This window comes from Arachis ipaensis, chromosome B6 (genome assembly GCF_059453495.1).
Source record: "Arachis ipaensis isolate K30076 ecotype BB chromosome B6, ASM5945349v1, whole genome shotgun sequence".
NCBI lineage: Eukaryota > Viridiplantae > Streptophyta > Magnoliopsida > Fabales > Fabaceae > Arachis > Arachis ipaensis.
In genome coordinates this window covers 114,299,967-114,372,055 of record NC_142441.1, presented here as the reverse complement: position 1 = coordinate 114,372,055, position 72,089 = coordinate 114,299,967, and the positions used below count along the sequence as shown (strand labels likewise).

Sequence of the window (72,089 nt, the reverse complement as noted above, 5' to 3'; positions counted from 1 at the left end):
TAAATGTCGAGACTGATCGTACCTCCCTGTTTGATCGCAATAAGATTGCACTTCGGTTGGAGGTGTTATGTGACACAACAGGTGACAATATCTGCCCAACTGGCGGAGTTGGTGTCTATAACCCTGGTTTCTGGGGCATGGTGAGACTAGTTGATATTTCCTTGCGTCTTTCAATTGTTTACAAAATGTTTTTAAGATTAAACACAGTCTATAGCTGTCATTTAGTTTCCATTATTTAGGTACAAATTTTAAATCAGAAACTCATTATGTTCAATCTATGATTGGAACTGAGAATACCTTTATTAACTTTATCTTCTTTCAGAATATCGAGCAAGGGAAGAAATACAAAGTGGTCTTCTATGTTCGTTCAACAGGATCAATCAACTTAGTAGTGTCATTCACCGGATCAAATGGTCTGGGAAACCTGGCTTCAGCTGAGATAACGTAAGTTCCATTCTGATTTTCTATAAGGACTCTTAACTGCTAAGCACAACAGTGTTAATTCCCGATTTCTTTTGCATCTGTACGTGATTCTAATAATGGTTCCTGCAGAGGTTCTGCTTCTGATGTTTCAAACTGGACAAAGGTAGAGACCATATTGGAGGCCAAGGCAACAGATCACAATGCAAGACTTCAATTAACAACAACCACAAAAGGTGTGATATGGTTCGACCAAGTGTCGGCTATGCCCCAGGACACATATAAGGTTGGTTTTATCCTGAATTTATTTCCTTATCTCAGATGATATATTTCCAACCCTAAATTTTCACAAGTACTTGTGTTGCGAAATGAGAGGAGGGATATTGATTGTTCACCAAACAATTGCTTGTTAAGGGACTTAGTTATTCTGTGAATCTCTTTCTTGTCATATCATTGTTAAATATACCATATATTTTAATCTTGATACATATCTGCTATTTTATACCATTTGACAATAAAAGGAAAATGAACATTATCAAAATAAAACTGGCTTAAAATGCCGTGTTTTATCACTTTTTAAGTGACTTATTCTTTAAGATAGCCCTTGTTTAGAGATAAAATTTGTACTAATGAAAAACTTTATATTCTCTGATGGAACTACAATATGCGTGAAATGTTATTCGTAATTGAACTCATTGTCGGCAATATTGCGTTCTCCTTTCCTTGCTCACTCTGTTAACATCTTCAACCTTGACTGCCGTAGGGACATGGTTTCCGGAGTGACCTTTTCGGAATGCTAGCAAATATGAAACCAAGATTTATCAGATTTCCAGGTATATACATAATTCAGGGAATGGAAAGGCTTGTTTTATTATTGGAACTCAGTGACTTGGTGCTGATCAAAACTCCTAGAGATAGTTAATCCATTTTAAGATTTTCTTGTTCTTTCCCTATGTCAAAGTGTAACATAATAAAGTTATCAATGTCAACAGGTCCCCTTTGTTTCACTTTCAATTATGCTGATAAAATTTTTAATGCGTGAAGAAACTATAGGTTCTTTCTATGAGTAACCTAATAATAGATTCAACTAACTTTGAGGGAATGCTAAATTTCATTATATTGTATTAGGTGGTTGTTTTGTTGAAGGAGAATGGTTAAGAAATGCGTTTCGATGGAAAGAAAGTGTTGGGCCATGGGAGGAGAGACCTGGCCACTTTGGTGATGTTTGGATGTATTGGACTGATGATGGACTCGGCTATTTTGAGTTTCTTCAAGTAAATTCCTATTTGCAATTATTATTCTGTGTATTAGGAATGTATGACTTTAATATTTTGTTGAAATCTTCCACCTTCTGGTATGCAAGTAAAATGACATGTATTTGCATTATTATTAATTTTCTTGATCAGCTAGCAGAGGATTTGGGTGCAGCACCAATTTGGGTGTTTAATAATGGTATTTATTTATTTATTTTGGTGTTTATTTTTCAATTAAGTTTTCTTTAATGTTTGATTACCTTGTCTCTGCCTTCTAATTGAATCTTTCATTTTTAGGTATCAGCCATCAAGATCAAGTTGATACAACTGCCGTTTTACCTTTCGTCCAAGTATATTATTTCACTGTTCTCTTCTCTTTCCCTCTTATTTTTTCCTCCCCCCCCCCTCCCCCGCCCGGCCGCCCCTCTTCTCTCCTTTTATTTTCAAGAAACTAGGCTTCAGAATTGATCGAAAGATCACGAACTCCTGAATGCAGGAAGCCCTTGATGGAATTGAGTTTGCAAGAGGTGATGCCAGTTCAAAATGGGGTTCCCTTAGAGCTTCTATGGGACACCCAGAGCCATTTGATCTAAAATATGTCGCTGTTGGAAACGAGGATTGTAACAAAAAGAACTATAGAGGTATGTGTCTCCTTTTTTTTTTTCAATGTAAGAACATCATGTCTGGTATGTTCTTTATTAACATACCCTAAGACTTTGGGTTGTATATGCAAATATGAGAACCAACAATTACTGTTTGATTTCTATATTAGTTTGTGATATATTAAATTCTAATAAACAGTAATGGATTTCTTCTTAAGTCCCCTTAATAGAGTTACAGTAATTTGATGCGTTTTCCTTTCTGTTAAATTTTGATTGACCAGGAAACTACCTGAAATTCTATAGTGCCATAAGAAGTGCTTATCCAGATATCCAAATCATTTCTAATTGTGATGCTTCTTCTCAACCATTGAATCATCCAGCTGATTTATATGATTATCATGTAATATGTCTGCACAATTTTTTTATTGCAAACCTCAATAGAGTTTTGTTTCAGTTATGAGAATTAATATTCTTATATATTAATTATTGATCTACTTGAATAATCAATTTTCATACTCTTCTCATAATTAGCTTTATACAAATGCCAAGGACATGTTTTCCAGAGCAACTGCATTTGACCGTACATCTCGTACTGGACCAAAGGTTGGATGATCCCCTATTAAATACACCCTTGTATGCTTTGGTTATTGAGAAATGAAGTTCATGAACAAAATCATGAATGCTCAATCTGTTCAAATATGTACAGGCTTTTGTAAGTGAGTATGCTGTGACTGGATCCGATGCCGGGACAGGAAGCCTTAAGGCGGCTCTAGCTGAAGCTGGTTTCCTTATTGGACTAGAAAGGAACAGGTTGATTGTTTCTCCTCATGACATTTTAATTATGTTTCTTTATCTAGTTCGCTAACGACAAATATTTACCATTTTCCATTTCCACCTAATCTTCTGGCGTAGTGATGTTGTCCACATGATTAGCTATGCTCCACTTTTTGTGAATACAAACGATAGGAGGTAATTTCATATGATTTTACTTTGAATTTTGTTATCTATTCTCTTCTTTTCTTTTTGGTCTTGTCTGTGTATTAATTCCTTTATTTATATTTTAAAACAAAGGTTTGGGCTTTAATTGCTAAGATGGTGAATAAATTAACTACAGACTATAGTTGTTCATTGAATTACAACCAAACTTAGTTTGTATGTGTTTTTGTCTTAAGGTGGAACCCGGATGCAATTGTATTCAACTCCTATCAGTTCTATGGAACTCCTAGCTACTGGGTGCAACTATTCTTCTCGGAGTCAAGTGGAGCAACACTTCTTAAGGCATCGCTTCAGTCGACGCTATCTAATTCACTTGTTGCTTCAGCAATTACTTGGAAAAATCCTGTAGATGGGAACAATTATATACGGATAAAGGTAACAAACAAGTTTTGTATTTGTTATACATGTCTTTGACCCATTTTAATACCTTTCTAAATTGATATTCTATTTGCTTTTTTTCCTTAGTTATAGTTAACTGCGTAAAGTTGGACTCATTGGACTTGCATAAAAAATTCTCTTATAATTTTTTTAATATACTGGTCTCGCCCCTTATTTTGCACATTTTTTGGATGTTGATAGCGGTATCAAATGTCTTAGGTTGTTAGAAAATCACAAGGATCAAGACTAAATACAATTATGCTTTTTGCTTTGGTGTGTGAAATAAAATTGTAATTAAACTGGATATTAAATATACATTGATCTCCCGAGATATTTTGATAATTATACACTTGGTACTTTCATATTGCATAAAATATAGCAGTAAACTCCCTGAGAAGATAAGAGAGGTCAATGTCATGCGCGAGAGAGTGTTTTGCTATAAATCTTTTCTCACTGGCACTGTGCTCACTCTGGAGCAATGGCTTCTGCAGGTTGTGAACTTCAACCTCAACGCAGTAAACCTTCACATCTCTTTTAATGGATTGGACCCAAACACAGTGCAGTTGTCCGGTTCAACCAAGACTGTGCTTACATCTTCAAGTTTAACCGATGAGAATTCCTTCTCACAACCAAAGAAGGTACCTAAAGCTTCTCTTTCAAGTTTAGCTTATTACTTCCTTTTCCCCATGCATGTTTATTTTAGCATATATAGTTCTGAATAACCATTCCATGATTTATGCTAATGTTCTAACTCTTTTAGATGTCATCAGTAGTTAAAAGTTTAATCATCTTAAAGTTACATCACATGGTTTCAACTACTAAAAGCTTTTAGTGCATGAGCATGATTAAGAGTAACTTTTGAAAGATTATATCGCTGGCAAAATTACCTATAGAAGAACGAAAATTCGTCTGAATGTCCAAAAAACTTGATTCGTTTGACAAATCTACTCAAAATTTTCCTTTGATGTTTGAATTTTTGTTCCTCCATGTGTAATTTTGTTGCAACATTATATTTAACAGACAATTTTGGTACTTCGATTTTACAATTAAAGATTTAAAAGAGAAAGTATACTTTTAGTTATTCAACCTTTTTTTTTAATTGTAAAAATTCTCAATTTTTTTAGAATTTAAGATTTAGGATTAAGAGTTTATGACTTATGATGTAGAATTGAAGATAAACAAATTAATTTTAAAAAATTGGCTGACGTTGACTGAAAAATGTTAGCTCCCTAGATTTAAAAAGATGTTGAAAATGTTAAAATAGCTTATATGATGCTTTTTAATACGTGGATGCAGGTGGTGCCAATCCAGAGTCTACTTCAAAGTGTTGGAAGGGAAGTGAATGTTGTAGTGCCCCCATATTCCTTCACATCATTTGATTTTCTGAAGCAGTCCACTAATCTTGAGATTATAAGGAGTGATTCCTCTTCAAGGGCTTCTATTTAATAAAGTCACACACGAAAGAATTAAAATAAATAAATTAATTAAAGAAAGGAAGAAAGAGAAGAGGATGAGAGCGGGGTTGGTATATGCTATAGTTACCAAGTGCTGCAAGGTTGGAATCACTTGCTACTCTAATCTGTAATGTAACTAAATAATTTATGGTGTAAATAATATTCATCTGGTTTCAAGTTTCATATGATTTCAGAACTGTACATTTTTTTCTGTCCTTCCAATTTAAGATTTGAGAATAACAAAGGATATGCATAAACATGATAAACAATAAGTACACGGGTTAAATTATCCTTTGTAGAGGGATTTACAATTAGGGTTTGCTAAAAGTATACGAGGTTAAGAATACAAAAGTGAAAAAAAAAATTAATGAGAAAATGATTTTTATAGCTTTCATATCATTGAAATTTTGAAATCTTATAAAAAAAAATTAATTCTGTATTCTTAATGAATGCTGCAAAGATATGAAACATATGGTAGCTAAACCCCCAATTTCAGATAAATATGTCTGCGTACATAGATACTCACGGAGGCAGACTTTTTTCCTTCAAATGTCACATGTATCCCAACTAAAAAGTAGAAATGGGGGAAGGTACCATTCATGCAATTAATTAAATGAAAAATATTTATGTAATTTAAATTGAAGCTTGAAAAAAATGGTTATGTAGATGAAACCTACATGAATTAATTATATTAATAGAAAATTTAAAAAGTAAAACCTAAATTAAAGGAAAAGAAATCTTATTATGATGAAAATTAATTAATTATATTAGCTAACTACAAAATAACTATTATTTTTCAACCAAAAAAATTATGATTCGAGTCATATATTGCATTTGCCTTCTTGTTAATAAGCCAAATATCTAAACTACAATATTATTACGGAATAGGAATGCTAGATGACCATTAAATCACTTAGTCATCAATATTTAAAAGTACGAGATAAAGTATGATGTTAGATTACTAGACTAAAAAAACTATACTAAAAGAATTGAGTTAATAGCTAAATGATGACAAAAAATAATAAATTCTGATGACTCTCTGTATTTCTCTTACGGAATAAATAATAGTTAAAACTAATCTCAGTTATGTTGAACACCTCTTCAGAATTTCTTTCTTCTAAAATAGTTTTTTTTTTTCGTTTGAAAAAAATGTTTTAGATATTTTTTAAACCTAAAGAAATCAACACCTGATAGTCAATTAGGCAATCCTAAACTCTAACATTCAAGTCTAGGATTCTATATAAATCCCAACAGGATAACATACTAAATCTCAGCTACAATGATACACTTCTAATCTCAGTCCTTTTTACTACATTCTCGACATCCTTATTCCGAACATCACAGTTGATCATTGTTCAGTACTTAATTCAGTAAAAACAAGTACAAGTAAAGCAACACAAGTCAAGCACAATTAGGCAAATAATACAGATAACAACTAGTCACAATAAGCAATTAGGTAAATTAAAGACAATTAAGCAGTACCAAACAACGGCAATCAAATGCAGTATGATGCATGCCTGTCCTATTAGTCATAAGCTCACGTGTCAGTTAAATTGCCAGAACCCGATACATCCGGTAGTTAACCCGATATTGTCTCTCTGTTTCATTTCCACACTCTTAGGATATAGTGCCCACCACACTCTATACAAACAGAGAGAGATCCACGAACAAGCAGGATTTTACCACCATCCTTGCTCGGGCTACAACCACAAGTGAACCTACAAGTAGGATAACACCACTGTCCTTGCTAAACACAATCCAATATGCAAGCGGGATAACATCACCATCCTTGCCATTCCAGCCATTCAGGTCAAAACCATTCGTTGTTAATATCTTTTATCAATTTCATAAGTCATTTAACTCATTAATCCCAGTCTTTCATCAATTTGTCAATTTCTTTAATACGTGAGTGGGATAAAAGCTCTGTCCTCACTGCGGACTTGATAAAACCACCATCATTGCTAGGCAAGAAACCAAGCATAGTGATTTATGCACTGCACAAGCGGGATTACACCACCGTCCTTGCAGGCAAAATACCAAGCATAGTGGTTTACGCACTACACAAGCGAGATTATACTACCGTCCTTGCCAGGCAAGAAACCATCATCATATCCTAAACCAGTTTATAATTCCATCCAGTTTGGGAAGATTAAACCAAATTAACATAACCCCATTCATTTATTAGCTACTCCAATCTCATTATTCTGTGAGCGGGAGAACACCACCGTCCTCACTGCAGATGGGACAAAGCCGCCATCCCCGCAACAATGTCATCCGATCAAACCAAACGTTTATCCGGAAATATTTCAATTCAATCCGTTTAGCATACTCACACTCATCCAGGTCTTAAAACTGGTCATCATACCTTAAATAGGGGTTATAGAGGTAAAAAAAGTAGAGTGGATAGACAAAAATAGTTAAAATAAATATTTTCAGCAAAACAACACATTCGTGCGTACGCATATCTCATGCGTACGCATGACGGCGTGAGTCTCCTTTGGTGTGTGCGCATGGTACGCGCATGAAAAGCATTTGATTCTGGAAATGCAAGTCGTGCGTACGCATGGGTCATGCATGCACATGACTTTGCTTAGTGTATGTGCATGGTACGCGCATGAAGCTCTTTTAATTCTGTAACTCCTCTCATGTGTACGCATCGGTCGTGTGTACGCGTGATCCCTGTTTTCTGCTGAATTCTGTTTTTAATCCCAAACTTTAAACGCGCATCACGTTTTTGTTAAAAATTATTTTTCGTCTGTTCTTCGAACGTCGTGAACTACTTAGACCCAATTTTCATTTAAGATAAGTTTCACAAGATTTGAGGGTCCGAGAATCAAGTTATGGCCTATCGAAGTTGGTTAAAAATAAAGTTTTTTACCTAATTGCACAATTGCTCAACTCCAACAATTCTCAATCCAATCCAACTTAAAAAAATGCCAAAACCTCACCTAAGCATAGTCAACATGTATACATCAATTCTTTACCTTTTTTAGCCACTTCATACAAATAAAAAAAAATTCCAAGTCCAATCTTTAACACTCATACTCATGCATCAGTATATCACGACCAACTTAATCAATCATTATTACTACATTAATTGCAACATAATCACTCCACCACTTACTTTCACTTACCATATGGGGGATTTCTCACCCCAATCACGGCCTCGAGCCCAATATTTATACACATTGCCATAATAAGCAACACAATCAACCATCTCACTCAAATTAACCTATATCACACATCAATCATTTAATTCACAACTCACATTAACACATAATCTATCATCAGCATACAACATTTTATTCAATCCTATCCTAGGGAAATTAACTAGGCATTCATATAACTTTACATAATTGATGAGCAGATATTTTATACGCTTTTTGGGGTTAATTTCATATAGTTTTTAGTGTGTTTTAGTTAGTTTTTAGTTTATTTTCAGTAGTTTCTAGGAAAAATTCATATTTCTGGACTTTACTATGAGTTTGTGTATTTTTCTGTGATTTCAGGTATTTTCTGGCTGAAATTGAGGGAACTGAGTAAAAATCTGATTCAGGCTGAAAAAGGACTGCTGATGCTGTTAGATTCTGACCTCCCTGCACTCAAAGTGGATTTTCTGGAGCTACAGAACTCCAAATGGCGCGCTCTCAATTGCGTTGGAAAGTAGACATCCAGGGCTTTCCAACAATATATAATAGTTTATACTTTGCTCAAGGATAGACGATGTAAACTGGCGTTCAACGCCAGTTTCATGTTGCAGTCTGGCGTCCAGCGCTAGAAATAAGTTACAAGTTGGAGTTCAACGCCAGAAACAGGTTACAACCTGGCGTTGAACGCCCAAAACAGCCCAGGCACGTGAGAAGCTTAAGTCTCAGCCCCAGCACACACCAAGTGGGCCCCAGAAGTGGATTTCTGCACTATCTATCATAGTTTACTCATTTTCTATAAACCCAGGTTACTAGTTTAGTATTTAAACAACTTTTAGAGACTTGTCTTGGATCTCATGACATTTTTAGATCTGAACTTTGTACCTTTTGACGGCATGAGTCTCTAAACTCCATTGTTGGGAGTGAGGAGCTCTGCTGTGTCTCGATGAATTAATGCAAGTATTTATATTTTCCATTCAAACATGCGTGTTCCTATCTAAGATATCCATTCGCACTTCAATATGAATGTGATGAACGTGACAATCATCATCATTTCTCCACGAACGCGTGCCTGACAACCACTTACATTCCACCGTAGAATGAATGAATATCTCTTAGATCTCTTAATCAGAATCTTCGTGGTATAAGCTAGATTGATGGCAGCATTCAAGAGAATCCGGAAAGTCTAAACCTTGTCTGTGGTATTCCGAGTAGGATTCAGGGATTGAATGACTATGACGAGCTTCAAACTCGCGAGTGCTGGGCGTAGTGACAGACGCAAAAGGATAGTAAATCCTATTCCGGTACGATTGAGAACCTGCAGATGATTAGCCGTGCGGTGACAGCACATCTGGACCCTTTTCACTGGAAGGATGGATGGTAGCCATTGACAACGGTGATCCACCAACACACAGCTTGCCATAGGAGGACATGCGTGCGTGAATCAGAAAACAGAGGAAAGCAGAATTTCAGAAGACAAAGCATCTCCAAAACTCCAACATATTCTCCATAATTGCATACAAGTATAATTTGTGTTCTGCCCTTTTATTCCTTGCAATCAAATTTGATAAGTGAATTATTTTATTGTTTTCCTGACTAAGAGTTACAAGATAACCATAGATTTCTTCAAGCCAACAATCTCCGTGGGATCGACCCTTACTCACGTAAGGTATTACTTGGACGACCCAGTGCACTTGCTGGTTAGTGGTACGAGTTGTAAAAAGTGTGATTTACAATTTCGTGCACCAAGTTTTTGGCGCCGTTTCCGGGGATTGTTTGAGTTTGGACAACTGACAGTTTATTTTGTTGCTTAGATTAGGAAAAATTTTTCTTTTTGGTTTAGAGTCTTTTATTATTTATAGCTCAATTAGCTAGAGCGTGGTGCTTATGTTCTTAGTAATTGGCTAGCGTTTTTTTTAAAATCTTTTTCAATAATAATTTTTCTTTGAATAAATCTTGCGCCAAACTTTAAGTTTGGTGTTTTCTTGTTGATTTTTCTTTGTTTTTCAAAAATTTTAGTTTGGTTTTCTAAAAATTTTAAGTATGGTGTTCTTTCTTCATGTTCTTGTGTTCTTGTGAGTCTTCAAAGTGTTCTTGAGTTTCCTTGTATCTTGATCTTAAAATTTTTAAGTTTGGTGTTCTTTGGTGTTTTCCCTCCAAAATTTTCGAAAACAAGGAGTGTTAGATCTAAAAATTTTAAATATTGTACTATCTTATTGTTTTTCTCTCTCCTCTTTAAATCCAAAAATATCTTTTCTCTCTATTTTAAAGCAAATTTTCGAAATTTACCTTTAAAATTCAGATTTTTATTTCAAAATTTAAAACCTTTTTCAAAAATCATTATATCCTTTTCAAAACTTCCTAACCACTTTCTCTCTCCTCATTTTTTCGAAAATCTTCACCTATTTTTATTTATTTTATTTTTGAAATAAATAAATAATTAAATAAACAAAAATATTTTCTTCTATTTTACATCATCTCCCTTTCTCCATCATGGACCTAAGCAGAAATGAACAGTCCAGGAGGACTCTGGGGTCATATGCTAACCCCTCTACTGCTTCATATGGGAGTAGTATCTGCATACCCTCCATTGGAGTCAGTAGCTTTGAGTTGAATCCTCAGCTCATTATCATGGTGCAGTAAAGTTGCCAGTATTCCGGTCTTCCACAGGAAGAACCTACAGAGTTTCTGGCACAGTTTTTACAGATTGCTGACACAGTACATGATAAGGAAGTAGATCAGGATGTCTACAGATTATTACTGTTTCCATTTGCTGTAAAAGACCAAGCTAAAAGGTGGTTAAATAACCAACCTAAGGCTAGCATAAGGACATGGAAACAGCTGACAGAAAAATTCCTAAACCAATTCTTTCCTCCAAAACGGATGACACAGCTAAGGCTGGACATCCAAGGCTTTAAACAAGGGGATAATGAATCTCTTTATGATGCCTGGGAGAGATATAGAGAGATGCTACGAAAATGCCCCTCTGAAATATTTTCAGAGTGGGTTCAGTTAGACATCTTCTATTATGGACTTACAGAAAGAGCTCAAATCTCTCTAGACTACTCAGCTGGTGGATCTATCCACATGAGAAAGACAATTGAAGAAGCTCAAGAGCTCATTGATACAGTTGCCAGAAATCAGCATCTGTACCTAAGCAGTGACCCTTCCATGAAAGAAGAGGTTAAAACAGTAACTGCTGAACTCAGTCCTGTAAAACAAGCTGCTGAATTCAATCAGCAACTGGACTTTCTAACAAAGCAGTTAGCCAAATTCAAGGATAGACTACAAGAGACAAGGATGGCTAATATAAATATGGAAGAACAATTGAAGCAAACAAAGCAGCAGCTGTCAAAACAAATAACAGAAGAATGCCAAGCAGTTAAATTAAGAAGTGGGAAGACATTAAATACCCCACCTCAAGGCAGCAAGAAGCCAAGAAATGAGCAAACCACCCAAAATCCACCTGAGGACAGTAAGAGCCCAGGGAAAAATAACTCTGGCGCTAAAACACCAGAAATTGGGTGGAAGGCTGGCGCTGAACGCCCAGACCATGCTCAGGACTGGCGTTCAACGCCAGAAACAAGCAAGGATCTGGCGTTGAACGCCCAAAAGAAGCACAGTTCTGGCGTTCAGACGCCAGGAACAGATGAGGAGCTGGCGTCTAACGTCACTCCAGCTTCTAACTCTGGTACTCAATTGCTAGTGAGGGATTAGACACACACAAGTGCTGATGACAACCCATCTACAAAGGCTTCTTCAACCACTTTTGTAGGAAATAAATCTACAGTAACTAAGGTTGAGGAATATAAAGCCAAGATACCTTATCCTCAAAAACTCCGCCAAGAGGAGCAGGATAAGCAATTTTCTCGCTTTGCAGATTATCTCAGGACTCTTGAAATAAAGATTCCATTTGCAGAGGCACTTGAGCAAATACCTTCTTATGCCAAGTTCATGAAAGAGATCTTGAGTCATAAGAAGGATTGGAGAGAAACTGAAAGAGTTCTCCTCACTGAAGAATGCAGTGCAGTCATTCTGAAAAGCTTTCCTGAAAAGCTTAAAGACCCTGGGAGTTTTCTGATACCATGCACATTAGAAGGTAATTGCACCAAGACAGCTTTATGTGATCTTGGGGCAAGCATCAACCTAATACCTGCATCCACTATCAGAAATCTTGGTTTAACTGAAGAAGTTAAACCAACCCGGATATGTCTCCAACTTGCTGATGGCTCCATTAAATACCCATCCGGCGTGATTGAAGACATGATTGTCAGAGTTGGGTCATTCGCCTTTCCCACTGACTTTGTAGTGCTGGAAATGGAGGAGCACAAGAGTGCTACTCTCATTCTAGGAAGACCCTTCCTAGCAACTGGACGAACTCTCATTGATGTCCAACAGGGGGAAATAACCCTGAGAGTCAATGATGATGAGTTTAAGATAAATGCTGTCAAAGCCATGCAGCATCCAGACACATCAAAAGACTACATGAAAGTTGATCTTATTGACTCTTTGGTAGAAGAGATCAACATGGCTGTGAGTCTCGAATCAGAGTTGGAAGACATATTTAAAGATGTTCAGCCTGATTTGGAGGATTCAGAGGAAATAAAAAAGCCTCTGAAATTTCCTCTGGAAGAGGAAAAACCTCCTAAACCCGAGCTCAAACCATTACCACCATCCCTGAAATATGCATTTCTGGGAGAAGGTGACACTTTTCCAGTGATCATAAGCTCTGCTTTAAATCCACAGGAAGAGGAAGCACTTATTCAAGTGCTAAGGACACACAAGACAGCTCTTGGGTGGTCCATAGGTGACCTTAAGGGCATAAGCCCAGCTAGATGCATGCACAAAATCTTATTGGAGGATAATGCTAAACCAGTGGTTCAACCACAGAGGCGGCTAAATCCAGCCATGAAGGAAGTGGTGTAGAAAGAGGTCACCAAATTACTGGAGGCTGGGATTATTTATCCTATTTCTGACAGCCCCTGGGTGAGCCCTGTCCAAGTTGTCCCCAAAAAGGGAGGCATGACAGTGGTTCATAATGAAAAGAATGAACTGGTTCCTACAAGAACAGTTACAGGGTGGCGCATGTGTATTGACTATAGAAGGCTCAATACAGCCACCAGAAAGGATCATTTTCCTTTACCATTCATAGACCAGATGCTAGAAAGACTGGCAGGTCATGATTATTACTGCTTTTTGGATGGCTACTCAGGCTATAACCAGATTGTAGTAGATCCCCAGGATCAAGAGAAAACAGCATTCACATGTCCATCTGGAGTGTTTGCTTATAGAAGGATGCCATTTGGGCTGTGTAATGCGCCTGCAACCTTCCAGAGATGCATGCTCTCTATTTTCTCTGATATGGTGGAAAAATTTCTGGAAGTCTTCATGGATGACTTCTCAGTATATGGAGACTCATTCAGCTCCTATCTTGATCACCTGAAACTAGTTCTGAAAAGATGCCAAGAGACCAACCTGGTTTTAAACTGGGAAAAATGTCACTTTATGGTGACTGAAGGGATTGTCCTTGGGCAAAAAATTTCAAACAAGGGAATAGAGGTAGATCAAGCAAAAATAGAGGTAATTGAAAAATTACCACCACCTGCCAATGTTAAGGCAATTAGAAGCTTTCTGGGGCATGCAGGATTCTATAGGAGGTTTATAAAGGATTTTTTAAAAATTGCAAAACCTCTGAGTAATTTGCTAGCTGCTGACATGCCATTTGTGTTTGACACAGAGTGTCTGCAGGCGTTTGAAACGCTGAAAGCCAAGCTGGTCACAGCACCAGTTATTTCTGCACCAGACTGGACATTACCATTTGAGCTAATGTGTGATGCCAGTGATCACGCCATTAGTGCAGTACTGAGGCAGAGGCATGACAAGCTTCTGCATGTCATTTATTATGCTAGCCGTGTTTTGAATGATGCCCAGAAAAATTACACAACCATAGAAAAAGAATTGCTTGCAGTGGTTTATGCCATTGACAAGTTTAGATCATACTTAGTAGGATCAAAAGTGATTGTGTACACAGATCATGCTGCTCTTAAATATCTACTCACAAAGCAGGATTCAAAACCCAGACTCATAAGATGGTTGTTGCTTCTGCAAGAGTTTGATATAGAAATAAGAGACAGAAAAGGGACAGAGAACCAAGTGGCTGACCATCTGTCCCGGATAGAGCCAATAGAAGGGATGTCATTCCCCTCTCTTGAAATATCTGAGACCTTTCCTGATGAGCATTTGTTTTTAATTCAGGAAACACCATGGTTTGCAGACATTGCAAACTACAAAGCTGCAAGGTTCATTCCCAAGGAGTACAACAGGCAACAAAAGAAAAAATTAAATACTGATGCAAAGTACTACTTATGGGATGAACCCTATCTCTTTAAGAGATGTGCAGATGGCATAATCCGTAGGTGTGTGCCTAAAGAAGAAGCACAAAGGATCTTATGGCATTGCCATGGGTCACAATATGGAGGTCATTTCGGAGGTGAGCGAACAGCCACCAAGGTCCTCCAATGTGGCTTCTACTGGCCTACACTCTACAGAGATTCCCGAGAGTTTGTACGTAACTGTGATAGTTGCCAGAGAGCTGGTAATTTGCTTCACAGTTACGCCATGCCTCAACAAGGAATCTTGGAGATTGAGTTGTTTGATGTATGGGGTATTGATTTCATGGGGCCTTTCCCACCATCATACTCAAACACTTATATTCTGGTGGCAGTTGACTATGTATCAAAATGGGTTGAGGCCATTGCCACACCCACCAATGATACTAAAACAGTGCTGAAGTTCCTCCAGAAACATATATTTAGCAGTTTTGGTGTTCCCAGGGTACTAATCAGTGATGGGAGCACTCACTTCTGCAACAAATAGCTTTACTCTGCCATGGTCCGGTATGGGATTCGCCACAAGGTGGTGACTCCATATCATCCACAGACAAATGGGCAAGCTGAAGTCTCTAACAGAGAACTAAAAAGAATCCTGGAACGGACTGTAAGTACCCGTAAAAAGGATTGGGCACGAAGCTTGGATGATGCTCTGTGGGCTTACAGAACAGCATTCAAGACTCCTATAGGGACCTCTCCATACCAACTTGTGTATGGTAAGGCATGCCACCTGCCCGTGGAACTGGAACATAAAGCCTACTGGGCAACCAGATTCCTAAACTTTGATGCCAAATTAGCTGGAGAAAAAAGATTGCTCCAGCTAAATGAGCTAGAGGAATTCAGATTCACTGCTTTCGAAAATGCCAAGCTTTATAAAGAGAAATAAAAAAAGTGGCATGACAGAAAGCTGTCATCTAGAATCTTTGAACCAGGACAAAAGGTTCTGTTGTTTAACTCTAGGCTCAGGCTATTCCCCGGGAAACTGAAGTCCCGGTGGAGGGGACCATATGTGATTACAAGTGTATCACCATATGGTTATGTGGAGCTTCAAGATATTGATTCTGATAAGTTCATTGTTAATGGACAGAGAATCAAGCACTATCTTGAAGGCAATATTGAGCAAGAGTGCTCAAGACTGAAGCTAAATTAAAAGCTCAGCAAGGTCCAGCTAAAGACAATAAAGAAGCGCTTGCTGGGAGGCAACCCAGCCATGGGGCATCACTTCCTCTAAGTATTTTGCCCTGTTCTTGATTTTATTTGTTTATATAAAGTTCACTGACACTAAGGTAAAGAGTCAATTGTATAAGTTCACAGGGTTATAGAAGGATTTTGCACACAAAACAGAGAAAAAGAGCTCACTGGCAAGAAAACGCCAGTAATAGTCTGTTTTGGGCGTTCAACGCCCAAAAGAAGCATCCACTGGGCGTTGAACGCCAGTAAGGATAGCCATCTGGGTGTTAAACGCCAGAAAGAAGCATCTTCTGGGTGTTGAACGCCAGAAAGAAGCTCTTTCTGGCGTTTAATGCCAGATTTACAGCGTCTTGGACGTTCAGAAAAACGCCCAGTGACAAAGGAGTTCCTGGCATTCAACGCCAGAAAGAAGCAACAGCTGGGCGTTGAACGCCCAGGAGAAGCAGCAGTTGGGCGTTGAACGCCCAAAACATGCAGCGTTTGGGCGTTCAAACGCCAAGATGGTGGGGAGGAGGTAAATTCGTTTTTTCTTCATATTTTTCATTTTAATCTTAATTTTCATGTTTCAATTCATGATTTCTTGCATAAACATGTTACAAACCCTGATTTCTAAAATCCCTAATTTCTAAAAACCCTTCTTTAAAAATATTAAATGTATCTTAATCCATAAGCACAAATCCTTTTTTTTCAATCCAATTCAACTCTTTTTCAAAATTTTCAAAACAAATCTATCTCTTTTCATTCAAAAATCTTTCAACTAATCAATATCTTTTTCAAATCTCCATATTATCTTTTTCAAAAATCTAATTTTATCTTTTTCAAATATCTTTCATATCTTTTCAATTTTAAATTATATATTTTCTTATCATACTTATTTTTTTAAAAATCATATCTTCTATCTTATCTTTCTCCCTATTTTCGAAAACCCCCCTCCCTTTTAAAAACCCATTCGGCCTCCTTCCTCTCATCCACCATCCTACACTAGCTCTCCTTTTATCCCTCTCCTTTCTTTTCTTTTGCTTGAGGACAAGCAAACCTCTAAGTTTGGTGTGTTTATCCGTGATCATTAAACCATACCCACTAAGATCATGGCTCCTAAAGGAAAACAACCCACTCCAAGAGGCAAGAAAGAGAGTGTTCCAAAACCACTTTGGAATCAAGGAAAGTTCTTAACTAAAGAACATTCAAACCATTATTACAAAATAATGGGTCTAAGATCAGTGATCCCGGAAGTTAGATTCGATCTGAAAGAAGACGAATATCCGGAGATCCAGGAGCAAATTTGAATCAGGAACTGGGAGATCCTAGCTAATTCTGAAACGAAAGTGGGAAGGAATATGGTCCAGGAGTTCTATGCTAATATGTGGCAAACAGACAAGCAAAGACTATCTGGATCTGCTCTTTATGACTATCGGACCTTGGTCAGAGGAAAGATTGTTCATACCCACCCTGACAAGATCAGGGAGATCTTAAAGCTACCTCAGCTGAAAGATGATCCAGACTCCTTCAATAGGAGAATGATGAGAACAGACAAGGGCCTGGATAAGATTCTAGAGGATATATGTATCCCTGGAGCTAGGTAGACCACCAGCACGAAGGGTGTCCCAAATCAACTCAAAAGAGAAGATCTTAAATCAGTCGCCAGAGGATGGCTGGACTTCATTGGGCATTCTCTGCTGCCCACTAGCAACCGTTCTGAAGTCATTATTAGAAGAGCAGTGATGATCCATTGCATCATGATGGGGAAAGAAGTGGAAGTTCATCAACTGATTTCAACTGAATTTTACAAAATTGCAAACAAAAATTCCAAAGATGCTAGGTTAGCTTATCCAAGCTTGATTTCTATGCTCTGCAAGGACGCTGGAGTAAGGATGGGAATAACTGAGTATATCTCAGTTGAGCGACCAATCACCAAAGCATCAATGGAAAAACAACAAGCACAGGATGACCCCATTAAGAAGAGAACACAGGAATTTCTCTCAGAAATCCCTCAATCTGAATACTGGGAGTATCTTGAAACATCTATTACCAAGATGCAAGAAGCTATGGAACAAATAAAGAAAGAACAGAAGGAACAAAGTAGCATTCTTTGCTATCTGCTTAAAGAACAGGAGGAGCAAGGGCGTGACTTAAGGGAATTGAAGCGCCAGAAATTATCTCTTGAAGGACCAAGCACCCCGCAGATTAGAGGAACATCCACTTCCCAGAACAAAGGTTGTTAAATTCCAATCTTAGCCTTAACTCTGTGATAACTGTTTTTATTTTAGTTTTACCTTAGGAGTCATATAGTAGTAATTAGTAACTATATTTTTGATTTTATCTCCAATTAAGCTATAATTTAATTTTATCATCATCATTAAACATGAATAAAATAGAAGAATTTCTTTAGAATAAGAGGCAATATTTTTAGATTTTTTAATAAGATAAATTCTAATTATTTACATGTGGTGGCAATGCTTTTTGTCTTCTGAATGAATGCTTGAACAGTGCATATGTCTTTTGAATTTGATGTTTAAGACTGTTAAATATGTTGGCTCTTGAAAGAATGATGAACATGAGACATGTTATTGATAATCTGAAAAATCATAAAAATGATTCTTGAAGCAAGAAAAAGCAGTGAATACAAAAGCTTGCAGAAAAAAAATAGAGAAAGAAAAAAAAAGAAAAAGCAAGCAGAAAAAGCCAAAGCTCTTAAAACCAAAAGGCAAGAGCAAAAAGCCAATAGCCCTTAAAACCAAAAGGCAAGGGTAATAAAAAGGACCCCAAGGCTTTGAGCATCAGTGGATAGGAGGGCCTAAAGGAATAAAATCCTGGCCTAAGCGGCTAAACCAAGCTGTCCCTAACCATGTGCTTGTGGCGTGAAGGTGTCAAGTGAAAACTTGAGACTGAGCGGTTAAAGTCAAGGTCCAAAGCAAAAAGAAGAGTGTGCTTAAGAACCCTGGACACCTCTAATTGGGGACTTTAGCAAAGCTGAGTCACAATCTGAAAAGGTTCACCCAATTATGTGTCTGTGGCATTTATGTATCCGGTGGTAATACTGGAAAACAAAGTGCTTAGGGCCACGGCCAAGACTCATAAAGTAACTGTGTTCAAGAATCAACATACTGAACTAGGAGAATCAATATCACTGTCTGAATTTTGAGTTCCTATAGATGCCAATCACTCTGAGCTTCAATGGATAAAGTGAGATGCCAAAACTGTTCAGAAGCAAAAAGCTACTAGTCCCGCTCATCTAATTAGAATCTGAGCTTCACTCAAAAACTCTGAGATATTATTGCTTCTTAAATTATTTGTATTCTATTTTATTTATCTAGTTGCTTGAGGACAAGCAACAGTTTAAGTTTGGTGTTGTGATGAGCGGATATTTTATACGCTTTTTGGGGTTAATTTCATATAGTTTTTAGTGTGTTTTAGTTAGTTTTTAGTTTATTTTCAGTAGTTTCTAGGAAAAATTCATATTTCTGGACTTTACTATGAGTTTGTGTGTTTTTCTGTGATTTCAGGTATTTTCTGGCTGAAATTGAGGGAACTGAGCAAAAATCTGATTCAGACTGAAAAAGGACTGCTGATGCTATTGGATTCTGACCTCCCTGCACTCAAAGTGGATTTCCTGAGGTGATGCAGTTGCATGTTTTAAGAAAAAAAAATTTTGGTACGGTTACCAACACTCATTTTTCTCCCCTCATAACACTTCCTCAAACTCTTTGGTTTCCTCCACTACCTTTATTGCTTATCTTTGCTCAATACCAGAAACCACCCAAATGAGGAAGAAAACTGTTTCACAAAAGCCCCCTCGTGAAAAGATCTTCAAGCTTCCTATAAAACAAAAATCTTCCACTCGCTCTCAAGACCGAACCTTCACTCCATCTCCTTCTCCTCCTACCTCACCTCCTCGGTTAGATCCAATGACTCACACTAAGAACCCCTCAAGGTTTCCACCTTCAGCTAAGCAGACGCCACCACCAAAGGAACCTCCATCTAAACCTAGTTTGTCGAAGCCGAGTTCATCGAAAGGGAAACGCCCAGCTACTACCGACCCTATCTCTGAGCCTACTCAACCTAAGACAAGGTCTGTTCCTTTGCGTTCTCAAAAAGGTAAACCTCGACTACCTCTTAAATCTGTTAGAGAATCATACATTGATCCCTTTGCTCATAAATCCCACTTCATGACATCTCATTCCAACTATAACCCTTACAGATTTAAGTCCGCCATGAATAATGACTTTTATGAAGGAGTTATTAAGTGTTGTACCCTGTGTTCCTCTTTTCTTACTGATTAATCAACTTTGAAAAAGAAAAGTTTTCTTTTTGTTGAAAATTTAGAATTTCTAGACTGGAATCACCTTTTTAACATAAAAAAACCAGTGTATCCACTTTTGGTCAAAGAGTTTTATGCTAACATGACATATCATGAGGGCAGTGTTCATTCTTATGTCAAGGGCCATGACATTGTGCTAAATAATGAAACCATCAGTGATTCACTGAAATACACTGATGTTAGGGCATGTGCATATACTTCTGTTAAGTGGGATGAAGGAGTTGGTATCTCTTCCAATGATGCTTTGGCTCATATTTGTGAACTTGTTTCTCTGATTGATGGCATCACCCTTACTCATAAAGCCCTGGGTTATGAACGTGCTCAGTTGCACCGCATTGTAAATCACATCATACTTCCTCAAAGTGGTTCATATCAAAGGGTATCTTATACTGACACTCTTGTTTTGTATGCCCTGCTCACTAAAATAGAAATTTCTTTTGCTTATTTGATGGTAAGATACATGTTTGACTCTGTTAGAAGTGAGAAAGACAAAGCCCTTCCTTATGGCATGTTTTTAACTTGTATTTTTGAGCATTTTGGTGTTGACTTGTCCAATGAGAATTATGAAAATAGACATTCATATCTAAAGGGAGGTGGTGCAGTTAAACAGCAAAAAGGATCTACTCGTTCTGAGAGGGTGGTTCTAGATGATGAAGATGATGAGTTCATTCCTGAGGATTCTCCTCCTCCTTCCACTGAAGGTACTTCCATCTCCATTGGAAAAAAATTCTGCTCTGTTCAATGTTGTTTAAGATGTGGTCCAAGAATTTGTCTCTCAATCCAATCATATGATCGCCATGAGTTAGGAACAAAGGAAACTGGCAAGCAAGCATGAGAATTTCCTCCGAAAATCAAGGGATAGAATAGTTGTCTTCATGAAGTTCATTGATAATTTTCAATAAGATGAAGATCATGCCACTGATGCTGAAGAGGAAGATGATTCGGAGGAAAATGGTTCAGATGCCTAGATTTGTCTCATGAAGCTGCTGTTGTCTGCTCAGTCTTGTCTCATAAAAACTGTTTCTTTTGTTACTTTTGAACTTTATTTGCTATTTCGGATGACTGTAATAACTTTAACTACTGCTGCACTCACTTTCATTTAATTTGGTGTTTAAACTGTGCATTAACACTTTTCTTGCAAGTTTTAAGGTGCAGATTTTTTACTTAATCTTGCCTACTTTCCACCCTTGATGACAAAAGGGGGAGTAGTAGTGTTAGTAGCGTATTGTGTTTTGTAGCTGTGCTGTGCATATTTGCTGTGATTTTTTACTGCTACTATTATTCTTTTTGCATGAGAATGTGATTTGCAAATCTTGCTACTGCTGTGAGTTTTTGGCATGAGATTTGGAACTTGCTTTTATGTTGTGTTGATATTAGTCTTATTGCTCTGTCTTGGTTAAAGCATAATCAATTTTTGAAATGCTTTTTAAGTGCTGACATGACATGTTGAATATGGGGCTGGATCTGTGTTGCTGGTTGTTTAAACTTCCTTAGTCAAATTGAATTGTGTGTAGCTCTTTATTGTGCTTTCTATAAGAATAATATAAACAGGAATGAAGAGAAGAGCATAAATCTAGGGAGAGCTACTCTTGAAAAGGAAAGGGGGAGCAACGCAAAAGCAAGTAACATCATTCAAAAGGAAGTTTCTTAACTCTATTAAATTTCAATTCCTTTTAGTTAATGTTTAATTATGTTTGTCATCAAGGGGGAGATTGTTGAGTTAAGAAATTAACTAAATTAATTAATGATGATAAACATTATTTTATTGGGCAAATTAACTAATTAGTGTTGATTATTTCTGATTAAAAGTAGCAGGCCAAAACTCATTGTTGCAGTAGCCCAATAGGATAAAAATAAAACCAATGCTGATGGGCTGTACAAACAAAGGAATCCCAAAGAAATCAAACCAAAGAAATCAACGGGCTAAATGAAAAGAACCGATCCAAGCCCGATAGCAAGCAAATCCCTCCAATTTGCTTTCACCAAAAGCAACATTTACCTTTTTCCCTCTTGGTCAGAAATCAGAGAAGTGAGAGAGAGATTAGTTCCTAAGCTATTCACCAAAGAAGCAAGAAAGAGAAGGTTTAGCAAAAAGGTTGAAGTCTAATTACCCACATCAAACTGTATCAAGAGAAGTCAGAAGCTAAAGGTGATTTATTTCCTTCTACATGCATCTCATTTTCTTCTCTTCATCTTCAACTCTCTGCCACTCCAAATTGGGAAAAATGAAGCAAGTAATCTCTGTTAAGCTCTACTGTAAATCTATGGTCAAATTTGTGTCTTGGAGACCAAGTAGTCTTTCAATGGCTCAGATCTGGTTTACCATTGAAAGACTGTTTCTCTTTGCTTCCCTGAGGCTTTCGGTCAAGAAAGAGAAAGTCAGACTCAAACTTTTAATTTGGGGATTAACTGGAGAAAGTGAAAAGGTGAGTTGGTGAAGCACACAGCTTGAGGGTTGACCTAGGAGAGAGTAACTCAACAACATGCAAGGAGATACAAAAGAAGATTTTTCATCATTGAAAAGCCAAGGAGAGAAAACCAGTGTGTTGAGGTTTATGTTCTGAGAAGAGTTCTCTGAAGAAGTTCATCAACTTGGACAGTGCTTCCTAGTCAAAGGAGTATTCCGCCAGAATGAGGAACTGAATCAAAGGCAAGCAAATCTGGTTTATCACATAGCAAAGAGGCTGTTGAAGTATTAATCTCCTTCATCTTGTACAGATTGTAATTTACTTTTCAATGTTTATCTTTCTATAATTTCTTGAGGTAAAAGGCTGAATGAAAGAGTCATTGAAAGAGCCTAAGAGTGGAAAGAGGTAGAGAGATACACATGAGTGAAAAGCCTAGAGTGATTTCAGATTTCTTTAGGTTGATTATGTGTCTTGTATCTTGTACAAGTGAGGTATCCCTTTCTTAGTTGGGTTAGCACTAAGAGTGAAGAGTTAGGTATTAGCATAACCAAGTCAAGTTAGGTTAGAACTTGAGTGTGAAAGGATTGTGTCAATCCTGTGGAATTGGTGTATATAATACTTTAACTATAGTAGAAATTCCACCACTGTTGTGGTGGAGACTGGATGTAGGTTGCATTGCACAAGGCAACCGAACTAGGATACATGATGGTGTCAGCTTCTCTCTTCCCTGCTCTGTTCTGTTTTCTGATATTCATGAGACAAAATAAAATTGTCTCATAAATTTTCCGCTGCTGAGTTCAAATAGATTCAGAATGAAAGTTTGTTTTAAAAGGTTATTTCATTAAAGTAAAAGAAGGCCATAGATTCAACCCCCTTCTCTAAGCCTTCTACAACCTTCAACATGAAATGAAGTGAAGATGAGTAATAGTGATTCTTGATTAAGTGGGATTGGTTTATTAAATAAAAAGGGCAGGTGTCATAATTACCTGTATGGATATGTGATTATATGCCACACTTCTTTGATGAATGATTAAGATCAAATAATAATAATAATATTTCTTTTACTTTTTTTTGAATTATCTTATTATAATAAAAATTATTTAGAAATCTTAATGGATTTTAAATTTAAAGTATTATAAAATTTAATTTAATTATTTTTAGGAAAAATAATTTTCTTTAAATAAAATTCTCAATAAATATAATAAATCATAAATCACTCATTATTTAATATTCAAAAATTTAGGTTGTTATAAGCGTCAACTTGCCTACAGAAAAAAAATGGCAGCTTGCTGACTGGAAAAAATAAAAGTAAACGTTGACTTGCAGACCAAAAAAATATCGGCTTGTCAGCCGGAAAAAAATCGTGGCATGCTGACAAAAAAATGGCAGCTTGCCGACTAAAACAATAAAAGGAAACGTCGACTTGCCAAATAAAAAAAGGCCAGCTTCTAGACTGAAAAAGGCCGACTTTCAGACCAAAGCAGAATATGCCGACTTAAAAAAGGGTGGTTTACTTAAAAAATAAAAAATAACACTAGCTTCCCGACTGACAAAGGAAAAATGGCGGTTTGGCGATTGAAAAAAAAAGCCGACTTGCCGACAAAAAGAAAAAAAATGAAAAAATGGCGTCTTGAGGTCCAGAAAAAAATAAAAAATTTGACTTGTCTAACAAAAAACATGGCGGCTTATCGATAGAAAAATATGAAAAATACTGCCCACTTGCAAGTTGGCAAAAATACCACGGCATGGCTATCGGAAAGAAAAAAAAATCTTAATTTGCCGACCAAAAAAAGAAACTACGGTTTGCCAACTGAAAAAAAAAATAATGCCGGATTGTTGACCGGGAAAAAAATGCTAACTTGTCGACCGGCAAAAAAACCGCAGCTTATCGACCGGAATAAAAATGTCAGTCTGCTGACAAAAAAAATGACAGCTTGCCTATCGAAAAAAAACGTCGACTTGCTGGGGGCAAAAAAACTACAGCTTGCCGACCTATAAAAATGTTGACTTTTGGACCAAAAATAAAGTCGACTTGTCGGCTGGAAAAAACACAGTGACTTGCTGAATAAAATAAAAAATATTAATCGCTGGCTAGCCGATTGAAAAAAAATGCCAACTTGCCGGCCAAAAAAAATTGTGGATTCCCTACTCAAAAGAAAATAAAAATATCGACATGCCGACTAAAAAAACGGCGGCCCGCCAACTAAAAAAATAACACCGGATTGTCGACCAGAAAATAAAAAGAAAAAATGCTGACTTGCAGCCGAAAAATAAAATGGTGGCTTGCGGATTGAAAAAAAGTTGGCTTGCCGACCAAAAGATAAAATTAAAACGTTGAATTGCCGGCGGGCAAACAAAAAAATAGCGACTTGCCGGCCAACAAAAATAAAACGATAGCTTGCTAAGTGAAAAAAGAAAACATCAACTTACACCCCGAAAAAAATCCAGCTTTCAAATTGAAATAGAAAATGCCAAATTGCCGGCAAGCAGAAAAATAGAAACTTGAAAAACATAAATAAAATCGTCGACTTACCGACAAAAGGAAAAAAAAATGCTGACTTGCCGGCCAGCGAAAAAATTGCGGCTTGTCGACCGATAAAAATTGTCGACTTGCCAACAAAAAAAGGTTGACTTGTCGAAAAAAAAAAGCCGACTTGTAGGCCGGAAAAAGTACTGCGACTTGCTAACCGAAAAAAAAATGTCAACTTGCCGTCTAAAAGAAAATAACAAAAAAAAATGCATCTTGCCGACTGAAAGAAATAACGAAATAATGTCAACTTGCCGACTGAAAAAAATAATGCTGACTGGCAGACCGAAAAAGAAAAAACACACCAAGTTTCCCTGTGAGAAAAAAAGACTGTTGACTTGCCAACGAAAAAAACGTTGACTTGCCGTAAAAACACCACCTGTTGCTAATCAGAAAAATAACCTCAACTTGTCGGCAACTAGGCACTTTTCTTTTGTCGAAAGCCGGGATTTTTTTGCCGACTAGCGAATTGGCATTTTTTTTGGTCGGCAAGTTAATTTTTTCAATCGACAAGCCGCCCTTTTCATTCTTTTCCAGTTGAGAAGCCGCTGTTTTTACTAGCTGGCAAGTCGACACTTGTTTTTTCGATCGAAAAGCCAGGTTTTTTCCGACCATTAAGTCGGCATTTTTCTTCGGTCGGGAAGTTGACTTTTTTTTTCAATCGGCAAGCCGCCCTTTTTTTCCTTTGCTGGTCAAGAAGCCACCATTTTTTCCATCGATAAGCCCACATTTTTTGGCCAGTCGGCAAGATGACTTTTCTTTTTTGGTTTTCAAGTCGATGTTTTTATTTTTTTTCGGTCGGCAAGCCACCGTTTTTTTTTGCTAACTGGCAAGTTAGCGTCTTTATTTCTGTCTGCAAGCCGGCGGTTTTTTTCGGTCTGCAAGTCGACATTTTCTTCTTTTTTTAGTTGCCAAACTGCCATTTTGTTTTTGTCAGCAAGTCGAAGTTTTTTTTCGGTCGGCAAGCCACGATTTTTTTGCTGGCCGACAAGTCAGCATATTTTTTTCCGACCAGCAAGCCACCCTTTTTTCGGCAAGACATCATTTTTTTAGTCGGAAAACCTCTATTTTTTTCTTTTTTTTTGGTCAGCAAGCTAGCATTAAATTTTTCGACCAGCATGTCTAGGTATTTTTTCTTTAGACAGCAAGCTGCCTTTTTTTGTTGGCAAGTCGACATTTTTTTTTTCGGTCAGCAAGTCTAGGTCTTTTTTATTTTTTTTAGTCAGTAAGCCACCTTCTTTTTTTGGTCGACAAGTCGACGTTTTTCTTCTATCCGGCAAGTCGCCTTTTTTGGCCAGCCGACAAGTCGCCGTTTTTGTATTTGCCGGCAGATAGGTTGCTATTTTTTTTTTTTTGCTTTATATTCTTGTTATATACCTACACTCAACTTAAATAAAACATAACAATAATACCGTATACAGATTCTATGCTAGAGGCTCATAGGTATATAATAATAATAATGGTCCCCCAAAGTCTAGAGCTTTAGAGGTTCCATTCATGAGTAACACTGGCTAGTGGCATTGGTCATGACATGCTGGTAGTTGGGTCATTACAAGTTGGTATCGGAACAGTTCGTTCCTAGTAAAGCCTTGGAATAGATTGATCATGCTTCATTGCATGCTCTAATTTTATTCCATGCAGTTAGGATATCTATGTGATGTATTCTGCATGAAGGTATGTGAACATTCATTTTGGGAATATTAGCAGTTTATTTGATATGTTAAGACTAATCACCTTAATATTGATTGTTTGGTGTTAATACGACTCAAATGGCTACAAACAAGTGAGGTCATCCCCGAAGTTCTAATGTAAAATATGATACTTTTTCCGATGCAACAGCTATTCTTGAATCAGTAAACACTATAGCCACTGCTGTACGTGACTTGGTGGTTGCCACCAACCGAGTAGCTAAATGTCTCGAGCGCCATAATGGGGGCGAAAGTAGCCAATGAACTGGAATTAGTAATGGAAGTGGTAGCAGACAGGAGAACGGAGCTCCTAACAATGACAAGCCAATGACATTGGCCTCTGTTCTAAAGATTAATCAACCTTAATTCCATGGGAACACAAGCACTTCCTGAGCAGATTACTGGATTCAAGAGATGGAACGGTCTCTACAGGGAATTTGCCATGTACATGCTGGGGAAAGATGCACATCACAGGTGGCAGGAGATACTTAGACTGTTGGGAAGAGAAGCTAGTGACGTCACACGGGATAGGTTTAAATCTAAATTTTATAAAAATTATTTCCCTCCATCATCTCATACTATTAAGGAACTAGAGTTACTTCATTTGAGACAAGGGAACATGACGGTCACAGAGTATACTCACAAGTTCAAGGAATTGTGCCAATTCTCTAAGGTTTGTCAAGGGACATTAGCTGAGTTTGAAGAGTAGAAGTGTATCAAATTTGAGGGAGGACTTCAAGAAGAGCTACTAGCTCATGTGGGTTTGATGGAGATTCGAAATTTTGTGGAACGGGTTAACAAAAACCAATTGGCAAAGGAGTGTACAAGGAAACTGGCAACGGTGCGAGTGAGTTGACAGTTTCTCCCTAGGAGTTGCCCTAAGATGCACGTCATTGGTTAGGAGTTCTCTTGGTATTTTTGGAGTTGAATACAAGAAAAGTAAATGAAAATGAAACTAAAGCAATGAACAATTAACAATTGAAATAAGGAAACTAAGAAATTAAGCTAACAAGGGTGGATGTCAATCAATCAATGTAAAATCCTTGGCTATGGGTGAGAATTGGAATTCCTATCCTCATTATCTCCATCAATTGTGACAAGAATTGGCCATTGCTCCACTTAGTTAACCTCTAACTATAAAGGAAAGTCAAGTGGATACAATCAACTTGAGTCCACAAGTCTTAGTCAAATCCTAAGAAAAGACTAGCTTTAGTGGCATTCAAATCAACTAGCAACTTCCAATTATCAATCGACAAAAGACTTTGACAATTCAAGAGTCTCCAATTGCCCAACCCCCAAGCCAATAGTGAAAATCTACTCCATAACCACAATTGACATTTCCTCAAATAATTGGTGAGCACAAGTAAAAGGCATTATGAAATTGAGAGGAGAATTCAAATTAAAGCTATCTACTAGAAACACTAACAACAACAAAGCAATTAACAACAATGAAAATAAAATTCCTCAATGCATTAATAGAAATCAATCTTAACAGGATCCAAATATAAGATCCAAATTTCTAGAACAATAAAAACAATTAATGAGAGTATGAGGATGAGATCTACAAATTAAAGCAATGTAAAATTGAATTAATACAGATCTAACCAAAGGATCCAAGTGAAATTGAAATTGAGAAGGCTAAAACCTAGAGAGGTGAGAGTTTCTCTCCCTACCCCCCAAACAAGAACCAAAGCTAGCTAAAATCATGTGTATGAGTGAGTCCCCCCTTTTCCCCCTTGGTTCCTTGGGTCTTTTCCATGCAGAATTGAGCTCAAATTAGGCCTATAGCCTCTTAGAAATTGCCAGCCACGATTTCATTAATGATGTCATGTGCTGGGTGTCACACGTGCGCGTCATATGAACTTCTCAGGCCATGCGTACGCGTCGGTCACTCGTACACGTCAGTCACGTGTAAGCATCGTTGGGATTTCATATCACCACGTGAATGCGCCAACTTTTGCGCGCTAGTCCCAGCTGCATGCGTCCATGCGTGCGCGTCGCCACCAATTCTCCAAAGCTTCACTCTTCATGTCCCTTACACTTGTGCATGCTTCCTTTCCACCTTCTAGGCCATTCTTGCTCTATAGATCTTGAATCCACTTAACAAACACATCACGGCATCGAATGGTAATAGAAGAGGATTAAAAATGGGCATTTTAGGGTTAAAGAAGCATGTTTTAAATAATGAAGCAAAATTAGGAAGGAAACACAAAACCATGCAATTTATATGAATAAGTGTGAAAAATATTGATAAAACCCTCTAAATTCTACACAAGATAAACTACAAAATTAGGGTTTATCAAACCTCCCCACACTTAAACTAAGCATGTCCTCATGCTAAAAATCAAAAGACCAAAGAACATAGGAGAATGAGGTTTATGAAATGCAATGTACCTACATGGATGCAACTAATGCAAATTCTTCTATCTACTTGGTTAAAAGGAAATCAACCTCCCAAGAACATATATGAATACATAGGGCCAAGGTGATTAGATGATTCATGAACTCTACCAATTCCAATATTAGAATGGCGTGTAAACAACTTTCAAGAAGAAAGCTTGTGAAAGCCGGGAACAAGGAATTGAGCATCGAACCCTCATCGGAAGTGTATCCGCTCTATTCGCTCAAGTGTATAGGATTGATTTGCTCAATTCTCTTCTAATAATGCTTTCCAAGATTTGTTTTTCATCTAACAATCAACAGTTATTCGGTGTATGCATACATTCATCATGAGGGCTTATCTTTAGGTTGTAATGGGGCTAGGATAGGGGTAAGGATGCATATATGGCCAAGTGGGCTTGAAATTTGCATCTTTGATTAACCTAAGCTCTTACCAAACACATATAACAACCTATACAATTCTAATACACAACCTAACTACCCATTCATTCACTTTCCACACACTCATGCATTCTCTTTCAATTCACAACCCATATGCATTGGTTATTATTGGCTTCGCCTTGGGGCATTTTGTCCCCTTTTTATTGCTTTCTTTTTTCTATATATTTTTGTTTCTTTTATTTTTCTATTTCTTTTTCTACACATTTTTTCTTTTATTTTCCTTTTGCTTTTCTCTTTTGATGAACTATATACAACGGTGCTAATGCATATGGTTTAAACATTCAATATATGAGTATGTACCTAATTCCTAATATTTTCAATAAAAACTACAAAAACACACTTTTACTTCCCTCCCGCTTAAGTGACACACACCCTCACTCACCTAAGCTAATCAAAGATCCAAATCAGAGGACATTTATTTTTCACCTAAGCTAATCAAAATTGGCTAATAATGGTAGATAAAAGGGTTAAAGCTATTTGGGTAAGTGAGCTATTGAAATCACGACCTCAATCATATAAATGATTCATACACAAAATAATGGACATATAGAATCAAACAAATCAATGATTGCAATAATAGAAAGAGAACAATGCACACAAGAATGGAAATAAGTGGTTATATGATGTAACCACGCAATCGGGCTCAAAACTCACATGCTTGTGTGTTCTTAGCTCAAAACCCTTTTCCAAAATTAATTCCTTCAAGCAAGTTCAACACACAAAAAAAATTCAAATTAATTTCTTGGAAAAGCAATTATCACTCTAACCAAGTAGTCCTAGCAAGAAACAACTATCATGCAAACAGTGTTTAAATGCAAAAACTAGCCATGCAATGTAAATTATCCTAATTGGCAAAAGAAACTTAAGATTTGGGTGTTGAAAAGATGGGTTGTTACATATGGAAGTCGGTAAACGACCTCCCCACACTTAGAAATTTGCACGGTCCTCCGTGCTATCGGTAATACGCAAGGTGGGATTGGGGTGGGCACTTCCACTATTTGTCTCTTGAGTGCTCGCTTCACTTTGGTCTGAAGTGGATTCAGAAGTGTCCGGCTCCTCCAAAGGTAGGTTAGCACAACCCAAGAGCTTCTTCAAGTAAGAATAGCGACGTTTGTTCCGCCGCTCATTCCGGTTTACCTTTTGAGTGAGCTCAACAAGCAATTGGTAGGATGATTTCTGTGGTGCCGATGAGGTGGTTGGAATGTCGGAAGGAATGGCCATGTGAGGAGCGGATAATTTATACCCTTTTTGGCATTATTTTTACATAGTTTTTAGTATGTTTTAGTTACTTTTTATTATATTTTTATTAGTTTTTATGGAAAAATCACATTTCTGGATTTTACTATGAGTTTGTGTATTTTTCTGTAATTTCAGGTATTTTCTGGCTGAAATTGAGGGACCTAAGCAAAAATCTAATTCAGAGGCTGAGAAAGGACTGCAGATGCTGTTGGATTCTGACCCTCTTGCACTCGAAGTGAATTTTCTGGAGCTACAGAAGCCTAATTGGCACGCTCTCAATTGCGTTGGAAAGTAGACATCTTTGGCTTTCTAGCAATGCATAATACTCCATACTTTTCCCGAGATTTGATGGCCCAAACTGGCGTCTAAACGCCAACCAGAGACCCTTTGCTAGAGTAAAACGCCAGAACTAGCACCAGAACTGGAGTTAAACGCCCAAACTAGCACCCAAGCTGGAGTTTAACTCCAAGAATGGCCTATGCATGTAAAAGCTTCAATGCTCAGCCCAAGCACACATCAAGTGGGCCCCAGAAGTGGATTTCTGCACTATCTGCACTTAGTTACTTATTTTCTGTAAACCCTAGTAACTAGTTTAGTATAAATAGCACTTTTTACTATTGTATTCGCATCTCTGGATGTTTAGTCCTTAGACTTAGACTTTATCATTTGGTTTTACGTTTTGGAGGCTGGCCATTCGGCCATGCCTATACCTTCTTTTCTTATGTATTTTCTACGGTGGAGTTTCTACACCTCATAGATTAAGGTGCGGAGCTCTGCTGTTCTTCATGAATTAATGCAAGTACTATTGTTTCTCTTTCAATTCACGCTTACTTCTTCTCCAAGATATACTCTCGTACTTAATTCAGTTAAGTCAGAATGAAGGGGTGACCCGTGACAATCACCCACTATCTTCGTTACTCGCTTAGCCAAGATCCGCGTGCCTGACAACCACAAGCGGTCTACATGATGTTCAATGTAGTCATTGGACGACAGTTGGAGTATATTCTCTTGGGTCTCTAATCCACGATTTGTATCGCCTCTCCTGACAATAGAGCATCCGAATCTGTGAGATTAGAACCTTCGTGGTATAGGTTAGAACCAATTGGTAGCATTCCTGAGATCCAGAAAGTCTAAACCTTGTCTGTGGTATTCCGAGTAGGATCTGGGAAGGGATGACTGTGACGAGCTTCAAACTCGCGAATGTTGGGTGCAGTGACAGTGTGCAAAAGGATAGAGAGATCCTATTCCGACACTAGTGAGAACCGACAGATGATTAGTCGTGCAGAAGCCGTACCTGGTATTTTTCATCCGAGAGGATCATACAGCTTGCCATGGAAGGGAGCGCGCATGGTTGGAAGAAGACAATAGGAAAGCAGAGGTTCAGAAGCAACAAAGCATCTCCAAACTCTTATTTGAAATTCCCACCAATGATTTACATAAGTATCTTTATTTTATTTTATGTTTTATTTATCTTTTAATTATCAAAACCTCATAACCAATTGAATCCGCCTGACTAAGATTTACAAGATGACCATAGCTTGCTTCAAGCCAACAATCTCCGTGGGACCGACCCTTACTCACGTAAGGTATTACTTGGACAACCCAGTGCACTTGCTGGTTAGTTGTGCGGAGTTGTGAAAAGTGTGATCACAATTTCGTGCACCACCATGTCAAGGCTTGCGGTTCCCACAGGAGGCTTAAGATACTTTCCACTCAGGATGATGTCGTCCTTCGCCGGAATTATCGCCTTCACGTCCTTAGCCTCGTGGGGAACTCCGGCGGCAGCAATCAAATCTGTCACCAAGGCAGAAAATGGGAGGTTGCCCTTAGTATGAACGCGGCCCATTGCTTGTCGAATGAGATAAGGAATGTTGATAGGCTTCTCAGTGAGGATGCACCAGACAAGAAGGGCCAAGTCTGCTATGATTGAGGACTCATGAGTGCTCGGAAGTACGTAGTGGAACAAGATTTGGGCCCACACTCTAGCCTCCACAGTAAGCGCTTGTGCCGAAATGCACTTAGGTCGGGCCTTGGCTCTCCCTTGGGTCCATTGTTCTCCAGGTTGGGCAATGACCCTAAGGACAGAACCCCAATCAAAATCGAGTCTGCTGCGCTGTAGTAGGACCTCTTGGTAATCATCTGTCCCATCCGGCACTAGCAAAACCTTAAGTATCCGCTGAATGGCTTCCTCTGATATGGGGACTTGCTTCCGGCACACAAAAATTGATTGAAGAGAAGGTGAGTGATAGTTAGAGTAGAACTCCACCACCCAAGAAAGATTAGCTTTCTGCAGTTTTCGATTGAGAAATTCCTATTGTCGTCGCTCGATGCGGGGCATGACAAACTGAACAAGGTGCTCCAGAGGAACAAGAAGATGTTCAGAATGGTAATTTCTTTCAACCAAAACGGGGAACATGAGTTCACAAAAGTGATTAGTGAACTTTGCGGAGTCCTTCACAGGGTTGCCCTTATCTATCTCATCAATATGAATGACCCTTTTTACCCTCTTGGAGGGAGGCTTAACTTTCGGTGCAGGGCATGCCTTGGTAGTTGTTCTTTGAGGTGCCCTCTTTGTAGGCGGCTTTTTCGAAGCCTTTTCCTTACCCTTTTTGGTGGCCATCCTGAAAAAAGAAGGAAAAGAGAAAACATCAAACTCAAAGAAACAACACTAAAAGAACAACATGTAAGTGAGCAGTAATGCCACAAAGGAGCAAGGCGTCCTGAAGACATGACAGCTGCAACATGTAAATAAGACAACAATGTAATCATGGAGGCATATCACTAGCATGATATGCAAGAGTGAGAGAAGCATGCAAGTGTAAAGCATGAGAAGAATGGACTCAAGCATCAATAACAACAATAAGTAACACATGCAAGAAAGGTACGAAACACAAGAAAACTATTCACCTAGTCTAAACCCAAGACAATGAAGCATGCGAATGGAATAAGATGGAGTTGGCAAAAGTGGAATTACAAATGTTGCAATATGCTACAAAGAAGCAAGTCATAAGTAATGAGCGCATAGATGGTAAAGATTAAGCACAATAGGCTCAATGCACATGAGGAAAAACAAGTGTAATGAGAAAGAAGCACTAAGTTGAAAGCATAACATCAAATTTGAACTAAGATGTCATTGGTGCCTTTTTAACAAATACTTTGTGTGCATCTTCCAAACAACAAGCATGTATGCAAAATTTAAGAATGTAATAAACCTAAAATGAATTGCCAATCATCAAAACAACACCACATAGCACAAATAAGCTAAGAGATATCAAAACAACCTACCAATGCAAGAATTACATTGAAGTTCAACACCCATGGAAGAACATAAAAAGAAAGAAAAGAAACAAAAAATGAATTATAAACAACAAAATCAAAATGCAACTAAGAAGAAAGAGAGTAGAGTAATGAAATGCAATTAAGAAGAAGAGTAGTAGAAAGCAAAAGAGAGAGAGGAGAAAAAAGACCTTGAAATGAGGAAGAAGATGAGGTTGAGTGTAAGTGAGAATAGGAGAAGAGAAAGGAGAAGAAGAGAGAGAGAGAAAATGTGGGACCGCCGGAGGTGGGGGTCACCGGTGGTTGAGGTCGCCGGTGGTAGTGGGCGGAGAAGAGGTGGTAAGGAGAAAGAAGAAGAAAGGAAGAGGGAATACAAGAAAGAAAGTGAAGAAATAAAGAGAACAGGGCGCGCTGCACTTTAGCTATGTCGGCAATGTGACACGTGCACTTCATCCACACGTACGCATGGAAGAGAGAAAAAGGAGAGTGACACGTGAGCGTCGTCCACGCCTACGCGTCAAAAGCAGAAATAGAAAGGGACGCGTACGCGTTAAGTACGCGTACACGTGGGGCAAAGTCAAGCGTTTCGCACAGAGCCAACACAAAACTCGCGCAACTCTCTGGTTTTTGTACCAGGAGTTCCAAGATCATGAATCGACGCGTACGCGTCGTCCACGCTTATGCGTGGCTGCGCGAAAAACCCAGTGATGCGTAGGTGTTAGCTGACGTGCACGCGTGGGGAGAGATTTGTGCTTCTAGCACCCTTCCCGCACAATTCCAGCGCAACTCTCTGGTTTTTGTACCAGGAGGTGTGGAAATGCAATCGACGCTTACGCGTGGACGCCGCTTTTTTTTTTTAAACATGAGGAAAGGCAATTATGACACAATCTTGGTAGTCATTTAGATAGTTCAAAAACAATCAAAATTTCATGCAACACTCAAAACTAAGCATTTTCTTCAACATTAACAATTCAACCAAACCAAGATCAATGAAATCCTTATGAAGATTCTAACAAGCTCAACAAAATCAAGCAAAATCGAGCATACTTAGACAAACTCACAAAATCAAACAAAGACTCTAAAACTACATGCAAAAAATGATGTACAAGGAGGATCATACCATGGTGGGGTGTCTCCCACCTAGCACTTTTCTTTAACGTCCTTAAGTTGGATGGTCATGAGCTTAAATCTCTTCGCCTTCTAGTGCATCCTCAAGAAGGAACACCTCAAGCTCCTTGTTGTTTCTCATCTTCTCTCCATGATAAAGCTTTAGACGGTGACCATTAACTTTGAAGATTGTAGGGTTTGAAGGATGGCTCAAGTGGAAGACCCCATATGGCTCAGCCTTTTCCACCCTATAAGGTCCTTCCCACCTTAACCTTAACTTGCCTGGTATTAATCTCAAACTTGAGTTGTAGAGGAGGACTAGATCCTCAACTCTAAACTCTTTTCTCTTAATGTTCTTATCATGTACCGCCTTCACCCTCTATTTATAAAGCCTTGAGTTTTCATAAGCTTCCAACCGAAGGCACTCTAACTCTTCCAACTGTAACTTCCTTTCGATTCTGGCTCCCCCCAATCCTGAGTTACATTCCCTTACGGCCCAGTAAGCCTTGTGTTCCACCTCTACCGGGAGATGGCAAGCCTTTCCATAGACTAGCCAGAACGGACTCATGCTAATTGGTGTCTTATAAGCCGTCCGGTAATCCCATAGCACATCTCCGAGCTTAGAACTCCAATCCCCTTATGAGGTTTCACAATCTTCTCTAGTATGCGCTTAATTTCCCGGTTAGAGATCTCGGCTTGGCTATTTGTTTGGGGATGGTAGGTCGTAGCCACCTTGTGATTGATGCCATATTTCTTCATCAAACTTGTCATTCTCTTGTTACAAAAATGAGAGCCTTGATCACTCACGATTGCTCGTGGTGATCTAAAGCGACAAATGATGTTATTTCGAACAAAAGAGATAACCACATTAGCATCATCAGTACGGGTAAGAATTGCTTCTACCCACTTGGAGACATAATCAACAGCTAACAGGATATATAGGAAACCATTAGAATTTGGAAAAGGACCCATAAAGTCAACCCAAACATAAAAAATTTCGCAAAACAACATGAGCTGTTGGGGTATCTCATCCCTCTTGGAAATGTTTCCAAACCTTAGGCATTGTTGGCAAGAGTTACAAAAGAGAAATGCATCCTTAAAGAGTGTGGGCCACCAAAATCTGCAGTCTAAGATCTTTCTAGTAGTTCTTTGAGGACCAAAGTGGCCACCACCTTCAGAAGAGTGGCAAGCCTCTAAGATAGACTGAAACTCGGATTATGGAATACACCTTCTAATTATTTGGTCGGTACCACATCTCCACAAATATGGGTCATCCCATATGTAATATTTGGACTCGCTCTTGAGCTTATCCCTTTGATGTTTAGAGAAATTGGGAGGAAATGTGCGACCAACCAAGTAGTTAGCAATGGGTGCATACCAAGGGATTACCTCGGATATTGCTTGCAAGCTCTCAAAAGGAAATGCATCATTGATAGGAGTGGGGCCACCCTTTTTGTGCTCTACACGACTCAAGTGGTCCGCTACCAAATTTTGGGAACCACTCCTATCCTTGATCTCTAGATCAAACTCTTGCAAAAGCAATACCTATCGGATTAACCTTGGTTTTGATTCTTTCTTGGCCAACAAGTACTTCAACGCCGCATGGTCTGAATATACTACCACTTCGGATCCAAGTAAATAGGCCCGGAATTTATCCAAGGCAAAAACAATTGCTAGAAATTCCTTCTCAGTGGTAGTATAATTAGACTGGGCACCATCTAAAGTCTTAGAAGCATAGACTATGACATAGGGATTCTTACCCTCACGTTGAGCAAGCGCCGCTCCCACCGCATAGTTGGATGCATCGCATATAATTTCCAATGATCTACTCCAATCAGGACCTCTCACAATGGGAGCTTGGGTCAAGACACTCTTCAACTGGTCAAATACTTCCATGCAATCTGCACTCAGGTCAAATGCTACATCCTTTTGCAACAACCAGGAAAGGGGTAGTGCAACCTTACTAAATTCCTTGATGAAACACCGATAAAACCCTGCATGACTAAGAAAAGCACGGACTTCTCTTACAGAGGAGGGGTAAGGTAAACTAGAAACAACATCAACCTTGGCAGGATCAACAGAGATACCATCATTAGAGACAATATGACCTAAAATAATACCTTGCTTCACCATAAAATGGCATTTTTCAAAGTTAAGTACAAGGTTTGATTTAGTACACCTCTCTAACACTTTTGCAAGATTATCCAAACAAAGGTCAAAGGAGTCCCCATAAACACTAAAATCGTCCATAAACACCTCCATACAATGCTCAAGAAGGTCCACAAATATACTCATCATACACCTTTGGAACGTAGCCGGTGCGTTACACAAGCCAAAAGGTATTCTTTTGTAGGCATATGTTCCAAAGGGGCATGTGAAAGTGGTTTTCTCTTAGTCTTCTGGAGCAATATGGATTTGGAAGTAACCAGAATAGCCATCTAAAAAATAATAATGCGACTTACCGGACAAGCGATGAAGCATCTGATCGATGAATGATAATGGATAATGGTCCTTCCTAGTAGCCAAATTCAAGCACCTATAGTCGATACAGACCCTCCACGAGTTTTGTACCCTTGTGGCCATAAGCTCCCCACTCTCATTCTTAACTGTGGTGACACCGGACTTTTTCGGAACTACTTGCACGGGGCTCACCCACTCACTATCCGAAATCGGGTAGATAATGTCGGCATCTAGTAGTCGGGTCACCTCTTTCTTCACAACCTCTAGAATAGTGGGATTTAAACGCCTTTGAGGTTGGCGAATAGATTTGGCTCCCTCTTTTAGAAAAATGCGATGTTCACAAACTTGAGGACTTATGCCAACTATGTCTACCAAACTCCACCCAATAGCCTTTTTGTTTCTTCTCAAGATATTAAGCAATTTCTCCTCTTGTTGGGATGTAAGCTCCTTTGCAATGATCACTGGGAGCTTTTGATTCTCTTCGAGAAAGGCATATTTTAGGTGGAGTGGAAGTGGTTTCATATCCACACTTTGTTCATGGCTTGGCACTTGATTATCCGGCAACACCTGAGGTGGTAAGGTGTCTTCTTTCCATTCATGGGAGTTCCCCACACTTGGACCTTGAACCATATGCTTCTCATCAAGTTTATCATGATGGACTTCGGCTACAATATCATCAATCATGTCACACCGGAATATAGAGTGGTCCTCTGGTGGACGTCGCATAACTTCATCAAGATTAAAACTCACAACTCTTCCATCAATTTCAAAAGAGTAGGTACCCGAAAAAGCATCCAATTTAAACTAGGAGGTCTTCAAGAACGGCCTTCCAAGAAAGATAGATGATGGTCTTCTAGAGTCATTAGGGGGCATCTCAAGAATATAGAAATCAATCGGGAAAACCAACCCCTTTATGCTCACTAAAACATCTTCCGCAATACCAACCACAGAGATTATACTTTTTATCCACCAAAATAAAGCGGGCCGCCGACCATTTCAACGGTGGAAGCTTCAATGTATCATAAATAGATAAAGGCATAATGCTAACACAAGAACCTAAATCACACATGCAATCAAAAAATTGTACACCATCTATGGTGCAAGTGACTAGACAAGGACCAGGATCACCATATTTCTCCGGTATAGCACCCATCAAAGCAGAAATTGAGCTTCCCAATAGAATAGTTTCTAAATCATGAATCTTATCCTTGTTCATGCACAAATCTTTTAGAAATTTAGCATACTTAGGAACTTGGCGAATAGCATCAAAAAGGGGAATAGTCACCTCAACCTTTTTTAATATCTCCACCATCTTGGGATCTAACTCCACTTGCTTTTTGGTCTTCCTTGCCAACGTAGAAAACGGAATTGGAATAGCTTCTTTCAAGATATTTCCATCCTTAGGAACTTCATCCCTTGGTTGAGCAACTTCTTCTTCAACTACCTCTTGTACCTCATCCTCATCTCCGACTTCTTCTACCTCAACAACATCATCATCTTGAGTAACTTCTCTTAGGCTTGGCTCCTTGGGACTCCTCTCTTACAATTTAGTGCCAGACCTTAAGGTGATGGCATTGAAGGGTAGCGCACTAGAGCTTGAGAGTTGAGCATTGGAGGTAGAAGGTGGATCCAAACGGGTTATAAGAGCTTGGAGTGTAGAGGTGAGACCAGTAAGGCTAAACGCGAGTGTGGTTTGAAGCTCCTTTTGTCCTTGAAGAATAGTACGAAGAGTTTCATCTTGGTTGGAGGAAGAAGAAGGGTATGTAATTTGAGGGACTTGTGGTTGGTTGAGTTGAGGTGCTTGAGCTTGCCTTTGGTGAGGTGGTTGGTATCTTTGGCCTTGGTTTTGTTGGTAATTATTATTCCACCTTTGGTTTCCACCATTGTCTCTTCCTCCTTGATTGTAGTTGTCTCGCCACCCTTGGTTGGGATTGTCTTGCCATCCTTGATTATAGTTACCACCTTGGTTATAGTTACCGCCTTGTTGATAATACCCTTAATTTGGACGGTTGTAATAAGCATTGGTAGCCGCCAAAGTGTTGTCCTCTTGGAGTTGTGGACATTCATCAGTATAGTGAGAATAGCAAGCACAAATCCCGCATACTCTTTGAGGGACTAACTGTTGACATTGTTGTTGTGGAGGGGGTGGAGGTTGTTGTTGATTGAGTTGGAGTTGCTTGAGGATATTAGTCATCTCTCCCAAGGTCTTGGTAAGGGCGGCGGTCTCACCACTAGAAGAAATTTCATTTATTGCCCTTGGATGATTGTTTCTTTGTCTCGCATGTTGGGTTGATTCGGCCAAATCGGTGATAAGTTGCCATGCTTCCTCCGTTGTTCTATACTTTGTCAAGGAGCCATTACTTGAAGCATCCAAAAGGATCTTGTCTTGAGGTTTCATTCCTTGGCAAAAGTAACTAATCAACACTAGAGTGTCAATCATGTGGTGAGGGCTTGAGTCAAGAAGTTTCCAAAAACATTTCTAATACTCATAGAGAGTCTCCAATTCTCCTTGGACAATGCATGAAATTTCCTTCCTTAACATATCCGTCACCTCTGGAGGAAAGAATTTGTCTAAAAACTCCCTTCTGAGCAAATCCTAATTAGCAACAATATCATCGGACAAAGTGTAGAACCACTCTTTAGCTCTTCCCTTAAGAGAGAATGGGAAGGCATATAGCCAAATGGCAACCTCATCGAAACCCTCCCGCCTAGTAGTTGAACATACACCTTGAAAGTCGCTAAGGTGTCTAATAGGATCTTGAGCAGGAAGACCATAGAACTTGGGTAGAAGATTAATCAAAGCGGTTTTGAGCTTAAAATTAGCATTCAAATCTGGATGACGCACTTGAAGCGGTTGAAGAACAAAATTCGGAGCACCCACCTCCTTAAGAGTGACTCTTCTTGGAGCGGCCATAGTATCGGTACCTAAATCAATGGAAGAGGTATTAGTAATATCAATGGAAGAGTAGATAGTTCCTTCCTCAAATGATGCTTCGGATTCAACCTCGGATAAGGTTGGTGAATTGGTAGAAACCCCTTCACCACCTCCAAAGGCTATCCGTCTCTGAGCTTGCCTAAGATGTGGTATCGTTCTTTCGATTTCCGGATCAAAAGGGGCTAGGCTCGGATCCGGTAGTGAACGCATCATTCAACGAAGGAGATATATAGCTCATGACAACAAAATACACTAAACAAAGTTAAATCCTAACTAGCAATTAAACTAGCAAACAGTCAAGAAAATGCAAGTATTCACATATCAACATATCTACACTAACCAACAACATGGCACACATATGCAACTCCCTGGCAACGGTGTCAGAACTTGATGTGAGATATTTGTCGGTCTAGAATTTACCAATAAAATTCCGTCGTGAGTATAGTCTAAACCAACAAGCTATCCCGCACCAAAGTTAGAAAATGTGTCACCACAATTAAAAATCAATAACCGGGAGTAGAATCCCGGATCGTTCTCCCTAGGAGTTGCCCTAAGTTGCACATCATTGGTTAGGAGTTCTCTTGGTATTTTTGGATTTGAATACAAGAAAAGTAAATGAGCATGAAACTAAAGCAATGAACAATTAACAATTGAAATAAGGAAACTAAGAAATTAAGCTAACAATGGTGGATGTCAATCAATCAATGTAAATAAAATCCTTGGCTAGGGGTGAGAATTGGAATTCCTATCCTCATTATATCCATCAATTGTGACAAGAATTGGCCATTGCTCCACTTAGTTAACCTCTAACTATAAAGGAAAGTCAAGTGGATACAATCAACTTGAGTCCACAAGTCCTAGTCAAATCCTAAGGAAAGACTAGATTTAGTGGCATTCAAATCAACTAGCAACTTCCAATTATCAATCAACAAAAGACTTTGACAATTCAAGAGTCTCTAATTGCTCAACCCCCAAGCCAAGAGTGAAAATCTACTCCATAACCACAATTGGCATTTCCTCAAACACTTGGTGAGCACAAGTAAAAGGCATTATGAAATTGAGGGGATAATTCAAATTAAAGCTATCTACTACAAACACTAACAACAAAAAAGCAATTAATAACAATGAAAATAAAATTCCTCAATGCAATAATAGAAATCAATCTCAACAAGATCCAAATCTAATATACGAATTTCTAGAACAATAAAAACACTAAATGAGAGTAGGAGGATGAGATCTACAAATTAAAGCAATGTAAAATTAAATTAATACAGATCTAACTAAAGGATCCAAGTGAAATTGAAATTGAGAAGGCTAAAACCTAGAGAGAGGTGAGAGTTTCTCTCCCTACCCCCCAAACAAGAACAAAAGCTAGCTAAAATCATGTGTATGAGTGAGTCCCCCCCCTTTTCCCTTGGTTCCTTGGGTCTTTTCCATGCAGAATTGTGCTCAGATTGGGCCTGGAGCCTCTCAGAAATCGCCAGCCATGATTTCATTAATGATGTAACGTGTTGGGCATCACGCGTGCGCGTCGGCCACGCGTGCGTGTGGTGGACGAAATTGTGATTACACTTTGATTATGTAAAATTCATTGCTCTTTCTTTCCCTGGCAATGGCGCCAAAAAAACATGATGCCAATACCATGGTTCACAACTTCGCACAACTAACCAGCAAGTGCACTGGGTCGTCCAAGTAATACCTTACGTGAGTAAGGGTCGAATCCCACGGAGATTGTTGATATGAAGCAAGCTATAGTCACCTTGTAAATCTCAGTTAGGCAGATATAAAATAATAATGGGGTTTTCGAAAATAATACTAAAATAAGGATAGAAATACTTATGTAATTCATTGGTTAGAATTTCAGATAAGCGTGTAGAGATGCTTTCGTTCCTCTGAACCTCTGCTTTCCTGCTATCTTCATCCAATCAATCTTACTCTTTTCGATGGCTAGCTTTATGTAAGGATGTCACGGGTGCCAATGGCTACTTTCGATCTCTCTCGGGAAAATGATCCAAATGCTCTGTCACAGCACGGCTAATCGTCTGGAGGCATCACCTTTGTCGTTGGTTGCATCCTATTCCTCCCTGTGAAAATGGTCCGATGCACTGTCACTGCATGGCTAATCATCTGGAGGTTCTCGATCATACTGGAATAGGATTTACTATCCTTTTGTGTAACAGCCCAGACCACCCGCTAGCACGATATTGTCTGCTTTGGCACACAAGGCCTCACGGTTTTGCCTTTGACGATAGGGATGATAGCCGAAGCCCCCCACACTCACTCGTCAAAACGCGTCATGCTAGGGAGAGGTATCCCACCCTTATAAGGCATGCTTCGTTCCCCTCTCCAACCAATGTGGGCCTTACAATCCACCCCCCTAAGGGAGTCTAGCGCCCTCGCTGGCACATCGATCCGAGCTCTGGCTCTGATACCATCTGTAACAGCCCAGACCACCCGCTAGCACGATATTGTCCGCTTTGGCACACAAGGCCTCACGGTTTTGCCTTTGACGATAGGGATGATAGCCGAAGCCCCCACACTCACTCGTCAAAACACGTCATGCTAGGGAGAGGTATCCACACCCTTATAAGGCATGCTTCGTTCCCCTCTCCAACCGATGTGGGCCTTACATTTTGCGTCTGTTACTACGCCCAGCACTCGCGAGTTTGAAGCTCGTCACAGTTATTCAATCCCAGAATCCTACTCGGAATACCACGGACAAGGTTTAGACTTTCCAGATTCTCATGAATGCCGTCATCAATCTAGCTTATACCACGAAGATCCCAATATCTCGGACTCGGCCCCCTGTATTAGTAATCTAAGAGATACTCGTTCAATCGAAGGTAGAACAGGAGTGGTTGTCAGGCACGCGTTCATAGGGAATGATGATGATTGTCACGTTCATCACATTTAGGTTGAAGTGCGAATGAATATCTTAGAAGTGGAATAAGTTGAATTGAATAGAAAATAGTAGTACTTTGCATTAATCTTTGAGGAACAGCAGAGCTCCACACCTTAATCTATGGAGTGTAGAAACTCTATCGTTGAAAATACATAAGTGAAAGGTCCAGGCATGGCCAAATGGCCAGCCCCTCTGATCTAAGAACCAGGCGTCCAAAGATTCAAAGATGATTCCAAAGATGTGTAATACAATAGTAAAAGGTCCTATTTATAATAAACTAGCTACTAGGGTTTACAGAAGTAAGTAATTGATGCATAAATCCACTTCTGGGGCCCACTTGGTGTGTGCTTGGGCTGAGCTTGAGTGTTACACGTGTAGAGGTTATTCCTAGAGTTGAACGCCAGTTTTGGTGCCCGTTTGGGTGTTGAACTCCACTTTGCAACTTGTTTCTGGCGCTGGACGCCAGAATTGGGCAGAGAACTGGTGTTGAACGCCAGTTGGCGTCATCTAAACTTGGGCAAAGTATGGACTATTATACATTGCTGGAAAGCCCTGGATGTCTACTTTCCAACGCAATTGGAAGAGCGCCATTTCGAGTTCTATAGCTCCAGAAAATCCACTTTGAGTGCAGGGAGGTCAGAATCCAACAGCATCAGCAGTCCTTCTTCAACCTCTGAATCTGATTTTTGCTCAAGTCCCTCAATTTTAGTCAGAAAATACCTGAAATCATAGAAAAACACACAAACTCATAGTAAAGTCCAGAAATGTGAATTTAACATAAAAACTAATGAAAACATCCCTAAAAGTAACTAGATTCTACTAAAAACATACTAAAAACAATGCCAAAAAGCGTATAAATTATCCGCTCATCAGCGTGTCATATGAACTTCTCAGGCCACGCGTACGCGTCGGTCACGCGTACGCATCGATGGGATTTCGCATCACCACGTGAATGCGCCAGCTTTTGTGCGCGAGTCCCAGCTGCATGCGTCCACGCGTGCGCATCAACCACGCGTGCGCGTCGCCACCAATTCTCCAAAGCTTCACTCTTCATGTCCCTTCCACTTGTGCATGCTTCCTTTCCACCTTCTATAGATCTTAAATCCGCTTAGCAAACACATTACGGCATCGAATGGTCATAAAAGAGGATTAAAAATTGGCGTTTTAGGGTTAAAGAAGCATGTTTTAAACCATGAAGCAAAATTAGGAAAGAAACACAAAACCATGCAATTTATATGAATAAGTGTGAAAAATATTGATAAAAACCCTCCAAATTCTACACAAGATAAACCACAATATTAGGGTTAATCAACTTTTTGCAGAGGAACTTCAACTGTAATCTTGCCCCTCAAGGAAGGAACTTCAAGGCTACAAGGTAGCCTCCTAGTAACACCATAGTTAACAATCACTTGCGACAAGACTTGGAAAGGCAACCACAGCAAAACCAGTTAGGACGTGTATGTACCAAGTATAGGAAAAACTATGGAGATAGACTCTTTCAATTTGGAACAGGAGTTTGCTATAATTGTAGTAAACAAGGAAATATCGCTAGGGATTTCCAACGACAAAGAGTTGGACTTGTCCTTTCTAGACCCCAACAGCAAGGAAGGGTATTCGCTATGAAAGCTGAGGATGTTTCTGAAGCTGATTCCCTCATTAGAGGTACGTGTTCTGTCAAGAATGAAACCCTAACTGTACTGTATGACTCAGGTGCCTCACATTCTTTCATATCGATAGATTTTGCATTTAAGTTGGGATTGGATTCTTAGAGAATGGCTTATGATCTAATTGTTCATACTCTTATTGCACAAAATCCTGTGACTAGCTTAGTATGTCGTAAGGTTCCTTTTTCCACTAGGGATAAGTCTTTTGTACATGATTTAATATGACTACCTTTGAATGGTATAGATGTTATCCTAGGAATAGATTGATTGTCTACTCACCATGTTTTCTTAGATTGTTTTAAGAGGATTGCTATAATTCTATCAAATAGTATCTCTTCTGAAATAGTTATCACATCCGATTATTATCTAAACTCTGTAGTAGTAAATTATAAGGGAAATGAGTGTGAGGGTTATGAGAAAAATGTCACAATACTTTTCAAAATTATCTAAACTCCGTAGTAGTAAATTATCAAGTTAATTATAGCTTTAAATCGGAATTCAATACTTTTCAAAATTTAGTTAAAATGTCACAATTCAAAACAATCATGGCTATGAGAAAAATTGGGGGTTTGATTGAAACTGGCAGAAATTTAAATAGCAAGGAATTTAAAAGAGCAAGCAATATCTAAAGGTCAAGAGAATAACTAAGAGCAATTAAGGTTAAGAATCACTATCCTTGTCACTAACCACAATATGATAATTACAAAGAGCAAACCTAATTCGTCAGCCTCTACAAATTAAGAAAAGTCAATTAGGCTTAATTAACCCTAATCCACAAGTCCTAACCAACTTACTAGTTGAATTAGTAAAAGATTTGCATTAGTGGAAATAATATATATTAATATCTCTAAATTATCAATCAACTTTGGCATTAATGACTCAAGGTCACCCAATTTTTCAACCCAAGTTAAGAATGTAAAATCTACTCTATAACTATGTGAGACATTTTATCAAACACTTAGTGTGCATAAAATAAAGTATCATAAATTGCAAAAGTAATAAAATCTACAACTACCCAATTCAAGCAAGCAACAAAAACATCTTAACACTATAAAAAAACGCTGAGTATTGTCAAACTTATAGGCGAAAAAACAAAAATAAACAGCTGGTAATAAGATTATCGTTGGATTTAATCTGACGGTATAAACCTCGCCGGTAAATGTTTACCGTCAAAATTTTTTGTCCGCCGGTAACTTGCAGCAGAATTAGCAGCGGAATTTTATTTTTAAGCTACGAATATCCGATGTCAGTTATTAGCAAATTTTTCAACGGTAACTTTGGTACCGAACCATTTTTGTTCCCGCATCGTTACCGTCAGATTTTTTTTCCCAGTAAATTCGACGGTAAGTTCAATTTTTTTTACTTTTTTTTTATGAAATTAATGGTCAAATTTTAAATTTTTATTTAAATTTATTTTTTACACAATTAGTAGTTAAATTCTAAATAATAGAAGACAAATATGTTAAATTATCAAGTGTACAAATAAAATGTAAAGTCAAATAATAGATGATATGATACAATCAAACATTGTATCAAAAAACCTAGTCACTAAAGATCCTGATAGTTGTTGTCGTCATTGTCCCGCTGGTCTTGCTGCTGATGGGACGGCCCAGGCAGTGATGCCTATGCACCTCCAGTAGGGTCGTTACCACCAACAGCACCACTGGCACCAGTAGTAACACTGCCTCTAACGCGCATCTGATCGTTGTACGGTGCCATGTTGCGCTCCATCCGCTAAAGCCGCTCCAACTTCCGCCTCCACTCCAGCTTAATGTCATCATGGTTTGTCATGTGTGAGAGGATTGTCTAATACTTCTCCTCAGACTCCCGCAGCTGTTGAGCCTATTAGTGAAGGCTCTTGGTGAGAAGTAGCACCTGCTCAAATCGACGCCGTCCTCGGGATCGACGGACTGACTGGTAGCAGGGGTTGATGAATATTTCAATGTGGATGTGCGGAGGTTGTCGGTGAAGAATGATCCCAGCCTATAGACAAGATTCTTGTAAAGAGTAGATGCTTCCTCACGCCAAACCATGTCAGGATCAACGACTGATGCAGCAGAGTTGTTGCCGTCGTCTCCATTAGGCTGAGATTGCTGGGATGGAGCCTCCAAACTCTGCATGTAGGACTCTTGCGTAACAACATATTTTATGAGTAGGGTTACAGGTAATTAAAACCTTTAACCTACATGATGTTTACTCACATAATGATTCACAACCCACTGATCAGCAAATCTCTCCTTGTTCTCCTTCAAGGTGTCAGTATACTTGATGGTCTCCGCCATCATTGCTTCACGATCCAATGACTTAGGCTACACATTTTGAAACCACATGTTAAGACTAACTAAAGGAACTTAATAACAAAATGAAACAAGTTAGATACCAGCCTGGCCTTTGTCATCATGAAAGTCGCTAACTCACCAGTATACTTTGACGACCTGGCCGATGCCCTGTTAGCTCTATTCATGAGATGGCAACACTTGAATCCCTCGTCAGTCTCCCAATGAACGTACCGTGCCTTCTTAATATCCGGGTGGAGCCAAGTGGTGAGGTGGTCGCGGAGCTCACGTACGTCCTCCAACATCTATTGAAGCCGCCTAACCATCCGATGGTGGAAGATCTTCTTGACTATGGCATCGTGATTCTTGTTCCATATAAATTTCTCCTGTAGAAAGAATATTTATCACGACTTATTCGAAATTAAATACATAATTAAACAAAATAGAATATATAAAGGTATGAATATGTTAACTTTTTACCGCGCACTTTTAAAACCATTGCTCTCTAGTCTTTGCCGAGATCTTCTTATAGCTCGGCCATGGGTGTTCGTACATCAACTTGATGACAATAGTACACTCCTGTATACATGCATTGTTATTTGGCACAAACCTATCAATGGAAAACTTAAGATTAGTAGGTTACTAAAAAGTTATTTCAAGTAATCTATAAACTTCAATTACATTTAGATTTTTTTTAGAAATTTTGGTAGAGTTTCATTTATAACTAGAATGTGCCAATAACTATATCCATCAACAATTCACTTAAACAACAACATCTATCAACAATCAACAAACAAGAATCAAGAATCAAGCAACAACATCCATCAATCAACAATAAGTGGTTCAATTAAGATAATATCTTCATCTATATGCCATTATATAACTTAAGCAACAACATCCATCAACAATTAAGAATTATCAAATATTTTCAGCAGTTCAAACCTAAATCGAACTTATCTTAACAACCTAAATCTACTAAATTAGAAAATTGGGTGTAACTAAATTAAACTAACTAACTAAAGTGGTTTGCACATAAAAGACTTAAAATAGTACATATGCCATCAAACCATCAAATCAAATCGTCATCCGTACGATGGCAGGTAGTGAAGGGGCATCTGGCTGGGATCCGTGAGAGGATTCCGGCACCCAGTGTCTGCCGTTGGAGTCGACGTCGTCGAGACAGTGGACTACTGAGCAGATAAAAGCGGCGTCATCAAGGTAGATGGAGCCTCATAGTTGGTGTTAGGGACCATGATGAACGGCTGGTCCGGTGCACCCATTGCCTGTGACGTCACCAGGGTAGTTGGAGTAGAAGAGGACAACTGAGAAGTCCCAGGGGTACCAATAGAAACCATCCCTCTACCACGACCACGAGATTGATCCATGACACCTCTACCTCTCCTCATGTCTGCAAAGAGCATATCAAGAAACACTAGTCACAAAAATAATGTAATAGCAAAGATAAAATTCACAGAGACTTTAAATCCCATAAATCAGCAAATACAACACAAATCCTGTGTACATTTATATTATTTGAAAAATATTTTGGCATAACCTCTCCTAAAGTTGGCCATGTATCCACATTTATGGTTCCTATAAATCCAACTAACCTCAATCATAAATTGAAACTTCAAAGCCGCTACAACATATCCAAAATAACCTAATCAGTTAACTAATAAGTTGAGTTCCTAACTACTTAGGTGTTTTAATAACTTAATCAACAATACCTCAGAACATCTTTTAATTAGAATTAGAACAAATCAGAACTAAAATTATAATAACAAATCAGAACCAAAATAACGAACAAAAAATTATAATAACAAATTAGAACAAATCAGAACTAAAATAACGAACACAAAATTATAATAACAAGTCATCACCAAAATTATAATAACAAATCAGAACCAAAATAACAAACACAAAATTATTATAATAAATCAGACCAAATCAGAATCAAAATTATAATAGCAACTAAGACCTTATTCCTATTTTAGAAAAAGATAAGTTCAGAAGAATTACGTGAAGAAGAGCACCAACGCCGAGAGGAAGAGGGCGACAGAAGCGGCGGCAGCAGCAGAATCGGTGGTAGCAGCAGCAGCAGAATCCGGCAGCAGTAATGATGACGGCAAAAATGACGAACAACGGGGAAGAAGGAGGGGGCTGCCAGAGAGATGAGAGGGGTAGAGAGAGTGGGAGGCGAGAGGGTTAGAGAGAGAGAGAGAGAGAGAGAGAGAGAGAGAGAGAGAGAGAGAGAGAGATTCAAATGAGGGGTGAAAAGGGTTCACAGTTCGAATTTAGGGCATAATTACCGTCGGATTTACCGGCGAAAAAATCCGATGGTAACATGTTTCAATACCAAAATGCAGCATTCTAATAAGTGGGTTTACCGTCGGATTTTTCTGTCGGTAAATCCAACCCTAAATGTCGCACCTAATTTTCTCTTTTTCCCTCCAATTATTACCGGCAAATTTACCATCGAAAATGATAATCCGCCGGCAATATTTGGCATGACGAATTTGACGCCAAACCCGCCAGTAAAGACGCCGCTACTCTGCAATACTAAATTCAATGATACTCAACATTTTTCTTGTAGTGTAAGTAAGCAAGAATAAAACATAAAAAATCAAATTCATTAAAAGTAAACAAAAATTTAACAAGTGTTCATAAACTAAAATAACAAGATAAAAAACTAAAAAAATATTCTAAGTAAGTAGTGTGTGAGAATAAGAAAATAGGAGCGAAACTACACCTAAACAAAATTAAAATCTAAAACTAAAGAGAAAATTAAGTAAAACCCTAAGGATTCTAGAAAAAAGTTGGAGTTTCTCTCTAGAATCCCACTAAAAACCTAAGAAAAATGTAAAAGTGGCGAGTATGTGAATGTCCCTCCTTTTCCCTTCCATCTTGGCTTCATCATACCATCAGAAATAGCTATTGAGGGACTTAAGAAAGTACAAAAAAGAGGATGCATGTGTTTCATTAAACTAGGCACGTGGGTTGGTCTCGCGCGCGGGGAAAAAGCTCACACACACGAGATTCGCAAGGATATGTCGTTCACGCGAATATCTCGCTCACACGAGGAAGAGCCACTTGCGCGAGTATCTTGCTCATGCGAGAACGGTTTGCTCACGGGAGCTACCAAAAAGCTCCACTCCTAAATCACTTTCTGAATTCGCTTCTTCATTCCATTCTTTTCGATCTTTTGAGGTCATTGATGTACCTTAACCTTGAAACAATTAAATTTAATCACGGCATCGAATGGCATAAAAAGAGATTAATAAATTAATGATTAGGAGCACAAAAAGCATAATTTTTTCACACACAACTTTATCGAAAGTAAGATTCGAAAAACTCAATTAATTGAGTAAGTTAGTTGATAAACTCCATACTTTTTAACACAATTTAAAATGATAAAATGGAGTTTATCAATCACGTTTCACGTTTGCACACGTGATACGTTCATATTTCCATGTGTCTTATCTCATTTATAGTGTTTAATGTGTTTAACTATTTTATTTATACTATAAACAAGATACTTACTTATTTAATACGTTTATAGTATAAACGAGATATGTGATATTGTGAAATTATAAATTTTTTTAATGTTAATTAAACTTAGGAATTACTTTAGAAAAAAGGAAATAGTAAGGGGAAAAAAGCATGGCCCATTATTCGTCACTAGGCGGGACAGGCTCGTATTCTAGGATCGTTTAAGTAGGCGGCGCAGAACAAATTAGTCCATTTACCACCCTTGTTGAATTTGGTTAAGTTTACTTTATTTAATTTTGACTTAATCCTATTGGCAATTCATTTTATACATTTTCTTTTCAAATGATGTAGGAATGTCCTGTTTTTCTTGCTAGTGGTAATTCTTAATGATATTACCATGTAAGAATTATTCAAATTGTTTTACCAGGTAAGTTTTAACATCATGAGACAGAAACTGCATCATAAGAAATCATATTTTAGTTTGTTGACTTTTTTTAGCTTGATGTTAGAGGAAGTTTATATTTTCATTATTTTGCAACAAAAGACAGATAGACTTCAAGAGTAATGTGAGTTTTCTGTCTTCATTTGAGTTGATCATGGATGAAAGAATTCTAATGTTCCTACTACTCATTTTCAGTTCTTTGTTAGTTGTCGTAGCAAGAACAGCAAATCAAGATTGTAAGTTTGGTTTTCAATGCTATTTGTCTCAATCATATACTTTCTCTTCATCCAAATGGCATTTTTGATATACCCATTATACAATTAAGAGTTTATAGTCTACCAATCCTCTTTTTACTTGAATCTTCTCCTAATTCCAATGGAAGACATGAGTGGTTAGCAAACAGCAGCCAGCAATCTGCATCATCTAATTGACTTAGATGATAAGATAGACATGTTTGGACAATGGAAGCAACTTTCTCGCTACGAGTTGTTACAAGAATTTTACTTCCCTTGACTCCGTGTTGAAGAGGCTTCTAAAAATCATTCCTAACATCATAGTTGTCATTTCAAACATCGTCCAAAATGACTAAGTACTTTTTCCCTATAAACTTTTTTCTTCAATTCAACTTGAACAAAACCCAAATCCTTCATATCACAGCTACTTGAATTAACTATCTCTATCATAGTCTTAGTGATCTTCTGAATATCAAAATTTTTATAAACAAAAAATCCACAACTTAAGATAAAATTTGCTCCAAAGACTCATTATTAATTTATTATACACCAATTGAGCTAAAGTGCTTTTTCCAATCTCATCCATGCCAACAATTGGAATCACAGATATTTTAGCATCTATTGTATCATCCAATAACAATTTCATTATGGTTTCTTTGTCTTGATCTCTACCATATATAGTGGATCTTTCAAATAGAGATGTTGATGGTGTTCTCCACAACATGCTCTCCCTAACATTTTCTTTTAGACCAAGAATGTCTTTGCTTTTTTCAGTATATTCTAGTCTCTCAGTAATGTCTTCCAATTTTGTAACAACCTCGGACTCTCGAAAATTTAGAAAGCGAGAGAACAAGGTACTAACCTCTTTTTGAGTTGTTCCTGCTTCGGTTGAAACACGATCCAACAAGTCATCAGCATCATAGACAGCATCTTTGAGATCATCGAGCCACTTCTTTACAGCAAGGTCATTGATTTGTCGCTGCTCAGCATCATTAAGAACAGCTTGAACTGCGTACAGATTAGTATCCAACCTTTTGATTAGCTTCTTGTGAAGCTTCTTTCCCCGAATGAAATTCACAAACTTAGGTGAAGCAAATTTGTCAAAAACAACTTGAATAAAACTAGACACTAAAGCTTGACTTACAATTGTACCTGCCATGATTGCAGAGATTATTGGGCAGAAACAGAAACGTACTTTAGAAGGTGACAATTTTCTTCGAGAGTGAAACTTGTAGTAAAAATAAATGTACGCAACTGCGTGTTGTGTATGCTGTGTTATTAAATTATGCATCAGGCAACTGCCATGTAGTAATGCATTTCTTTCTAATTTGAAATTAATTTAATTATTTTGTTGGTCTCTATAATTTTATCAAATTTATAATTAAACTTTTATATTTTTGTTTTCTTCTAAAGTTTTTATCAAATTTGTAATTAAAATTTTATATTTTTTAATTTTGTAATTAAATTTTTGTTAATGTAAAAAATTATTAGAATTAACTAAATTTTTTATTCACAATTAAAAACCTAATTAGATTTTCACTACATATTTTTTTAAAAATATTTCATTAATTTTAATATTTTTAACATAAAAAAATTTAATTATAAAATAAAAAATAATATAAAAAATATGAGTTTAATTACAAAATTAATAATTCTATGAATGGCAAGAGAGTAATTATGAATCAATAACAAATTAAGTCACAGTCTTCTAAATGTATTAATTTAATATGTCCATTGGATGCTTTTCTTCGAATGATGCTCCCAATTATATTTAATATTATACAACTAGTTATAGAAAAATTATATTATAAAAGATGTTGGTTCAGGTGAGAAGACTAAAGTGAATATGTCCTAATTGTTGAATAAGTTGTTTTATGTGAAAATTATGTGAAAAAAAAAACCTAAAATAGTGTTAGAACAAACTAATAAGTAGTAACACGTAAATTCCCAAGTTGTGTATAAAGTTACTATTTCAAACTAAATTTTTTATAACAAAGGAGAAACATCTATTTATATAACATTTATATCATAAATAATTTCATTTATATAACCAATCTAGGATAAATTTCACTTAGCTTATAATAACATAGAGAAAAATATATATCACCATAACTACATTAATTTATATAAAATGTTATATAAAAATGTTAGTTTATAATTATATAAAAAATTTAAATTCTAATATTGCACTTTTTGTTTATCGAACAAAATTCATCTTTGTGAAAATTATATTAAAAAATAGACTTAAATAGTGCTAATAAACTAATAAATATTTTCTATAAATATATCATGTCAATATAAACTTATTTTGTTATCATATAAAGGACAACATTTATCTACATTTTAGCTGTCGAAATATTAATTTCATAATTTCACATCAAATCGTTTAATTATATAAAAATTATATTATATTAAGGATGTTAGTTCATATTAGTAACAATTTTATTATTATATTTCCTATTTTGAATATGTTTGTGGTTTATGATCATACCTGGAATAAATATTCTTAGACATTATTTTAATAAACTACTCCGATTGATAAAGTGAAATAAAGATAAACATGATCGTAAAATTACAAAAAGAATTAGAGTAAAATAAACCTACAACAAAAAAATACAGAGTTTTTCTTGGAACAACGAAAAACCAACCAAAAGCTTCTGATAAAAACTTTCGTTCAATACCCCACTCTTCGTTATGGATTAAAAAGCTTCCGGAAAGGCCCATCCTTCCTGTCTTTGGCAGCTTCAGTTAGAGCCAAGAATCGCTTGAACCCTGTGGTGGCAGCTCCTCGTCCAAGTGCGGCTGCCCTAGTTAGTACATCCTCCCGAGATGCCATGAGTCCAGCGGCAGAGGGATTAGGCACCACCGGAGCCATGGGGGAAGCTGGGACAACTGTAGGTGTAATCTGTGTTTGCTTAATTCCAGGGCCATGTTTATTAAAGTCATCAAGAATGCTTTGTTGATCCGCTTTTTTAAGACCCTGAAAAGTGAAAACAGACATAAGTGATTAAAGAATTGACAAATCAACTGCATCTGAAAAACCATAAACAATAAATCCATGAACCATTCCTAGAAAATAACAAAGTTGAACGATTATGGTAATTATTCAAATTTAATGTTTCATACATATTCCATAAGAATTTTCAACTTTGGAAACTAGTCCGTATCTTAATAAGATCCAACACTTGACTTGAGCACGACAGGCAAGTTTTGTGTCATCAATAATAGATTACTTCCCTTTAGGTCTTATTTTACTAAAAATGTAATGTTCTTTACAAATAGTGAATCTTGAACCACTTTTTTGTCTAGTCTACACAAATTAAGACTATGCTTCCTTGTTATTCTCCTCAAGCTTGGGAAAATTACCCACTTACTTAAGAGGGCATCTCATTCACTTATGATTGTTCAGCTAGAATAAGTTAAGTGAAATTAGTCATGAACTTAGAATTATACAAGTTCATTTTATGCATTTATATGATGAGACAGCCAATCTCCAGTTTTTGAGGTAGTAATCAGAACTAAAGGAATTGAACAAAGAACTGATAGGAATTAGCAAAACCTTAAGGTCCAGTATTCTCTGAAATTCCATTGGTGTACCCTCAGGTAGTAATGCTCGGTATGTATCTGCCACAGAATCAACTGGAGACAGTATAACCTAACATTCCATTCACACAAACCCATGTTAGAAAGAACTAAATAAACTTCAATTATAATGGTGTTTTTTTTCCCCAAATAACAACCAACCTTCAAAAGTGCCTCAGCTTTGCTCATCTCGCGGCTTACAAACTTGGAATAGCCAACAGCACCTGAAGTCTGTTGCAGAGAATAAACAATCAACAAGTGTAATGAGAGAAACACAAGCACACAAGAAATAGACAATTATATGACAGATGCAATTTCATAAGGATTTGTTTGCCCCGTGCAAGATGATAAAGTCAGTTGGTTTAGACAGGCAGTCTATCTCTGCTTCCAATTCAGTAGAGAATTAATTAAGACCAATGAGGCAACAAAATATTTCATATGGGTAGAATATAACTAGCAACATGTAAATTATAAAAAGCAAAACATAAAATCTCAGCTCTTAATTTTTTATTCATCTTGGTTTGAAAAATAAAATAACAATTTCTAATTCTGTCTACAGTTGAAAGTTGGTGAAAGTTTTCACTTGAAAATTTCATTATCAATATTTTCTATATAAAAACTATAGCTGAGAAAAAAAATTAAATGCTACTAGTGAAAGGAACAACAGCATAGTAAATTCACCAACTCATGAAATGTGGAGTTCAGATTCCCTAGATTTAAGCTCCAAGGGAAGGAAAGATAACTAAAAAATATTTGCAGAAGTTAGATCACCTGTCTACCAAGGCAAGGAATCTCAAGAAGGATTGTCTTAACAGCTTGTGTATCCAGTAGCATCTGCAAAAGTATCGCTTTGTCAGCTCGTTGTCATAACATTTCAAGTGTTCCACAGGGAAAAAAAATAAGTTTCAAATCTCCTTTATGTATCCTGTACTCAATAAAAAAATGTTCAAAACTGTTGAAAATAAAAACCATCTTACATTTACAAACCCATAAAAAATATGCTTTAACTTTACTCTTGATGTAACTAAAAGGAAATAAAAACCAATTAAAGAAAGCAGCCAGTACCTGTTGAGCGCCCGTTTCTGATATTTGCTTGCATTTGAAAATGTTAGAATAGAAGCGGGGACCAAGAGATGATGCAAGCTGTGGATAATAAATGGGAATTAAATGTAAACATTCAACTTGCATTATTAAGCAACATTGAGTATTTACCATCTAATTTAGTCCCTTACAACATCTGCAAGAAAAAAGATATTCAAAACAGAAAAACATTCAAAGGAATAATTTATTAATTATTAATTATAACTAGCATGCCAAAAAAGAAAATGTCCTTAACACCAAGGTTGACATAAAAAGTCTTAACTCAATGCATCAAATTGGTATTACCTTGTCCAGAAAGAACTGGAAGTAGACAGGAGAAAGAAGACTTCCAAGAGTAGGAATGCTAGTGGTAAGAATCAGATTTATGGCATTAACATATCTGTAAGAAAAATAATATTGTTAAATTGGTAATTTTATCAGGAACAAAGATTACTAATTGTTTTCTCTTTTGAAATTCAACTTACTCTGACTGATCACCAACACTCTCAAGAGTACCCCCATGGTACACGTGTCATTGCAGCCAATTCAACGTCAAACTTGGTTTCCAGGCCATGCACCAATGTCACCAATGACTTTGTTATAACAGCTGAAAAGTCATCCTGCATGATTGCACAATTCTCTTGGAATGACATTTGCAGAGAAAAGCATCATTTTGGTGAGAAGATAATAGTACCTGCACTTCTGACATATCCACCCCATCTGCATACTGATGATCTATTATCTTGGAAACACTCTCAGCCAGTTCACCGGCCTGCCATATGCAAGGCTAAGTAAAACTGGCATTTACTCATCCTGAACTAAATTAAGCATGATAAAGAAATTTACTGACCATTTTATGGCAATATTCGGCTGAATTAACAATGAAACAAATCACCCTTTCATCCCTATCAGATGTCTGTTACAACAATTCCCAGGAGTTTATAGAAAAAAAATCAAATAAAGTTGTTTGATAAAACAGTAAGTTAATATGTAGCTTTAACTTCTGACAAATCATGAAAAGCTAATTCTTTACAAGATACCTTTATCTGTCCATCCGTGCCTGTGGCAGCAGCAACAATTCCAGTACACCCTTTGGGAGTCTTGCAAAGAGCTTTGTAGCATATGCTTTAAGAATTCTTTGGAAAACCTAAGAGTGAATTGAAACAAAATCATATACATCATAAAGATAGACCTCTAAATTACAGTATGCGTTGCAAGTTGCAACTAAAAACCAACTCCATTTCCACAGAGAAGTTCAAACAGCATTCTTTTGAATTCCTTAATACCCAACAGTCAGTCAGACAATAAGGGTGCAGATCACATAGCCGTTTTTAACTCTTCAGCCGCAGCCAACTACATTGGCTACATTACATAACCACCATTAGGCAGGTCTCAAAGTGAAGTTTTTCCCTTAATAGAGTGCTCCTACTAGTTCCATGTGTTGAACTTTAACAATTATTCAACAACTCTAGGCATATGCTTTGTCATTTTTGAAATGGAGAAATATTAGCTATAACTCGAGAGTTACCTTGAACAAATTAAATAGTGTCTGGTTCTTTGTTAACGCACTGCATCTCTTCAAACCCCTCTTGATTATGAGAAACAACTACGTAGTACAACAAAACAACCAAGTCAACTCAGAGTATAATAACAAATTGTCCATCAGAAAAGAAGGGGGCTCCACCATTCATCCGTGCCAGGGGGGATCTATATATCTAACCATATCTAATATTGGCAACATTAACCAGAAGCTACCTAACAGAATTCCTAAAAGCTCTTGAGAAATGAAATGACCCATCACCTGCATGCTGCTGGATAAAATACTATTCTGACCTCCCTCCTCAATATCCCATGTCTCCTCCTATATTTGATGACACATTTAATCAAGGGATAATGATAAGTAAATCAATGAGTACATATATCAAAAAGCAAGACCCAAATTACCTGAACGAGTGTCTCTAAATTTTCCATTAGTGTTTTCTCTTCCAATTCTACATATAATGTTAAGTGAGGTTCAAAGCAAGATGAAATAATTCCACGAAAATTGAACTGCCAAAATAACAAAATGTTTATCAGGTGCACCTAGTGAAATAGATCATTAAGAATAAAGTGAGGACAGTCACTATTACAACAAAGACTAGGAAGCACACCAAGAGGTCAATGTTTTTTCTACATCAAATTCAGTTGACTTATTTTTCAATTGGGACATTCAATTTTCTTCTCTCCCATCTTTTACCCTTTGATAATTTGAAAATATTTAATAAAATAATTAAATAACTGAGAGACAATATAAGAGTCCAGACAAGCCCAAGCATATAATCAGACATAAGCATTTTATCAAATAAAAGATTACATTAGTCCAATACAATTTCAGTGCTTCAATTGCACAGATAAAATAAAAAAGATAACCTTGATTAGAAGATTTTAAATTTTTAAATGATGTAATCAGAATGTAGCACATCGTCGGATTTTCTTCTCTAATACCATGAATTAATATTAGACTAACAAGATATAGAAATTTCGGATAACAGTGAATAAGAAGTACAATATATATGTATGTAACACTTAACCAACAAAACGATTACATTAAATAGATAATAGTCACATAGATCCATACCCCAGCTCCAGGTACCGCCAAATCTTTACTTCTACTGTTTTCCTATTCATAACAACCAAACAAAATGGTCATAGACAACTATGATTTCAATGATTCCTTATGAATAAGTAATGTAAACTTCACCAATTCATAATACATACCCCATTGTCACTTCCTTGATGAGCAGCAAGCTTTTTCTCACACTTCCTCCGGATATCAGAAGCATTACTGCCAGAATTTGCTCCCCTACCTATTTCCTCAATCTCATTCCCAACCTCCCTGTTTTGAGTGCCTGCTCCAAATTTCTCGGCCAATTCATCCTCAAATTCTAAAGTTCGCTGTAAAGCCTGAAATCAACAAGTGAAACATTGAATTAACACATAAGAGTCATAAATTCACATCATAAATACATTACATTAACAGTTTATTCATTGTTACCACCATCAATGAATTATCACAAAGCCAGCCATCAATTATTTTGTAAATAAAAGCTCTGGTAAAAAAACAATGACAAGAAAGTGTAGTTGTATAGCATCAGACCATTGAAGCAATTATTGTAACAGCAAGTCAATTTTCAACGTTTAATGATTAGTCAAAACCATCGCTTACCAACAACAGGGTCCCCACATCTGGCTTTTCCTTTAGATTAGAAAAAATAACCTCAAGTTGTTTCCTGTAGAAAAAAGTATCATAATCATGAGTCCATACATAATATTGCTAACCTGAGTTTAGTTCATATCAACACATTATTCAGAAAAACTCTTAATAAATCTTTTTATTATTTTGGTTAAAGGAGGAGGGGGGGGGGGGGTGCATCAAAATCATGGTATATGATTAAAATTGATTATAAAAATTCAATATCAAACAGGTGGGGAAAATGAAGTCAGAAAAGGTTTCTATGCTGAAGCAATAAAATTACCCATATTCAATAAACTATAATGTCACTTCATAACGAAACTAGAAGAATAATGATTCACTACAGGCATGCCCTCTTTTGCTGGAGAAAGCATATAACAAATATTGTCATATATGATATTTTAAGTGTTGTAAGAAAGAAATAGCATACCTTGTCTTCTTACAAAATAGGATACATAGACGATATAAAACATGCCATGAAAATGGAAAAATTTTCCAAATCTCTTCATTTGATCTCATTCGGCGCTTAATCCAAGCATATCTTCGTTCAGTTTTATCCAATTTTGCTAGTTCTGAAAGAAGTACAAATATTTAAAAGGTCAAATATAAGCACATTTGACAAGAGCTTGTTGAATAAACAAACACATAAGATTCACATTACAGAGACATAAAAATACCAGCTCCTTCAAAAATTTGTTCATATGAAGTAAGCTCCCTATTGCAGAAATTATTTACCAACTCTTCCCTAATAGAAGGTTCTAATGCATCAACAACCAAGCAAGCATCAGACAACTGCTGGAACAAATTAGTTTCTTCCATCTCCTTTCCAGTACCTAAGCTGAGACAAATACATGCATTAGAAAAACCCAGTTAACACACAAGATTTTTTGTAAACAAACCACTTCCATGTCTAATGAATTTAAACAAACAAAATATGAGGAAAAATAAATTAAAAAATATTAGCATTCGAAAATATGGTATATCCTTTTTTTCATATTGCAACACCTGTAGATATTTTCAGAAATAGCAAAAAGGGAGTAACAAATACCTAGAAAAATCAGAAAACACATGTGACTTAAGTATTTGCTTGATATTCTTAAACTTCTCCCTTAGTTCTATGATCTTTGGAATATCCTTATAAGCCTCAAAGTGACTGCATAACTGGTTCACTGCCTGAGACAGATGAAAAGAACAAGATATAAAAATTCATAAATTAGTCCATCAAAAGAGGATGCATTTCTTTCTGCAAGAGATACATGAAAATTAAGAAATTCGTTAAACATTTTTAATATACCAAGTAAAAAATATAATTGAAGCACATCCCTAAACTATATATAATAGATTATTCAGCAACCACAAAACCTCAGTTTCCAACTGTATTCCTAAATAACTTGTTTTTAACCCATAATCTCCAACTCCCAGATTATACATACATCATAAAATGACACAATAATAGAAAATATCAGTACCTCATTGTGCAACAGGAACATGGACATCAAGAACCACAATACATTAGTTTCACAACCACCCCACCCCTGAGCAAAGAAAAAAAAACAGAAGCACCATAATGACACCAATCTAATGTAGTAAGCAAATACTTGAAAAGCAACACTGCAACAGTTATCAGAAAAGATGTCACAGGCATAGATTAGATACCTCAAGCTGTGCAGCAGCTTCCTTATATTGATGTTTTGAAGCCATGACTTGAAGCTGTTCAACAGCAGAGACTGCCATATAATAGGTAAGCTTTTTGAAGTAAAGATTAGATAACATCTATGCATCTAAAGAAACTATCTAGTTAGTACAATAAACCAATTAAATATTGTACCCAGTTTTCATGTGTATGCTAAGATTCCCCCTAATTTGTCTAGATGTTTTCATCTAAAGAATGGTCTAGTGGTTTATTTAGTGTTCATGCTACAAATATAGAAATACAAGGACATTGCAAACTGTGACAATAACCATGTATGTGTTTGTTACTATGAACTTTAGAGACATGTACTATGTGTGCTACGGCAAAATAATATAGTAGCAAGCTTAGGAGATATTAAAATAGATTTTACAAGAGTAAAAGGACTACCAAGACCTACCAAGCATTGTAAGACGATGAAGTGCAGTAATTGTTGTAGTTATATGCTTCTTTGCAAAATCTAATTTCTTAATGTCGCGACATATTTCTTGAACCATCGTTTCACTCTGTACAGCTTTTGTTTTTATTTCTCGGATCTTATACATAAGTTCCTGCATTATTAAAAAAAGGAAAATAATATTAAAATACCAAGCTAATAAATTACATGCAATGCAACATAAATATTTAAAAAGAACTAATCTAAGCAATTGAACAAAGAACTAGTAGAAACACAATAAAGTGGATGCAAACCTCCACAGCACGTGTAGCTGCAGTAAGATCTTCTTTTGCCTTAGTTCCTGAATTACTCTGAAATTACAGAAGCCAGGGCGTCAAAAACCAGAAATTATGGAAACAAATTATGTTCAATAAGAAAACTATGTTAAAAAATCTGGTATGGGAATTTGCAATCACATTCCTTATGTATTAACACCTTAGTGATCTTAGTGAATCACATTTAGTAAGATAGTAACGGATCAAGAAGGTCACTTCACCTTAAAGAAGTTTCTAAGAAGGGGCAACTTGGGCTCACTTTTTATCCACAGGACTCAAACTTGATTAATGGTTTCACAGCACCACATCAAGTTCTCATCACATCAACTTTTCTTTTTACTCCCTTTTATGTTTTGTATCTTAATAACCGATATCTAAAGTTTATTAAATAAGCTTAGTCTAGTTTGAGTTAAGTCAGCCTAATCTTCAACCACACTCCATGCTAGTCTTTTTCTATTCGCAATAACTCGAAAAATGAGATCTTACTTAAGGGGAAATGGCATAATCATTTGAATATCTAACCTGAAAGCTAACATTAACTAGAACTCAGCAGTGGCAGAGTTTCCTAAGGATCAAGTATAATTCAAAGCAACAATGAAGAATCCATACTGCATTACTTAGAAATCTAATTTGCTTTTGTATATTGGATGCAAAATTGAAGATGAAAAGAAAAGAGATCAAGACCTGTTGGCGAACAGCAGCTAGAATTCCGGCATCTACAGTGCGAATCTCGTTCTGGATTTTCTGCATCAGTGGCTCCACACCAGACAGAGATGCCTCTGCACAATATCATCACCAACAACATTATTTCAAATCTCGTCAAAATTAAAACATATATCACATCAAATAGTAAGGAACACATGCTACTCATCATCACAAATCATTACGAATCTGTGATTGAAAAAAAAAAGGTACCATTTGGGAACATCTGGTTGATGTACTCCAAGGCGCTGGACTTGTCCATTGGTGGCAAATGTTGAAAATTGCAGTGGGGAACCGAAGGGGTTTGTTAGGGCTCACACTCGACCATTCCACGCGGTGAAGATTGAATTTCAAAGAGTAATCAGAACGAACAGTGAAGTGTTGTGTTGTGCTGTGAAGCAAATTGAGGTGTTTCGTTCTCTACAAAGTTCTGAAAACCGGACCAGTTATCGAACTGTTCTAGTTACTGGTTTACTGGTTTACTGGTTTACTGATCTAACCGGTTCAACCGTAGCTCAACCGGAATAATCGTTTTATAATAAACTACTAAATAAAATATAAATAAATAGACTAAGACTAACAAAATTAACAAAATTTAACTAAAATTAACAAAGTTTTCAAACATAATTTTAACAATTTTAACAAGGTCAGCACAATAATTAACCTGCTTTAACAAAGATTAACAAAATTTTCAACCCAATTTTAAGAAGCTTACCACAATGATTAACAACAGAAAAAGAAAAAAACACTGAATGAGCTAAATCAATAACATAGGCAGTGCAAAATCAAGAAACTTTAACAAAATTTAACTACAGAAAAAAAAAAAAAGCAAGAATGGGCAGTGAATCAGTAGCACAAAATTTAACTACAGAGAAAAATAAAAAGCAAGGATGAAATCAGTAGCACAGACAATGCAATTTTTCATCAAGCATAAGCAAATAACAGAGTTATCAATTTAAATTTTAAAATTTATCATCAAACACATGCAATAAGCAAAGCCAATCAACCAAAAGCAAGCACTAAAGACTGACCGAGAGAAAAAGAAAGAATCAAAGAAACATTTAAAACACAACACCAATAGGAAAATTTAAAACAAAGCAACAAAAGAAATATCTAAGAATCACCATTGATGAAAACAATAACTTGATACGTGTATGCTGAAAGAATCAAAGGCTAAGCTTCCATACACATAGTGGTAGCTACTATCACTGGGAGAGTGGAGAACAACCAAGCGAAGGATCCTTCAATCACAGTTTAAACCAAAGTTCACAATCCCCCTCAAATTGAAGCAACAAGCAACTTAAAAAGGAAAGCACAAAAAATCAATTTCCAAATAAAAGATTCAGATCACCAATCCTAACCAGAAATAAAACCAAATCCGAACAAAAAGTCTAAAACAGTGATGATTGAAGGGAAAAAGCCCCAAAAATCACCTTCCATTAGGGCTGGAACTCAAACACAGGTGAGGGGGAGGGAGCACAAATGAGGAACTCGAACTAGAAAACACAGGCGACGGAACTGGAACAGACGACGGTTGGAGCCCCACGGAAAAGAGGCGGCGCGACAGAAGTGGAAATGAGGCGACGCAGTTGAGACGATTCGACCAGTTGCAACGGTAGAGATGAGTTGCGACGGCAGAGACGAGTTGCGACGGCCGTTGAGCAGCGGGGACGGCGACTGGAGCAGATTTGAAGGCGGCGCTAGAACGGCGGCACTAGGACGGCGGCGGCGATACAGCTTGAAGAAGAGAGAAGAGATGGAGGCTTAGTGCTTTCTGGGTCTGGGGGTGAATATCTCACGAGGTCACGAGGAGGAGCTGAGGAAAACGAAGACGACAGTAGCCGAGCTCGAGGAAGAAGCTGCGCGCCTGCAACTGGTGAGACTGTGAGAGCGAACAAGGGTTTTTCTTTGGAGAATGCCGACGGACGGACGGACGGAGAGAAGCCCCTGACAGCAACAAACGGCGGCAGTGGCTCACTGCTTGCGGCCTGCGGTGGTGGTATAGGCGAGGATTTCCGTTTTTATTTGGAAGAGAGAAGCTTCAAGCTTGTTCTGCTTTCTGGTGGGAGAAGGAACGAGATCGGAGAAGGGGCTCTACCGCTCTAGGGCTGGGAGAAGCCGCTTCTCGCGTTTTTTCTTTCTTTCTTTTTTTTGAACCGACCGGGTCCCGATCCGGTCTGACCGTCCGATTTCTGACCGATTCAGCGGTTTTCATTTGGTTTTTGAATGTTTGGTATTACTTGAGGAACCAAATCGTTGAAGTTGCCGGTTTACGGTCGAACTGGTCAGACCAGTCGATGAGGTCCGAATGGTGATCTACTTATCTGTTCTTCTCTAATCTATGGCCAATTCTTCGGTATACATGCAGGAATATAGATTTGTGTTGGAAAAGTATTTGATTGATAAGTATCAGTTTAAAGGGATAATTTTTGCGAATCATTAAGGTCCGTTTAGATATAATTTTTTTTTTTAACTTTTAACTTATAAAAAAATATACGATTAATATCTGGTATAATTTTTAAAATTAAATTATATTTTTTTAAAAAATTATTTTAATATTTATAGAAAAATTAAAAAAATTACTTCTTTTAAATAAAAAGTTTTTTATCATTTTTCTTTTAAAATAAATACTTTTAGAATTAAAAATCTAAATACAAAATAACTTATTATTGTTTAAGTTATTTTTCAAAAGTAACTTAAATACTTAATTAAGTTGTTTATCCAAATTGAGTCTAAATGATAACTATACAAATGTGAGTAGGAGACAGTGATGTGATTTTTGAGATTAAGAGATGTTGATTAAATTAATTAAAAGTGGTATCATTAACCATCAGTTGAGCACATTCATATTATATTGAGCTGGACATTATGTAAGCCAAAAAATCTTAAAACTAAAATTATTAGGCCTAGAAATTTTTTCGTAACAAAAGGTTTCTTGAATGAGACGCTGATCCAGTTACAACTATTAATACTATCAATTATTATTATTATTATTATTATTATTATTATTATTATTATTATTATTATTATTATGAATTTTGTTATCTGTACTGTTATTAATATTTATTATTAATATTAATATTATAACTACTAGTATTAAGTGTTCCTAAGTATTATTATTGTTAAGAGTATAATTGGTAGTGCTAGTAATTGTAACTAGACGAGCGTTTCATTCAAGAAACTTTTTGTGGCTTATTTATAAAAAAATTTTACGTACATTGTTCTAAGATTTTTTGGCCCACATAATATCCAGTCCAATATAATATGAATGTGCTCAACTGATGGCTAATGACACCACTTCTAATTAATTTAACAACCTCTCTTAATCTCAAAAATCACATCACTAACTCCTACTGATATTCGTATAGCTGCCATTCAATGATTCACAAAAAGTATTCCTTTGAACCGACACTTATCAATCAGATACTCCTCCAACACAAATCTATATGTGTAGATTTATTCTTGCATCTATACCGAATAATTGGCCATAATCTATACCTTGTTTATTTCTTCTTCAATATGAAATCTCTGTTGTAATATAACGAATTCAGAGGGACTGATTATGAAATTTCAAAAAGTGAAACAATGAGGATGCGAACGGTGAGCGCGCGAAGAACAACGACAAACACAATGAACAACGAACGATGATGGACTGAGGAAGAGAGAAGCAGAACGATGATGCGGTGAAGAGGAATAAAGTGAGGTGAGCGAGAAGAGCAACGGGTGAGTGAGTGTAATGAATAAGGCAAGGGAGAGGGTAAGCACAACAAAAGAGGAAGGGTAAGGAAATTAGGATTTTTGAACATTAAAATAGGTAGACATTTATTTATTTATTTATTTTGCAGATATGCATATCGAATCAGCAAATACAGGTGGAATATTTGTAATTTGATTCTATGAGAGTGCAGATCGAATAATATCTATAATTTACAGATTAAATGCGGATAAATATTATAAATGTGTGAGTATTATTTGATTCATATTCATCCTTACAAAATAACCAAAACAAAACAAAAAGAAACATAACTATTTGATAAAGTTTTATTATAATTTATTATTTGGCTACCAACTTTTGTTTCTTTCTATAAAAATGTTGTTTCATTTTAAATCTATGCGTTATCTCTTTTTTAAGAAAAGTAAACAATACTTATTCGAATAAAATTATTATTATTATTATTATTATTATTATTATTGTTATTATTATTATTCAATAAAAGCTAAAGCATAACCATTTATTATCAGTCTTCAATAAAGGCTACGCATAATTATTTTTCTGATAGAAAATCGATAATATGCAATTTGATAAGTACAAAGTTACTTTTAATTTGTCATAGTATAGTAAAATACATTCAATACAATAATATTTTTCTAATATGCTTTTTTATATTTTAAATCAAACAAATTTATTTTCTTAATATTTTGCTATTTTAACATTTTTTTTTTAATCAAAGGAAGCTCAACACATTAAAGTGGAACATACAAAATAAAGAAGAAGAATCATAACGAGCTACCAACAAATAAACCACCCCTAGCATCCCCAGTACTAACATCAGCCTCCCCCAAGATCACCACCACGCCATTCTGTGTAATTCATCACCGTCCTTGTGTGAATGACTTCCAGACTTGCTCTTGCATTCCGTTCCAACCAGATGTTCCAAATCACTGCAAAGAACACTGTCATCCACATCTTCTGCCCTTGTTGTCTATTATGCATGCCATGCCAACTCTCAAGCATTTCTTTAATGGTTCCGGGAATCACCCACTCTCTTCCTAGTGACCTCAACCACTTGCACCACACCTGCCATGTTACCTCACACCTAAGGAATAAATGCTCAACAGATTCTAATTCGTTGGTACACAGTACACACATACTATCACCCAGAATGTTGACTCCTAGTTTAGTCAGTTGCTCCTTGGTGTTAACTCTACCAACTAGCACAAACCACCCAAAGAGCTCAATTCTCGGAGGTACGAAACCTTTCCAAATGGAACTCGTGAAACTATAACTCGTTATCTCAGCTGACAGGTCTCCGCTTGTATAGCCTGTATCACAGAACTAGTAGAGAAAACACCTTTATTTTCATACTTCCACACCACATTGTCCTCCCGACCTGATGACAACTTCACTGGCCTTAACCTCTCATGAAGCTGATTGACAAGTTCCAGCTCCCATTGGAACAACTCTCTCCTCCATTGAAAATTCCATATCTAATCAAGCCCATCCCAAAAACCACAATCCCCAATGACAAGTCCTTGCTGGCTTGAGAAAGAGTAGAGTCTCGGATAACTTCCTTTGAGAACACCACCTACTTCCATTGCCAGTCCACTTACCACTTTATCTCGAATCCGCGGTTCTTTTATATTCAGCTGACATATGTCTTTCCAAGGCCCTCCTTTTACTGGTAAAGGCTGAGTTGCTAACATTACATCCGGGTTCAACTTGTTGCACGAACAAACAATCTTCTTCCACAACGGGTAATCCTCCTTTGAAAACCGCCACCACCACTTAAACAGAAGCGTTGTGTTTCTCAGCACTGCATCACCAACCCCCAAGCTCCCAACCTTTTTTGGAGCCTGAACTAGCTCCCACTTAACCATAGGTATACCATAGTTCCCGTTCTCCTTGCACCACATAAAGTTCCGTTGTAAAGCGATCAGCTTGTCCGCCACCGCCTTCGGCATCTTGTACAGACTAAGGTAATATATGGGGAGACTATTCAGTATCGATTTGATAAGGACCAGCTTACCTGATTTGTTCAAAACCTTTGCTTTCCACAAGCTAAGCTTCTGTTCCACCTTATCAATGATTGGTTTCCAAGTCTTCACCAAGCGCGGATTCGCACCTAGAGAAATTCCCAAGTATCTAACCGGTAGAGCATCTTGCTAGCATCCCAGTAGTCCACATGCCTGATCAATCCATCTTTGCTCACAGTTCACTGATATCAGATTCGATTTATCAAAATTGATGCTCAGCCCAGACATCAACTCAAAGCACCAGAACAGTCTCTTATAGTTTACAATTGTTGCAATCTCTGGCGAGCAGAACAAAACAGTGTTATCTGCAAATTGTAGGTGCGACAGTTCAATATGATCTCCCCCTACCAGCAGTGGAGCAATACGTCCGTTCCTGACGGCTTCCCCCAACATCCTATGCAAAACATCGACAACTAATACGAACAGCAGTGGAGAAAAGTGGGTCCCCTTGTCTTAGTCCCCTCTCCATCTTGAATGGTTTGGAAGGTGACCCGTTTACCAAGACTGCCATGGTAGCCGTAGTAACACACTCCTTCACCCAACTCCTCCATCTTTGGCCGAAGCCCATTTTCTGGAGCACAATGTCAACAAAACTCCATCTCACTCTGTCATAGGCCTTTTGAAAATCCAATTTGATAATGGCTGCTGTCTTTTTCCGAGTCTTCAGCCAATGAACCGTCTCGCAGGCTATGAGTGCGCCATCATGAATTTTCCTTCCCTTTACAAATGTAGTCTGAGTCTCTCCGACCAACCCCGGCATCACAGATCGCATTCTTCTCAACAACACCTTCGAAATCACTTTATATACACACCCCACCATACTAATCGGCCGAAAATCCTTCACCTCCTTTGCACCTTCAAACTTTGGAGCTAGTGTCACCCACGTTACATTGACATCCGTTGGCAACTTCGCACTTTGAAAGAACCCCATTACCGCAGCTCCGGCCCAATGTCCTCCCAGCATTTCTTTATGAAGTTCATGTTATACCCATTACTCCCTGGGGCCTTGGAAGATTCGCAGTCCCACACAGCCTCCTTGATTTCCTCATCCGTCGGCATCACTTCTAAAGCTTCAGCCTCATCCCTATGGATACACTTTACTAAGCCATCCCTGATTCCAATCCTCGGAACATATTCATGTCTATATAAATCCTTGTAGAACCCTCTAATCGCACCTTTTATTCTCGCCTGATTCCGCACAAGTCTTCCATGTATCATCATTGCATCGATCTTGTTATTCCGTCTTCTGGCCGAAGCAATGTTATGAAAGTATCTGGTATTCTTATCCATGTTTGTAGCATGCTTAGACCGAGACATCTGTTTCCAGTGTATTTCCTTTCTAATGTACCATTTTGAACAAAAGCTCACAAGCGCCTTCCTTCTAGCCTCCGTTGTACCATCATAAATCCCATCACTAACTAAATTGTCCAGCCTGGTGAGCTCCTCCTTAAACCTCATGAGTCTCTTATCCATGTCCCGGAAGTGATCCTTGTGCCATTGCCGCAGTGGTATTGTTAAAGCCCTCAGCTTGCACGTGAACTGCGCTTCTCCGAGGCTTCACCATTCATCCTTCACCATTCTCAAAAATCCCTCGTGCGTAAACCAGGAACCCAAACTTCTGAATGGTCTAGGGCCCCCCCTAATCTTGTACCTTCCAAGATCACCGGGAGTGATCGGACAGCCCCCTTGGGCCACCTGTTATCCTAATATCCGGAAACTTCTCAGTCCATTCAATATTAACCATCACCCTATCAATCCGACTACAGGAACGCCCCCTAAACCATGTATACTTCCTATCAGTAAGAGGCAAATCTATTAACTGCATGTCATGCACCCATCCCTTAAACTCTTCCGATGATGCCGGCAAGCTAGTAACTCCTTTGCGATCCTCAACTTGTAAAATTTCATTAAAGTCCCCTAAAAAACAGAAAGGAACCTGACACAGCCCCGCCACATAACTCAGTTCCTCCCACACCCCCTTCTTTGCCTCCCTCCCATGCGCCCCGTACACCAAACAAAAAGCACAGCGGAAGTTGGTCCTTGTTAATACGCCTTCAACACACAGCCACCTCTCACCTTTATAGCTGTGATGTACTTGAAACACTCCATCATCCCAAATTAATAACAGACCCCCGCCGTTCCTACAGATTCCACAAACTCCCAACCAGCAGTACTAGATCCCCAAAGCCTTGCAACCTCATATTTAGTAATCACTTCTTTTTTTGTTTCAATCAATCCCAACATGTTCAAGTTATATTTACTCTTCAAAGATTTCAGCATGCTCAATTTACCGTCCCCTCCACCCCCTAATATTCCAACAGCTCATAATCATTTAAACAAAATTTTGCTCACCTTATTTTGATTTTTTGGCCGACTCCTTCTCGCATTTTCCTTCTGCTTTGCCAGCCTTCTCTTCACCGCTATTTTCTCATTTTGTGCTTGTAAAATCGCCATAATATCTTCTTCCTCATCTTATAAAATCGCTCCTGATTCCACAGCTTTTCATGGATATGCTTTTCCACACATTTAGATACCAATATAACTTAATATTAAACAGTCCGTTGAACTTGAAAGCACCAAATTTAAATGGCGATTATAGAATCAATCATGAAGATAAAATACTGCATCTACTAATATGCAAATGTGCCAACCACTAAACCAATCTTTAATTTTCCTCTATATATATCGCTAATCATGCTTGGCATAAAGTAACCTCATTGTGACAAATGAATTTAAATTATCTTTAACTATGAACTAGGATTATCATAACTCCTGAGAACTATATCAAATCAAAGTGATAAACCGATAAAAACAGGAATAATCAATACACTTAAGAACACAGGTGTGGTTAGATCCAAATTATAAACCTCCAACTTCATGGCAGAGGCACATATATATACTCATTAAACTTGCATCAAATAAATGCTGCAGAGATGATGGTCTTCCATCCCAATGAAACTTTGCCATGAGATTCTCAATGGTATATATCCGAATGCCATTTTGACTCTCTTTGTATGGTTACAAATTTTTTACAAACTGTCTATAAAATTAAAAGTAGTGTAAGAATTAAATTAAAAAAAGTTATAAAAATTTAATTAAAAATTTAGTAAAATTATAAAAACTAACAGAATAATTAAAAATATGTTAAATCAATTTGGATCATAATTTTTCAGGTGAAAAGACATTTGCAACTTAAGATTGAAGTACAAAAAAAGTACTTGCAATTAGTACTGCACATAACCGCACATAAAAGCTTAATCTGTCATGTTCTATTCTATTAGATAATTTCATAATACCCAAAAATAATAAAAGCAAACAAATTACTGAGAATCTAATAAGCTAGCCTCAACAAACCATTGATTTGTATGGCAGAATAAAACAAAAATCGCAAAAGTGATATAAGCACATAAAAATTCTCAAAAATTAAACCTTTAACATAGCAATCTCGTTATATATGTGGAGTATATACTCTTTTCAATTGTTCGGTTAGGTTTTTTCTTAAAATAGAGTTTTTATGCCCTTTAAGTCAATGTTTAACTTTTGTCATGAGAATTCTTTATTCCCAAAACAAAGTTTCTTTCTTTATTCTCTTCTTTATTCTTTTTCTTTAATTCGCCATGAAAGTTCTTTTATGGAATGGGGTTTGAGGAGATCTCTGACAGTCTATAACCTTAAAGGGATATGTCAATCCCACTCCCTCAAAA

General features: G+C 37.4%; 3 protein-coding genes and 1 pseudogene across 7 annotated transcripts in view; 1 reads left to right on the top strand and 3 right to left on the bottom strand.

The window, feature by feature from the left end:
- ASD1 (alpha-L-arabinofuranosidase 1) overlaps positions 1-5,286 on the top strand; it is a 7,288-nt gene extending 2,002 nt beyond the window's left edge. For both annotated transcript variants that reach the window (XM_088489963.1, XM_088489964.1), the window contains exons 4-18: positions 1-140; positions 323-444; positions 553-706; positions 1,184-1,253; positions 1,549-1,694; positions 1,827-1,872; positions 1,971-2,023; positions 2,170-2,314; positions 2,557-2,675; positions 2,807-2,878; positions 2,982-3,085; positions 3,188-3,244; positions 3,448-3,646; positions 4,141-4,287; positions 4,946-5,286. The exon at positions 1-140 is cut by the window's left edge and continues 72 nt beyond it. In XM_088489963.1, the coding sequence (XP_088346089.1) occupies positions 1-140; positions 323-444; positions 553-706; positions 1,184-1,253; positions 1,549-1,694; positions 1,827-1,872; positions 1,971-2,023; positions 2,170-2,314; positions 2,557-2,675; positions 2,807-2,878; positions 2,982-3,085; positions 3,188-3,244; positions 3,448-3,646; positions 4,141-4,287; positions 4,946-5,095 (1,724 nt within the window). In that variant the 3' untranslated portion in view covers positions 5,096-5,286. The remainder of the gene's footprint in view (positions 141-322; positions 445-552; positions 707-1,183; positions 1,254-1,548; positions 1,695-1,826; positions 1,873-1,970; positions 2,024-2,169; positions 2,315-2,556; positions 2,676-2,806; positions 2,879-2,981; positions 3,086-3,187; positions 3,245-3,447; positions 3,647-4,140; positions 4,288-4,945) is intronic.
- A 41,337-nt stretch (positions 5,287-46,623) lies between these two features.
- LOC110263432 (uncharacterized) lies at positions 46,624-52,894 on the bottom strand. Of its 3 annotated transcripts, XM_088489632.1 has the most exons (8): positions 52,779-52,894; positions 52,497-52,642; positions 49,490-50,696; positions 48,563-48,878; positions 47,951-48,080; positions 47,613-47,856; positions 47,396-47,503; positions 46,682-47,308 (listed from the first exon to the last, which is right to left on the bottom strand). In XM_088489632.1, exons 7-8 carry the CDS (start codon positions 47,477-47,479, stop codon positions 46,982-46,984), a joined length of 411 nt encoding a protein of 136 aa, XP_088345758.1. In that variant the 5' UTR covers positions 47,480-47,503; positions 47,613-47,856; positions 47,951-48,080; positions 48,563-48,878; positions 49,490-50,696; positions 52,497-52,642; positions 52,779-52,894; the 3' UTR covers positions 46,682-46,981. The 3 variants fall into 3 exon arrangements, 1 of the variants encoding a protein (XP_088345758.1); XR_015885771.1 differs by having other exon boundaries at positions 46,624-47,503; positions 49,490-50,690; XR_015885772.1 differs by lacking the exon at positions 49,490-50,696 and having other exon boundaries at positions 46,624-47,503.
- Positions 52,895-54,150: 1,256 nt separating this feature from the next.
- Positions 54,151-64,755, bottom strand: LOC107604713 (vacuolar protein sorting-associated protein 53 A-like; annotated as a pseudogene). The gene is made up of 25 exons (XR_015885925.1): positions 64,065-64,755; positions 62,845-63,061; positions 62,614-62,708; positions 61,909-61,965; positions 61,619-61,769; positions 61,185-61,255; positions 60,577-60,701; positions 60,206-60,366; positions 59,959-60,100; positions 59,502-59,565; positions 59,054-59,239; positions 58,914-58,955; positions 58,241-58,345; positions 58,098-58,157; positions 57,825-57,902; positions 57,337-57,443; positions 57,147-57,212; positions 56,991-57,068; positions 56,782-56,916; positions 56,603-56,696; positions 56,282-56,359; positions 55,988-56,050; positions 55,379-55,447; positions 55,194-55,289; positions 54,151-54,614 (listed from the first exon to the last, which is right to left on the bottom strand). The product of XR_015885925.1 is annotated as a vacuolar protein sorting-associated protein 53 A-like (transcript).
- Positions 64,756-69,315: 4,560 nt separating this feature from the next.
- LOC107647137 (uncharacterized) lies at positions 69,316-69,858 on the bottom strand. Its single transcript, XM_016351255.1, has one exon. The coding sequence runs from the start codon at positions 69,856-69,858 to the stop codon at positions 69,316-69,318; it is 543 nt and encodes a 180-aa protein (XP_016206741.1).
- Positions 69,859-72,089: the final 2,231 nt, after the last annotated feature.

Bases quoted from the DNA above. Each gene is read 5' to 3' on its own strand.
- LOC110263432 (XM_088489632.1), bottom strand. From the start codon at position 47,479: ATGATGGCGGAGACCATCAAGTATACTGACACCTTGAAGGAGAACAAG. The intron at 47,309-47,395 runs GTGAGTAAACAT...TCCTACATGCAG, and splicing joins AGTGGGTTGTGAATCATTAT to AGTTTGGAGGCTCCATCCCA.
- LOC107647137 (XM_016351255.1), bottom strand. From the start codon at position 69,858: ATGGATAAGAGACTCATGAGGTTTAAGGAGGAGCTCACCAGGCTGGAC.